The sequence below is a fragment of the Dendrobates tinctorius genome, unplaced genomic scaffold, assembly GCF_039654945.1.
Source record: "Dendrobates tinctorius isolate UK_male_01 unplaced genomic scaffold, ASM3965494v1 ptg000178l, whole genome shotgun sequence".
Taxonomy (NCBI): domain Eukaryota; kingdom Metazoa; phylum Chordata; class Amphibia; order Anura; family Dendrobatidae; genus Dendrobates; species Dendrobates tinctorius.
In genome coordinates, this window is record NW_027361845.1 from 4993668 (window position 1) to 5065756 (window position 72089).

General features: G+C 44.0%; 2 protein-coding genes across 4 annotated transcripts in view; both read left to right on the plus strand.

Moving 5' to 3' along the window:
• Positions 1-8166, plus strand: part of LOC141054362 (2-acylglycerol O-acyltransferase 2-B-like) — a 14397-nt gene extending 6231 nt beyond the window's left edge. For both annotated transcript variants that reach the window (XM_073551687.1, XM_073551686.1), the window contains 5 exons: positions 3487-3665; positions 3990-4194; positions 4333-4504; positions 4580-4779; positions 6563-8166. In XM_073551687.1, coding sequence (XP_073407788.1) covers positions 3487-3665; positions 3990-4194; positions 4333-4504; positions 4580-4779; positions 6563-6717 — 911 coding nt within the window. In that variant the 3' untranslated portion in view covers positions 6718-8166. The remainder of the gene's footprint in view (positions 1-3486; positions 3666-3989; positions 4195-4332; positions 4505-4579; positions 4780-6562) is intronic.
• Positions 8167-12138: 3972 nt separating this feature from the next.
• LOC141054363 (diacylglycerol O-acyltransferase 2-like) lies at positions 12139-58826 on the plus strand. Of its 2 annotated transcripts, none has more exons than XM_073551688.1 (8): positions 12139-12259; positions 25845-25943; positions 26347-26454; positions 27272-27342; positions 28125-28329; positions 30323-30497; positions 46960-47162; positions 58137-58826. In XM_073551688.1, the coding sequence occupies exons 2-8, from the start codon at positions 25871-25873 to the stop codon at positions 58289-58291; spliced, it is 990 nt and encodes a 329-aa protein (XP_073407789.1). In that variant the 5' UTR covers positions 12139-12259; positions 25845-25870; the 3' UTR covers positions 58292-58826. The 2 variants fall into 2 exon arrangements, with proteins under 2 accessions (XP_073407789.1, XP_073407790.1); XM_073551689.1 differs by having other exon boundaries at positions 12163-12259; positions 25848-25943.
• Positions 58827-72089: the final 13263 nt, after the last annotated feature.

Consider the following 72089-nt stretch of genomic DNA (forward strand, 5'->3'; position numbering starts at 1 on the left):
TGTAGGTTGGTGGCTTGGTTAGGATGGCTTTGGGTACTTTGTGTTGGGAGGCTTCCTGGTTCAGGAAGGCTTTGTGATGTTAGGAGACGGGACCACTACTTCGTAGATGAGCCTTGAATGACAGCGCCGCCTTCTGGATTGCGAGTTGTAGTGGGAATCTGCCCAGCTCTGCTCAGCAGGAGCTGTTTGATGTGCTCTGATGGACTTGAAGAAGATGCATTGGAGTCCCACTAAGACCAGTTTGGTTATGAGACTGGGCCCCAGACCTAACTGCCATACAGATGGATTGGGGCAATGATGGAGTCAAAGATTTTTAGCCAGATGGGTACTGGTGCCTGGAGATGGTACAGATGTCTTCTGATGACATAGGAGGCTTTGGATGCCTTGTTTTTCAGTAACTCCATGGCTTGTTTGAAGCTCCCTGACTGGCTGAGTTCTAGGCCCAGGTAGGTGTACTTTTTGGTCTCTATAAGTGGACTGTTGTCTATCATAAAGGTCAGATGGCCAGTAGGTTTCTGCTTTCTTTTATGGAACACCATGATATTAGTTTTCTTCTGGTTGATTGGCAGTGCCCATGTGCTGCTGAAGATCTGTAGAATTTTCAGATGATCTTGGAGGCCTTTCTTGGTTGGTGATAACAGCACAAGGTCATCAACATATAGCAGAAATTTCACCTGGGTGTCATGGAGGGTGAGTCCTGGCACTGAGGAGGACTCTAGGGCTCTATCCCTCTCTTCTCTCTCACCGCTATCCATCTCTTCTCTCATATATATCCCTTTCTTCTCTCTCATCTCTATCTCTCTCTTCTCTCTCACCTTTAGCCCTCTCACCTCTATCCCTCTCTTCTCTCTCACCGCTATCCACCTCTTCTCTCATCTCTATCCCTTTCTTCTCTCTCGTCTCTATCCCTCTCACCGCTATCCCACTCTTCTCTCTCACCGCTATCCCTCTCTTCTCTCTCATCTCTATCTCTCTCTTCTCTCTCACCTTTAGCCCTCTCACCGCTATCCCTCTCTTCTCTCTCATCTCTATCCCTCTCTTCTCTCTCATCTCTATCCCTTTCTTCTCTCTCATCTCTATCCCTCTCAACTCTATCCCTCTCTCATCTATATCCTCTCTTCTCTCCCACCTCTATCCCACTCTTTCTCTCTCACCTCTAACCCTCCTCTCATCTCTACCCCTCTCTTTCTCTCTTATTTATGACCCGCCCCGGAGGCAGTAGGGTACTCGGTGCCGGGCCCGTTGATTTCAATGGGAGATATCACAGTGGCAGTGACCCAGTCCGTGGCCTCAGGCAGTCAATGTAGAAGGGGTAGAGTGATGGGAATAAAGTTATTGAGATGATTCGTGACGCCACCTGTGGTTTCTGGTCAATTTGACCAGCGCTGCAGGGTAGCTTCTCTAGGACAGATGGTATAAGGCAGCAAGATGTAATAGCTCCCCACAGGTGGAGCTGTAGTCCCAGGGCAGTAGTAATAGGTGTTGAGGGAGAGGGTGCAGTGTTAGGCACAGAGATGTAGCTGTGCTGAAGGGGTTGCAGGAAGAAGGCAAGGACACAACAGGGTGCAGTTTCCTTTACCTTTTTACTTTGCTTTGTCCGTGCAGTCCACGATCCAGATCACAGATGGAACAGGAGTTGATCAGCCTGGGAGCAACTTAGGAATCTCTCTATGCAGATGGGTTGTGTAGTCTCCTTTCTAGCGCTTATCTGAGGCACTTGCAGTACTGTGTTACACTGAAGTTCCCCTTGCTTGCTCTTTTTAGAACGCCCCTCATATGGCAGGCAGCCGTAGCCTTCTATCTCTTCTGGCTCACACACGTTACTGCTGTGCCTCCGAGTCTTAGTTGGGAACAGAGCATTTACAGCCTTCTGTTCCTCCGGTTTCTGCTTCAGGACCATCAGCATCTACAGTATCCAACTTCGGATACCGGACTTCGAACCATGCGCTTGAAGCCAGAAGTGGGCCTGAATTCCCCTGAATCCTCCAGCTCCTCTTTTCCACAACCACACACTTTGCCCTCCTCACAGAACTGACTTAACTTCCCCTTCCCGGCCCCCAGAGAGCAGCTCCTACCCCAGTTTGGTTCAGAGCTCCCCCTGCTGGCCTGGAATGGGAACTGTGCTGTGTGTTGTATTTACCTGATAAAGAGACCCTTCGTTGCTTCCAAGCATGACATCACTAATGCCACTGTGGCGACCATACTCCTGGGGGCGCCACATTTATATCCCTCTTTTTCTCTATCATCTTTATCCCTCTCTTTGTCTCTTTTCTATCCAACTCTTTCTTCCTCATCTCTATTCCTCTCATCTCTCTCACCTCTATCCCTCTCATATCTCTCATCTCTATCCCTCTCTTGCTCTCTTCTCTCCTCTCACTTTTCATATCCCTCTCTCTCATACACACACTCTCTCATTCTTCATCTCTCCTAGCCCTCCATCTATATCACTTTTTCTCTTTCTCTCTCAAATTCAAATGACTCTTATTGGTGGGACTAAGTACATGTTAGCATTGCCAAAGCAAATGGTAAAAAAATAGGGGGACAGGGGTAGGGAGGCATATAGGGGTCCAGGATATATCAATCTCCTTTCAGTGGATAGGGACATGTCCAGGCTGGGGTATAGAGGTCCATGACATATGAGGCTCTTAGTTGGGGGATAGGGACATGTCCAGGCTGGGGTATAGGAGTCCATGACATATGAGGCGCTCTCTCTATTTTACATCTCTTTCTCTTTCTCTCTGACATCTATCTACTCTCTCCTCCTCTTCACATCTGCCTCGTCTTACTCTGCCTCACTCCTTTCTTTCTATCTCACTCTTTTTCTCTCTGTGTCCTTCTCTTTTTTCCCTTGCTTTCGTTCCTCACTCTCATCTGTATCCACATCCCTTGTTCTTTCTCCCTTTCCCTCCTTTATGTCTCTCTCTTGTATCCCTCCATCAGTCTCACTGTGTCTTGTTCTCACGTCTCTATCATTTCTATTTCTCATCCCTCCTTTGTGTGTCCCTCTTCCTTTCACTTCTCTCTCATTCTCCCATCCTTCTCTTTTTCATCCTATCCTCTACCATGTCTCGCTTTCATCCTTCTCTCGTTTGTCTCGCTCATCTCTCACTTTCGCTCTCATCTCTATCGGTATCTCTTTCTCTCTCATTCCTCAGTTATCTTTTCCACGTCTCTCTTTTTCTGTCATCATTTCTTTAGTTCCCATCACTTTATTTCTTCTTTCTCTTTTTCATCCTGCTTTCATCAGTCATTCTCATCGCTCTTACCCTTCTGTGATGCCTCTTTTTTTTTTTACTTGCAGTACTCCTCTTGCCCTCATGGAGTGCTGGTAAAATACCATGCCCATGATCTGCAGTAGGCGCTCTCCTCCAGTCGTGTGCAGCACAATATTGGGACCCTTGGGTGGTTCTCCTTCATATGTATGGTGGATGTAGTGGCAGACACCGGGCGGTGGGCGCCTCTTATGTCTTCTCTTCTGCTTTTCAGCGCAGTGCTGTCTGGTCCTTTATGTCCTCCTGGCCTGCTCCCAGTACTGGGTCCTGGCCGTCGTCTACTCTGCATGGCTGTACATAGACTGGGACACCCCATTCACCGGCGGCCGGAGGTCGGAGTGGGTGCGGAGCTGGACTGTGTGGAAGTATTTTGCCAATTACTTCCCTATCAAAGTGAGTAAGAAATGAGCTGCGGACCTTTCCATTATTAAGTAACAATCAGCACCTGTATCAGATATCTGAGTATTGCTCAGACACATACCATATGGTGCCGAGAGCAGGGTGGTCCCTGTAGTTACATCTACGAGGGTTTGGTAACCGTGTGACAAAGCACAACCTCTGAAGCATTACAAATGTCACTTCCTCTTCCTGGTTTCTGTAAGAAGAGCTGCTCTGGAGCACAAACTGCTGCTCTAACATGTGAAATGTTGATAATACTTTATCTACAAGGAATAACTAGCATACGTCTGACTTCCCTCTCTGTGACCTGTCTTACAGCTGGTCCGGACGGCCCCTCTCGACCCTGGTCACAATTACATCTTTGGATTCCACCCTCATGGTGTTCTTGTGGTTGGAGCTTTTGGAAATTTTTGCACTGAAGGAACGGGATTTTCCTGTCTGTTCCCGGGCCTCACTCCACATCTCCTCATGCTGCCAGCCTGGTTCCGGGTGCCGTTTTTTCGGGAGTATATCATGAGCGGGAGTAAGTAGAGAACTGCAGTCATCCGTAGCCCCCGATCATCTCATCCCATATCTGCCATCCATCTCTACCTCCTCCAACATCTTTCTCTCTCGTCACTGTCTCTTGAGGTTGTTTTTCTACATGTCACCAACTTTTTAGGTCTCGTGTCCTCTGACAAAAGAAGCGCCTCCTACCTCCTCTCTAAGGGTGGAGGGCAAGCTCTGGTCATAGCAGTTGGGGGTCCTCCTGAAGCTCTAGATGCGAAACCTGGAGAACTGACCCTACAAATCCTGAAGAGAACTGGATTCATTAAGCTGGCCTTGACCCATGGGTGAGACACCACGGCCATTTTTTTAGAGAGGCGTCCTTGTGTTTCGCGTACTCATACCCCTCGTTTTTTATACAGGGCTCACCTGGTTCCGGTTTTATCCTTCGGAGAGAACAATCTCTACTATCAGGTCAGCAATCCTCGGGGGTCTCTGCTGCGAAGCACTCAAGAAAAGCTGCAAAGAATTATGGGACTAGCAATACCCCTGTTCCATGGCCGAGGTGTGTTCCAGTACAGCTTGGGGCTACTTCCCCACAGGAGACCGGTCTATACAGTGGGTAAGCAGCATATTTACCTCTCCTTACCAGAAAAGACCCAGTTATCAATGAGATCTTGTCCTGAGATCCAGAACTCATCACTGCTCTAGACTTCAGAGATCCATAGTATTCATTCTGGAAACTGTCAACATGGTATTTTGAGTGTCTCACTGGCACGTGTACCCAGAAATTAATGTGACCCCATATGTGTCCCCAAGATATACTGAACCGCATATATAAATACTATGCTGCCATGTATATTTGCTCAGTGAGACACTGTTATGCCATGTGTGCCTCATGAGATAAATACTATGCTGCCATATGTGCCTGATACCTTATCCAGTCACCAACCAGAAAATAAATTAGTCACCCACCAGAAAATAACTAAATATTCAGACCCCAAAACAAACCCTAAAATTTTAGGATCTGTTTGAATGTCTACATTTCTTTTTGGGAAAAAAGAGGATGAATGAACTCATGGAGATCAACATCCAACACTGCGGAGACACCATCACGTTTCTCAACGCAGTGATTCTAGAGCAATGCCCCCATCCCTTATGGGAAATATGTAGAACATGCAAAACACAAGCCGCGGAGACACCATCACATGTTTCTCAACGCAAGCAATGACTGGCCAGGACTTTCCCGGGAAGGAACAACCACGGGAAGGGCAGTCTCCAATGAAGGAAACCACCTATGCCAAATCATGGTATCCATCCACAGACAGCTGTTTTGGGGTATTGCCCCTCATCAGTGTGGAGTAGGAAACTGGCTAGTAGGAGCAATGCCTAGTAGAAGACTGTGAAAAATGAGTAAGAATGAACTCATGGAGATCAACATCCAACACTGCGGAGACACCATCACGTTTCTCAACGCAGTGATTCTAGAGCAATGCCCCCATCCCTTATGGGAAATATGTAGAACATGCAAAACACAAGCCGCGGAGACACCATCACATGTTTCTCAACGCAAGCAATGACTGGCCAGGTCTTTCCCGGGAAGGAACAACCACGGGAAGGGCAGTCTCCAATGAAGGAGACCACCTATGCCAAACCATGGTATCCTTCAACAGACAGCTGTTTTGGGGTATTGCCCCTCATCAGTGTGGAGTAGGAAACTGGCTAGTAGGAGCAATGCCTAGTAGAAGACTGTGAAAAATGAGGAAGAATGAATTCATGGAGATCAACATCCAACACTGCGGAGACACCATCACATGTTTCTCAACGCAGTGATTCTAGAGCAATGCTCCCATCCCTTATGGGAAATATGTAAAACATGCAAACAGCTGTCTGTGGATGGATACCATGTTTTGGCATAGGTGGTTTCCTTCATTGGAGACTGCCCTTCCCGTGGTTGTTCCTTCCCGGGGAAAGACCTGGCTAGTCATTCCTTGCGTTGAGAAACATGTGATGGTGTCTCCGTGGCTTGTGTTTTGCATGTTTTACATTTCTTTTTGGGTCCAGTCTGCACAGTGTATAGGCATAAGGCGACACAGTATTTAGTATTTATCTGAAGGCCCATATGGCGGCACATTTTCACATATGTAGCTGGTAGTACAATTGTCCCAGTATCCTCTGGTCATTTTTGACGCCAAAGTGTGAGTTGTACTTTTACAGAAGTTGTGTTTTTTTATAAGGACCTGGCCGGCTTGCAATCTCCTGCTTCCCTGCTCATATGGATCTTGTGAGAGTTGTTTCTCTGTTTCAGTGTAAACGGGTAGCTTGGTTTAGCTGGTGGCTTGGTCTCAAGCTATTTGTATTTGTAGCGCTGCTCCATATGTCCTCATTACTTTTCTCTCTTTCAGTGGGATCTCCTATCCCGGTGGTTAAGAACTCTTCTCCTTCTCCCGAGGACATCGTGTCCCTCCATGCTCTCTATGTAGAAAAGCTGAAGGAACTTTTTGAGACCCACAAAATAAAATATGGAATTGAAAAAGATCGTCAACTCGTGCTCCTCTGAGACACCAATGAAGATCACAAGATGTTGCATAAATAATACTGAGTGAATCTATGAAGGGGAGATGCTTGGAAGATCCCAATGTCTACTTCACTAGAAGAAGACCGTTCTTCAGTTCAGATGATGACCGTCTATAATTCAAGAACTGTTGCCTGGAAGCCAAGAACTTTTATCTCGAAGTCTCTCTTGAAAACTCTTGTCTAGAAGTCTCTCAAGAACTTTTGTCTGGAACTCAAGAATTTTCAGCAAGAAATCTCACAAGACCTCTCCTCTGAGTTTCTGAAGACCTCTCATTCAGAAGCCTCTCAAGAACTCTTGTCTAGAACTTGTCAAGATCTTTCATTTAGAAGTCTCTCAAGAACTTTTGTCTAGAACTCAAGAACACGTATCTAGAAGTCTCTCAAAACCTCTCCTTTGAGCTTGTCAAGACCTCTCATCTAGAAGTCTCTGAAGAATTCTTGTCTAGAACTGAAAAACTCTCATCTAGAAGTGCCTCAAGACCTCTCATCTGAGCTTGTCAAGACCTTTCATCTAGAAGTCTCTCAAGAACTCTTGTCTACAACTCAAGAACGCTCATTGAGAAGTTTTCAAGACCTCTCCTCTGAGCTTGTCATGATCACGAAAAGACAGAGGTGGAAACAAGGAGTTAAAAAACATGTGTGAAACAAGCCAGAATAAGTGTTATACCTTAGATTCCTCACAGTACCCCTTTTACTCTGAAGTCAGCTTTACACCCCCTTGACTTTCACTCAAGCAGCTTCAACAGGTCCCACCTGGAATGGCTTCAAATGGACAAGTATGCCTTATCAAGAGTTCATTTGTCAAATCAACAGCCTTCAGAATGTGTTAGTGACCTTCAGGCGGTTTTGGCAGAAGCAGTGTTGGGTTCACAGGTCCATACAGTCTTGAGCGCTATTCCACAACTGTTCTAATCCTGAATACGGCAAGAACCACTCAACAAAGTAAAAAGAAATGACCGTTCATCGTTACATTAGGACAAGGAAGTGAGTCAATCCAGAAAATGGCTGGAACCTTAAAGGTATCCACAATTGCAGTGATGAAAACCTTCAATTATGATGATGAAACTCGATGATGAGGAGCACCCCAAGAAAGAAAGACCAAGAACTTATATAAGTTCATCGGGTACTAGTCACAGAAACCACAAAGTGACAGTGTGGTACTAGCAGGTACGCAGGACGCAGTGACGAGGCACGAGACGGTTTAGTGCTTTTAGTAATAACGTTTATAGGCCTAGAGGAAACTGTCCTCAGTCGTAGCCTGACCAACCAAAGGGGTAACAAGAGTTGCCCGCGTTGGGCTGCGCACGGCTGCCGCTAAGCCCCGCCCCCTGCTGCGCCTCTGCCGGTAGCTCCGCCTACGGACGCATGATGCTGCATGCGTCCTGCGTCCCCTATCTTTAGCACTGGGGGCGCAGGCCATGCGCAGTGTGCATTTGGCAGCGCATGCGTCCTTTTGACGCTGCGCCGACCAGCGCCAAACACAACAGGTTGCAATTTGGTGCGCTCGGCGCAGCGTCAAAAGGACGTATGCGCCGCCAAACGCATACTGCACACGGCCTGCATCCCCAGTGCTAAAGATAGGGGAGGCGGGCAGGGGGCGGGGCTGAGCGGCGGCCGTGCGCAGCCCAACGCTGCGGCCGTAAAAGCTAATGTGAAACTAGCCTTATACTAGCTCCTCCCCCAGCCCATTTGTCCATCTCAACGGTCCGTCCCTGAACTCTGTCCCCCGGGGAACAGTTTCCCCTGGAACCTAGGTGACAGTCCCCTTGGTTCCGGCCCGGACACTCGGTGGGGGCCCTTCTTCTCACACTAGCACCTCAGATAACAGCCCTCATAAATGATGTACAGACACAGCATTCTACAACGACATACTGTCCCATGTGGCAAGAGGATATTGACCTAAAACACTTCCAGGACATGTAATGGTGAGGTGACCAAGAAGGAGAGGAATGGACCTGGAAGCTGCCCCGGAGGAAATGGCCTCCACAGTCACCGCCCAACCTTAATCCAAGTGGGGTAGTTTGGGATGAGTTGGATGCCGAAAGGAGCCAAAGTAGAAACATCTGAGAACTTCTTCAGGACTGTTTTAGGCCATTCAAGGTGACTGACGAAGCTGTCGGAAAGCATGACAAGGGGGTCTAAAGCAGTCATCAGAGAAAAGGGGTTACTGTGAGGAATCTAAGAGATAACACTTATTCGGGTGTGTTTCTTTACTCTTTGTGGTTTTGTTGTCTCCAGTCCAAATCTGCTAACGAAATTAATTAAGTCTTCCCTGGAGTAACTCTAGGGGCACCCAGGTACTATTGGCACCAGAACGCCTGAGGGAATCCAAAAGAAGAAAAAAGAATCAACTTATTTTTTTAATGTTTTTTTTTAGTTAATTCTTGTAAATAAAAGAAAAATTTGATATTTTTCAGTGGTGATGAAAATAAAGTGTAGCAGACGCTATAGTCAGATGTGTTTGTGAGTTTTCTTTTTTTTCGATGGATCTTTTTTAATTTTATTTCTGTTGTCACCATAAGGGTCTGTTTACATTAACCAGATTCTGTCACGAAACGATCACCGATCGGTAAATATCTACCGGTCGTGTAGCGGCCCCATTTACACAGGCAGTCCGCTTTGAACGATCTCTTAGATCCGCTCATTGTGCATTGGATCCTTTTGTTCTCGGCAGCACGAGTCCTGCTTACACAAGACGATGCGCTGCCGAGGACGATGATCTTTTGTGCAGCTCAGAAAAATATTTTTACCCCAAAATCGAGCGTTTTGCTTGTTCATCGGGTGCTCTGGAAGGTTGTCGTGAAACGCTGAATCTCTTTTGCTGTGATTGGCCCTTTAATCTTCACGTAATCTGGGGCCAGAGGTGAGAATTGATCAATGGGAAGGACGATGACGACGGACACCAACAAAATACAAAGTGCAGGAGGGGAGATAGGAAAGGAGTCAAATCAATGGAAACTCAGTAGTGATGAGTAAGCGTGATCGGGATAAGGTGTTATCTCAGCATGCTCATGTCTTAATCGAGTATTTTCAGCATGCTCGAAAAATATATTCGAGTCCCCATGGCTGCATGTCTGGCGGCTGTTCGACAGCCACAACACGTGCAGGGATTGCCTGTAGTCTCCTTATCCGTGCACGCTCGCTCATTACCAAAACTCAGCCGTTGGGTCAAGGTCGGGGCAATTTTTGCAGGCCGTAGGAGTACCATTTTTCAGTGCTGTCTACATGTGATATGGAGATGGTGTAATTTTCATACAGTTCTCAGATAATACGACCACAGTGAAATATCACAACTGCCGAAATGACAATATCGTATGATGCCCAAATAACATCCTCCTATAGTACCCTCACAAGAAATCAGTATACAACGCACAAAAATAAAACTAAAATTCAGTCACAAATAATACCGCCACACAATGCACAAAAAAAAGGCTTATCCAAATAATACTAGAAAACGGTAATGAAATAATACCCCCCATATGATAGACACTGTAAAGTGCTGCAGAATATGTTCGCGCCACATAAATAAAAAATTATTAAAAATTATTAGCACTGTGTAAATAACACCAAAATCGTAATTAAATAATACCGTAATACAATACATAAATGGCACTGTCTAAATAATAGTAACACACATTTTGCCAGCGTATAATGAATTAATAACACTGTCAAAATATTACTAAAAAGTATATTTCAATGATTCCGCCATACAGTGCACAAAAAGCACCATCCAAATAATGCTGCAAAACAGTAAAGAAATAATGATGCCATGTAATGCAGAAGCAGCACTCTACAAATAATAACAAAATAGTAATTAAATAATACCGTAACACAATGCGTTATTGGGACTGTTTAAATAATAGTGAAAAATAGTCATCGAATTTTACCACCGTATAATGAATTAATAACACTGTCAAAATAATACTAAAAACAATAAATAATACCGCCATACCATGCACAAAAAATACCGTACAATGAATTCTAGGAAACAGTAAGCCAATAATACCACCATATGATTCACAAGTAACACTGTCCATATAGTACTAAACAATAGCAATAAAAAATATCATTGCCCAGTTCACTATAAAAACAGTAAAAGCAGCACTGAAATAATACCACATCATAATGCACTCATAGCACTGTCCAAATAATAGTAAAAAACAGAGACAAAATAATGCTACCATACAATGCACTATTAGCACTAGCCAAATAATACTAAACAACAGTAATCATAAAATACCGCCAAACAATGCAAACATAGCACTGGCCACATAATACTGAAAAGCAGTAGCAAAATAACACTGCCATGCAATGCACAAATAGTACTACTCAAATACCGTAATGCTAAGCTACAGTAATTATATAATAACGCCAAACAATGCACAAATATCAATTTACAAATGGTAGAAAAAATAGTACTGCGCAAAATAACACTGAAAAACAGTCGTTCGAGAATACCGAAATAAAATGCACAATTGCTAAAAACAGTAAAAAAAAATAATACTGCCCTACATTGCACACACAATACTAATAACAAATAATACCACCATACAATGCACAAAAACGTGAAAAAAGGTCAAAACTATAATTAAATAGTGCCGCCATATAGTGCACAAATAGCAGTATCTAAATACTACTAAAAAGTAAACAATAATACTGTCATACAATGCATACAATGCAAAAACAAGTAAAAAAATAATTAAATAGTGCCGCCATATAGTGCACTAATAGCACTATCTAAATACTACAAAGAAGTAAGCGAATAATACCGCCATACAATGCACAAATAAGTAAAAATAGGCAAAAACAATCATTAAATAGTGCCGCATATAGTGCACAAATAGCAGTGTCTAAATGCTGCGAAAAAGTAAACAAATAATGCCGCCATACATTGCACAAAGGCACCGTCTAAGTAAAAAAAATGCTAAATAATAACCATTAAATAGTGCCGCCAAACAATGCACAATATAGAATGATAGTATAAAAAAAGGTCTTCCATTGCGATTGCAGAATTTAGGGCCCTGCAGTGGAATCCTGCGGTAATCAGGGCTACAATACAGCGATCACCGGGGAGTAAAGATTATATGAGCCATGTGTCGGGCAGAGTTCAACAGTGCAGCCTTTAAATCCATAGAAAACCTGAGAGGACAAAAATGAAAACTGTGCCCCAAGGAGGAAGCTGAATCCACAGAGATAAAGGATCAAATCCCATACTACTGGGTCTTAAAGGGACACTGACCCTAAAAATGGGCAAATCACCGAAGTGAGCGGCCGCTCCATAATAAAACATGGCTGATAACAGAGAAGATTGCATGCAAATAGACAGAAAAGCGAGAGAAACAAAGGGTTAAATCTCAGGGTGTTCCCGGGCACAGTCCTTGTGTTGCATCAGTAACATGAGCAAAGTTCAGAGCATCAGATACTGAAAGCAGATGCTGACACCGCAGGGCGCTACACACACTCAGCGCTGCTGTACATCACGCCATGCAGGACGCAGAGCACCGGGGGCACTGACGCGGGCACAGGTGAGAGGGCGACTGGGCGATACAGAAAGGACGGGGCAACCGGCACCCAGGAGAGAGGAGGCGACAACCGGCACAGGTGGTGTCCGTATATACAGGTGGTAATCACTGTGTACAGGTGATGTCTGTATATACAGGTGGTAATCACTGTGTACAGGTGACGTCTGTATATACAGGTGGTAATCACTGTGTACAGGTGATGTTTGTATATACAGGTGGTAATCACTGTGTACAGGTGACGTCTGTATATACAGGTGGTAATCACTGTGTACAGGTGATGTCTGTATGTACAGGTGGTAATCACTGTGTACAGGTGATGTTTGTATATACAGGTGGTAATCACTGTGTACAGGTGACGTCTGTATATACAGGTGGTAATCACTGTGTACAGGTGATGTTTGTATATACAGGTGGTAATCACTGTGTACAGGTGATGTCTGTATATACAGGTGGTAATCACTGTGTACAGGTGACGTCTGTATATACAGGTGGTAATCACTGTGTACAGGTGACGTCTGTATATACAGGTGGTAATCACTGTGTACAGGTGATGTTTGTATATACAGGTGGTAATCACTGTGTACAGGTGACGTCTGTATCTACAGGTGGTAATCACTGTGTACAGGTGGTGTCTGTATATACAGGTGGTAATCACTGTGTACAGGTGATGTTTGTATATACAGGTGGTAATCACTGTGTACAGGTGATGTTTGTATATACAGGTGGTAATCACTGTGTACAGGTGACGTCTGTATATACAGGTGGTAATCACTGTGTACAGGTGACGTCTGTATATACAGGTGGTAATCACTGTGTACAGGTGACGTCTGTATATACAGGTGGTAATCACTGTGTACAGGTGATGTCTGTATATACAGGTGGTAATCACTGTGTACAGGTGGTGTCTGTAGATACAGGTGGTAATCACTGTGTACAGGTGATGTTTGTATATACAGGTGGTAATCACTGTGTACAGGTGATGTTTGTATATACAGGTGGTAATCACTGTGTACAGGTGACGTCTGTATATACAGGTGGTAATCACTGTACAGGTGATGTCTGTATATACAGGTGGTAATCACTGTGTACAGGTGGTGTCTGTATATACAGGTGGTAATCACTGTGTACAGGTGATGTCTGTATATACAGGTGGTAATCACTGTGTACAGGTGATGTCTGTATATACAGGTGGTAATCACTGTGTACAGGTGATGTCTGTATATACAGGTGGTAATCACTGTGTACAGGTGACGTCTGTATATACAGGTGGTAATCAAAGTGTACAGGTGACGTCTGTATATACAGGTGGTAATCACTGTGTACAGGTGATGTTTGTATATACAGGTGGTAATCACTGTGTACAGGTGACGTCTGTATATACAGGTGGTAATCACTGTGTACAGGTGGTGTCTGTATATACAGGTGGTAATCACTGTGTACAGGTGATGTCTGTATATACAGCTGGTAATCACTGTGTACAGGTGATGTCTGTATATACAGGTGGTAATCACTGTGTACAGGTGATGTCTGTATATACAGGTGGTAATCACTGTGTACAGGTGACGTCTGTATATACAGGTGGTAATCACTGTGTACAGGTGATGTCTGTATATACAGGTGGTAATCACTGTGTACAGGTGGTGTCTGTATATACAGGTGGTAATCACTGTGTACAGGTGATGTTTGTATATACAGGTGGTAATCACTGTGTACAGGTGGTGTCTGTATATACAGGTGGTAATCACTGTGTACAGGTGATGTCTGTATATACAGGTGGTAATCACTGTGTACAGGTGACGTTTGTATATACAGGTGGTAATCACTGTGTACAGGTGACGTCTGTATATACAGGTGGTAATCACTGTGTACAGGTGATGTCTGTATATACAGGTGGTAATCACTGTGTACAGGTGGTGTCTGTATATACAGGTGGTAATCACTGTGTACAGGTGATGTCTGTATATACAGGTGGTAATCACTGTGTACAGGTGACGTCTGTATATACAGGTGGTAATCAAAGTGTACAGGTGACGTCTGTATATACAGGTGGTAATCACTGTGTACAGGTGATGTCTGTACATACAGGTGGTAATCACTGTGTACAGGTGATGTCTGTATGTACAGGTGGTAATCACTGTGTACAGGTGATGTCTGTATATACAGGTGGTAATCACTGTGTACAGGTGACGTCTGTATATACAGGTGGTAATCACTGTGTACAGGTGGTAATCACTGTGTACAGGTGGTGTCTGTATATACAGGTGATAATCACTGTGTACAGGTGATGTCTGTATATACAGGTGGTAATCACTGTGAACAGGTGATGACTGTATATACAGGTGGTAATCACTGTGTACAGGTGATGTCTGTATATACAGGTGGTAATCACTGTGTACAGGTGGTGTCTGTATATACAGGTGGTAATCACTGTGTACAGGTGATGTCTGTATATACAGGTGGTAATCACTGTGTACAGGTGGTGTCTGTATATACAGGTGGTAATCACTGTGTACAGGTGGTGTCTGTATATACAGGTGGTAATCACTGTGTACAGGTGACGACTGTATATACAGGTGGTAATCACTGTGTACAGGAGATGTCTGTATATACAGGTGGTAATCACTGTGTACAGGTGATGTTTGTATATACAGGTGGTAATCACTGTGTACAGGTGGTGTCTGTATATACAGGTGGTAATCACTATGTACAGGTGATGTCTGTATATCCAGGTGGTAATCACTGTGTACAGGTGGTGTCTGTATATACAGGTGGTAATCACTGTGTACAGGTGGTGTCTGTATAGACAGGTGGTAATCACTGTGTACAGGTGATGTCTGTATATACAGGTGGTAATCACTGTGTACAGGTGATGTCTGTATATACAGGTGGTAATCACTGTGTACAGGTGGTGTCTGTATATACAGGTGGTAATCACTGTGTACAGGTGGTGTCTGTATATACAAGTGGTAATCACTGTGTACAGGTGGTGTCTGTATATACAGGTGGTAATCACTGTGTACAGGTGACGTCTGTATATACAGGTGGTAATCACTGTGTACAGGTGATGTCTGTATATACAGGTGGTAATCACTGTGTACAGGTGATGTCTGTATATACAGCTGGTAATCACTGTGTACAGGTGATGTCTGTATATACAGGTGGTAATCACTGTGTACAGGTGACGTCTGTATATACAGGTGGTAATCACTGTGTACAGGTGATGTCTGTATATACAGGTGGTAATCACTGTGTACAGGTGGTGTCTGTATATACAGGTGGTAATCACTGTGTACAGGTGATGTTTGTATATACAGGTGGTAATCACTGTGAACAGGTGATGTTTGTATATACAGGTGGTAATCACTGTGTACAGGTGACGTCTGTATATACAGGTGGTAATCACTGTACAGGTGATGTCTGTATATACAGGTGGTAATCACTGTGTACAGGTGGTGTCTGTATATACAGGTGGTAATCACTGTGTACAGGTGATGTCTGTATATACAGGTGGTAATCACTGTGTACAGGTGATGTCTGTATATACAGGTGGTAATCACTGTGTACAGGTGATGTCTGTATATACAGGTGGTAATCACTGTGTACAGGTGACGTCTGTATATACAGGTGGTAATCAAAGTGTACAGGTGACGTCTGTATATACAGGTGGTAATCACTGTGTACAGGTGATGTTTGTATATACAGGTGGTAATCACTGTGTACAGGTGACGTCTGTATATACAGGTGGTAATCACTGTGTACAGGTGGTGTCTGTATATACAGGTGGTAATCACTGTGTACAGGTGATGTCTGTATATACAGCTGGTAATCACTGTGTACAGGTGATGTCTGTATATACAGGTGGTAATCACTGTGTACAGGTGATGTCTGTATATACAGGTGGTAATCACTGTGTACAGGTGGTGTCTGTATATACAGGTGGTAATCACTGTGTACAGGTGATGTTTGTATATACAGGTGGTAATCACTGTGTACAGGTGATGTTTGTATATACAGGTGGTAATCACTGTGTACAGGTGACGTCTGTATATACAGGTGGTAATCACTGTGTACAGGTGATGTCTGTATATACAGGTGGTAATCACTGTGTACAGGTGGTGTCTGTATATACAAGTGGTAATCACTGTGTACAGGTGGTGTCTGTATATACAAGTGGTAATCACTGTGTACAGGTGGTGTCTGTATATACAGATGGTAATCACTGTGTACAGGTGATGTCTGTATATACAGGTGGTAATCACTGTGTACAGGTGATGTCTGTATGTACAGGTGGTAATCACTGTGTACAGGTGATGTCTGTATATACAGGTGGCAATCACTGTGTACAGGTGATGTCTGTATGTACAGGTGGCAATCACTGTGTACAGGTGATGTCTGTATATACAGGTGGTAATCACTGTGTACAGGTGATGACTGTATATACAGGTGGTAATCACTGTGTACAGGAGATGTCTGCATATACAGGTGGTAATCACTGTGTACAGGTGATGTCTGTATATACAGGTGGTAATCACTGTGTACAGGTGGTGTCTGTATATACAGGTGGTAATCACTGTGTACAGGTGGTGTCTGTATATACAGGTGGTAATCACTGTGTACAGGTGATGTCTGTATATACAGGTGGTAATCACTGTGTACAGGTGGTGTCTGTATATACAGGTGGTAATCACTGTGTACAGGTGGTGTCTGTATATACAGGTGGTAATCACTGTGTACAGGTGATGTCTGTATATACAGGTGGTAATCACTGTGTACAGGTGATGTCTGTATGTACAGGTGGTAATCACTGTGTACAGGTGATGTCTGTATATACAGGTGGTAATCACTGTGTACAGGAGATGTCTGTATATACAGGTGGTAATCACTGTGTACAGGTGGTGTCTGTATAGACAGGTGGTAATCACTGTGTACAGGAGATGTCTGTATATACAGGTGGTAATCACTGTGTACATGAGATGTCTGTATATACAGGTGGTAATCACTGTGTACAGGTGATGTCTGTATATACAGGTGGTAATCACTGTGTACAGGTGACTTCTGTATATACAGGTGGTAATCACTGTGTACAGGTGATGTTTGTATATACAGGTGGTAATCACTGTGTACAGGTAATGTCTGTATATACAGGTGGTAATCACTGTACAGGTGATGTCTGTATATACAGGTGGTAATCACGGTGTGCATGTGATGTCTGTATATACAGATGGTAATCACTGTGTACATGAGATGTCTGTATATACAGGTGGTAATCACTGTGTACAGGTGATGTTTGTATATACAGGTGGTAATCACTGTGTACAGGTAATGTCTGTATATACAGGTGGTAATCACTGTACAGGTGATGTCTGTATATACAGGTGGTAATCACGGTGTGCATGTGATGTCTGTATATACAGGTGGTAATCACTGTGTACATGAGATGTCTGTATATACAGGTGGTAATCACTGTGTACAGGTGACTTCTGTATATACAGGTGGTAATCACTGTACAGGTGATGTCTGTATATACAGGTGGTAATCACTGTGTACAGGTAATGTCTGTATATACAGGTGGTAATCACTGTACAGGTGATGTCGGTATATACAGGTGGTAATCACGGTGTGCATGTGATGTCTGTATATACAGGTGGTAATCACTGTGTACAGGTGATGTCTGTATATACAGGTGGTAATCACTGTGTACAGGTGATGTCTGTATATACAGGTGGTAATCACTGTGTACAGGTGATGTCTGTATATTCAGGTGGTAATCACTGTGTACAGGTGATGTCTGTATATACAGGTGATAATCACTGTACAGGTGATGTCTGTATATTCAGGTGGTAATCACTGTGTATAGGTGATGTCTGTATATTCAGGTGGTAATCACTGTGTACAGGTGATGTCTGTATATACAGGTGATAATCACTGTACAGGTGATGTCTGTATATTCAGGTGGTAATCACTGTGTACAGGTGATGTCTGTATATTCAGGTGGTAATCACTGTGTACAGGTGATGTCTGTATATACAGGTGATAATCACTGTGTATAGGTGATGTCTGTATATACAGGTGGTAATCACTGTGTACAGGTGGTGTCTGTATATACAGGTGATAATCACTGTGTACAGGTGATGTCTGTATATACAGGTGGTAATCACTGTGTACAGGTGATGTCTGTATATACAGGTGGTAATCACTGTGTACAGGTGATGTCTGTATATACAGGTGATAATCACTGTGTACAGGTGATGTCTGTATATACAGGTGATAATCACTGTACAGGTGATGTCTGTATATACAGGTGGTAATCACTGTGTACAGGTGATGTCTGTATATACAGGTGGTAATCACTGTGTACAGGTGATGTCTGTATATTCAGGTGGTAATCACTGTGTACAGGTGACGTCTGTATATACAGGTGGTAATCACTGTGTACAGGTGATGTCTGTATATACAGGTGATAATCACTGTGTACAGGTGATGTCTGTATATACAGGTGATAATCACTGTGTACAGGTGATGTCTGTATATACAGGTGGTAATCACTGTGTACAGGTGATGTCTGTATATACAGGTGATAATCACTGTGTACAGGTGATGTCTGTATATACAGGTGGTAATCACTGTGTACAGGTGATGTCTGTATATACAGGTGATAATCACTGTGTACAGGTGATGTCTGTATATACAGGTGATAATCACTGTGTACAGGTGACGTCTGTATATACAGGTGGTAATCACTGTGTACAGGTGATGTCTGTATATACAGGTGGTAATCACTGTGTACAGGTGATGTCTGTATATACAGGTGGTAATCACTGTGTACAGGTGATGTCTGTATATACAGGTGATAATCACTGTGTACAGGTGACGTCTGTATATACAGGTGGTAATCACTGTGTACAGGTGATGTCTGTATATACAGGTGGTAATCACTGTGTACAGGTGATGTCTGTATATACAGGTGATAATCACTGTGTACAGGTGACGTCTGTATATACAGGTGGTAATCACTGTGTACAGGTGATGTCTGTATATACAGGTGATAATCACTGTGTACAGGTGGTGTCTGTATATACAGGTGGTAATCACTGTGTACAGGTGATGTCTGTATATACAGGTGATAATCACTGTGTACAGGTGGTGTCTGTATATACAGGTGGTAATCACTGTGTACAGGTGATGTCTGTATATACAGGTGGTAATCACTGTGTACAGGTGGTGTCTGTATATACAGGTGATAATCAGTGTGTACAGGTGATGTCTGTATATACAGGTGATAATCACTGTGTACAGGTGATGTCTGTATATTCAGGTGGTAATCACTGTGTACAGGAGATGTCTGTATATACAGGTGGTAATCACTGTGTACAGGAGATGTCTGTATATACAGGTGGTAATCACTGTGTACAGGTGGTGTCTGTATATACAGGTGGTAATCACTGTGTACAGGTGATGTCTGTATATTCAGGTGGTAATCACTGTGTACAGGAGTTGTCTGTATATACAGGTGGTAATCACTGTGTACAGGAGATGTCTGTATATACAGGTGGTAATCACTGTGTACAGGTGGTGTCTGTATATACAGGTGGTAATCACTGTGTACAGGTGATGTCTGTATATACAGGTGGTAATCACTGTGTACAGGTGATGTCTGTATATACAGGTGGTAATCACTGTGTACAGGTGATGTCTGTATATACAGGTGGTAATCACTGTGTACAGGTGATGTCTGTATATACAGGTGGTAATCACTGTGTACAGGTGATGTCTGTATATACAGGTGGTAATCACTGTGTACAGGTGACGTCTGTATATTCAGGTGGTAATCACTGTGTACAGGTGACGTCTGTATATTCAGGTGGTAATCACTGTGTACAGGTGACGTCTGTATATACAGGTGGTAATCACTGTGTACAGGTGACGTCTGTATATACAGGTGATAATCACTGTGTACAGGTGGTGTCTGTATATACAGGTGGTAATCACTGTGTACAGGTGATGTCTGTATATACAGGTGGTAATCACTGTGTACAGGTGATGTCTGTATATACAGGTGGTAATCACTGTGTACAGGTGGTGTCCGTATATACAGGTGGTAATCACTGTGTACATGTGATGTCTGTATATACAGGTGGTAATCACTGTGTACAGGTGATGTCTGTATATACAGGTGGTAATCACTGTGTACAGGTGATGTCTGTATATACAGGTGGTAATCACTGTGTACAGGTGATGTCTGTATATACAGGTGGTAATCACTGTGTACAGGTGGTGTCCGTATATACAGGTGGTAATCACTGTGTACAGGTGATGTTTGTATATACAGGTGGTAATCACTGTGTACAGGTGACGTCTGTATATACAGGTGGTAATCACTGTGTACAGGTGATGTCTGTATATACAGGTGGTAATCACTGTGTACAGGTGATGTCTGTATATACAGGTGGTAATCACTGTGTACAGGTGATGTCTGTATATACAGGTGGTAATCACTGTGTACAGGTGATGTCTGTATATACAGGTGGTAATCACTGTGTACAGGTGATGTCCGTATATACAGGTGGTAATCACTGTGTACAGGTGATGTCTGTATATACAGGTGGTAATCACTGTGTACAGGTGGTGTCCGTATATACAGGTGGTAATCACTGTGTACAGGTGACGTCTGTATATACAGGTGGTAATCACTGTGTACAGGTGATGTCTGTATATACAGGTGGTAATCACTGTGTACATGTGATGTCTGTATATACAGGTGGTAATCACTGTGTACAGGTGATGTCTGTATATACAGGTGGTAATCACTGTGTACAGGTGACGTCTGTATATACAGGTGGTAATCACTGTGTACAGGTGATGTCTGTATATACAGGTGATAATCACTGTGTACAGGTGACGTCTGTATATACAGGTGGTAATCACTGTGTACAGGTGATGTCTGTATATACAGGTGATAATCACTGTGTACAGGTGACGTCTGTATATACAGGTGGTAATCACTGTGTACAGGTGATGTCTGTATATACAGGTGATAATCACTGTGTACAGGTGATGTCTGTATATACAGGTGGTAATCACTGTGTACAGGTGGTGTCTGTATATACAGGTGGTAATCACTGTGTACAGGTGATGTCTGTATATACAGGTGGTAATCACTGTGTACAGGTGGTGTCCGTATATACAGGTGGTAATCACTGTGTACAGGTGACGTCTGTATATACAGGTGATAATCACTGTGTACAGGTGACGTCTGTATATACAGGTGGTAATCACTGTGTACAGGTGATGTCTGTATATACAGGTGGTAATCACTGTGTACAGGTGGTGTCCGTATATACAGGTGGTAATCACTGTGTACAGGTGATGTCTGTATATACAGGTGATAATCACTGTGTACAGGTGACGTCTGTATATACAGGTGGTAATCACTGTGTACAGGTGATGTCTGTATATACAGGTGGTAATCACTGTGTACAGGTGATGTCTGTATATACAGGTGGTAATCACTGTGTACGGGTGATGTCTGTATATACAGGTGGTAATCACTGTGTACAGGTGATGTCTGTATATACAGGTGGTAATCACTGTGTACAGGTGGTGTCCGTATATACAGGTGGTAATCACTGTGTACAGGTGATGTCTGTATATACAGGTGGTAATCACTGTGTACAGGTGATGTCTGTATATACAGGTGATAATCACTGTGTACAGGTGGTGTCCGTATATACAGGTGGTAATCACTGTGTACATGTGATGTCTGTATATACAGGTGGTAATCACTGTGTACAGGTGATGTCTGTATATACAGGTGATAATCACTGTGTACAGGTGACGTCTGTATATACAGGTGGTAATCACTGTGTACAGGTGATGTCTGTATATACAGGTGGTAATCACTGTGTACAGGTGATGTCTGTATATACAGGTGGTAATCACTGTGTACAGGTGATGTCTGTATATACAGGTGGTAATCACTGTGTACATGTGATGTCTGTATATACAGGTGGTAATCACTGTGTACAGGTGATGTCTGTATATACAGGTGGTAATCACTGTGTACAGGTGATGTCTGTATATACAGGTGGTAATCACTGTGTACAGGTGATTTCTCTATATATAGGTATTGTGTCTAGTATATATAGGTAATGTGCCAAAAGGTGTCTTTTCATGTCCAGGTAGCACAACCAAACCAATATGACATATAAATAATTCATTTTTATCTTACATACTGTTCAGTATTCACTTGTTAGAACTGTAAAATGTAATTGCATCCTCCAAAATATTCCCTTCGAATAATGGGTGAATAGAATAATTTAATAATGGGCTGAATTTTGGTCGAGGTGTATCTCGTGAACATCTGATGAAGTGTAATACCACTGATCTGATCATTAAGTGATATCTAAAAGGGGAAAAGGAATGGACTCGCAGCCATCATCATCTCCCATCAAACCTGGGCCGATGCCATCCCCCACTCATCTTTATGGTCACCATATTCTACGTTTGTCATGCCAAGTGTAGGGATGACAGACTGCCCATGGTTGCAGAGGACCTACGAACACCATAAACTTGCCCTAGATGTACCTACATTGACAGAGAGTGATAGATGGTCAGGTTTTTCAGTCATGAGACCCAGAGCCCATCTAACTACTCTTGGTAGCCACATATAGGAAAGAACACATACCCAAGATCTTCTCTCATCTAAGTATCTTAGACCTCACCTATTTGCGGCTGGTTAGGCTATCTGGCAGCCATCAGAGGATCCCCGTCTTCCTAACATGTGGAGGTTCAAGAGAAGTTCCAAACAAACTTTCTAAAGATCTACAATCCACTTTGGCCTTCACAGTTGTATGAATATACTAAGATTTGGGATAAAGAGCACTGACCTGGGAAGGAAGCTTGGGTGGTTGAGGCCCAAGAGGATTAGTCCCTTAAGGGCTCCCTATGATTTGGTCCTTGGGATATATCCCACCTTCAATGAATAGTTGTATATTTGATAGCAGATGAAAGCAATTACTTATCGTTTCAAGAATGTTCTACAGATTGGTAGAAAACCCAACACCAACCCTACATCCATTGACACATCCAAGAATGACTAACTTTACGAGGGTTTATGTTACTCCTCATTCTGTCATAGAGCAGAAGCGCTATGTCTTCTCATAACAGGGTACCATAGTTATCAAACAGCACCAGATTGGGAGCTTTTTCCATAGAACCCTTTCTTCTATCATTTCAAGTCATACCCATCATTCTTCACCATTATTTCCTATTGAGTCATTTCCTGCTGGCATTACCTACTTCTGAGCATATTCTAGCAACTGAAACCAGTTATGAAAGTGCAAACACTCTAATATATCTGAGGAATTAACGAAAATGGAACCAGTCACTGTCAAAATTAATTTGATTTGAATGGAGTCCTCCATCTGATAGTAACATCCATGTAGGTAGCAGAGTTGGCCAAGTCTATCAACTCTCTGGTTGGATTTTGAGTAGAGTTGAGCGAATTTGTTCGGATTCGGTTGCCAAATCTGAATTTGCCATATTCGTGCCACATTGGTGCCCTATTCATGCCGAATGTATGTTTGATGATCAGTTCTGAACATATTCGGAAACTTCTACTCTCATTGATTCTAATTTAACCCAAGGTGTCATACCTAAATGATCAACACATCAAGTTCAAAAATGAATTAATTATCAGGCAACTCCTTACTAAATGAAACCTACAAAAATCACATGAGTTCAAAAACGCCCAGATTCAAAAAATCCTTGTTATAAATCACACAAAAACCAATTTTTTTGTGCAAAAAATAGTTAAATATCTTTATTAATATTCTCATTAAAACATGTGTAAGTACAAAATGCATGAGTACATAAGGTGGAAGACTTGACAGCAAAACCACTTGAAAAATTGTAATCATAACAGCTAACACCATATAGGCAAAATGGCCGAGAGGCAGTGTCTAGCATCAGTATTAGGGTATAACAGTGCAGGAATATCAGTATATCCTGGAAAAACCTATATGCAGAAGAGTACCTTATTCATACGACATCATAAATAGGAATCATATTAAGTGAGCCGAGGAACAAAGATCCTACAATAAATAGTAAGCCTCGAACCTCCCTAATTACCCAATCTGTTTCCACCATGCCTAGCGGTCATACCACATGTCTAGATGCAAAAGACTAAAATTTCTTACCCATGTGGGAATTTCAAGTGGCGCTGGCTCTTCCCCGACGCGTTTCGCTCAAAGGGCTTCCTCAGGGGGCTGTGTGACATTTAAGGACCGATTTTACCTACAACAGCGAGGCACTGCAATGGGTGCGGCCTGTGCACCGTCATACGCAAACCTCTTTTTGGGGTATGGGAGCGTGAGGTTTTCGGTGGCGGTGCGCTGGCCACATCCCATGCGCAGTGCTGGTATAGGTTTATCGATGATGTTTTTTTGATTTGGCTGGGTCCCGAGATTGCCCTCCTGGACTTCATCCGTGCACTTAATCAGAATATGTATAACATCAGACTAACACATAAAATCAACGCTAGAAATATTGACTTTTTGGATATCAAGGTCATGGTAGATGGGGAGGGCAGAATTCAGACAGACATCTTTCGTAAAGACACCGCGGTTACTGCTTTATTGCATGCAACCTCTGCCCATACTCCATCAACCATTCGAGCAATTCCCACCGGACAATTTTTACGGATGAGGAGGGTGTGTTCTACGGATGCGGCCTTTGAGGGTCAGTCTCGTGACCTTAGCTCCAGGTTTGGGTGATTAGGGAGGTTCGAGGCTTACTATTTATTGTAGGATCTTTGTTCGTCAGCTCACTTAATATGATTCCTATTTATGATGTCGTATGAATAAGGTACTCTTTTGCATATAGGTTTTTCCAGGATATACTGATATTCCTGCACTGTTATACCCTAATACTGATGCTAGACACTGCCTCTCGGCCATTTTGCCTATATGGTGTTAGCTGTTATGATTACAATTTTTCAAGTGGTTTTGCTGTCAAGTCTTCCACCTTATGTACTCATGCATTTTGTACTTACACATGTTTTTATGAGAATATTAATAAAGATATTTAACTATTTTTTGCACAAAAAAATTGTTTTTTGTGAGATTTATACCAAGGATTTTTTGAATCTGGGCGTTTTTGAACTCATGTGATTTTTGTAGGTCTCATTGATTCTAATGACGTTCGGTTGTGTTCGAATATTGCAAAACCAATATTCGCTGCCGATCTTATTCGGAACAAAACGAATCCGAACAAAGTTGCTCAACTTTAGTCTTGAGTCTATGTAGATCTCAAGCTGCATACTATCTTCTAAATACGATACACAACGCTCAATTCCCTTGACTCCAATAATTATATGGTTGAAGGGAAAATATCAGTTCAAGACTGATTGCAAGCCTCACCTACGGCAGCCCAAGTTGGGTTACAAATGCCAACGATAAAGCATTGACAGTCTAAAGGGCGGGAGGAAGGGGTATTGAGCATGGACATGGAGACCATTATTCCTGAGATCCATGGCTGACCCATCTTCCTAAATATGGGCAACTAATGTTATGGCTTGTGCTTCCATCAGCAGGTCACACAAGTACGAGGCTCAAGATGGATGACTCTGTGAGAAAGCATGTCCTTTCCATTAGCGTTTTTCAGTGGGTGTTGACATTTCTTCTGATGGGTGAGTGAAAGGAAAATTATAGTTAATAACACTGTGTTTTTGAGTCTGGAAAGTCAACTGGGCACGACAACAGTCAAACCCAAACACGAGCCCAGACTGATCTGTACATACATTGTATACATGGATTATTGTGAGGTGCGGAAACGAGACCCAATAAGCCTCTGTTCCGTAGAACGCTATGCTTTCTAGACTTCAATCTCTCCAGAGGTTGGTGGTTCTGTGGGATCTACGTCTCCGCTAACGCCTCAAATTATGGCAATGGAAAAGTAATTGCACCCTACAAGATCAGCACACTCCTCCACAGCTATGGTCCAATTTTCCAGGATCTTTTTCGATAGTAGATGAAATGTACAGATACTGTCATGCCACATTATTTTTACAAATGTATTTTGTCTCCTTTCAGGGACATTTTTCACCATCTTCTTAGTGTACTTGTTGTTCACCTCCTTCTGGATAATACCTGTGGTGTATTTCTTTTGGCTGCTAATCGATTGGGACACTCCAGTGAAAGGTATGGACTTATTAAACTTTACAACCTGGACTGAATTTTTACAAATCTCACATGAAAAAAGCATCTTAGGAAAGAATAAGAAAAAAAAAAAAAATTAACGGGATCATCAATAATTCCTCAAAGTGGAATTGTGGGAATAAGAATGATCCAAATTTTATCGTAAACCTGTCCAAATGATCAACGCTTCAATAGCTTCATGGGTTTCTGGAATCATCACTAAACTCTACGCTGGGACGCAACAGTCTTATATCACCACAGAACATAGGAAGCCATAGGAATGTGTCATGTGATCGCCAATGTTTTTGCTAGATCCAGTGTTGCACTTGGGCTCCTTAGGCCTCCAGAGATGATAATGAGGACCTAACATCCATCCAAACAGAACATGTGCATAGACATTGTAAATTCACCAATAGGTTACTGTATATGTGATCATATCATACGAAGTAGATCCTAGAAGTGAGTGACTGATGCCAAAGACACCTCCAAATTGAGTTGTCTTCTGCTGGACCTTTGAGGTTCATTATCATGTCAGTGCCACCGGAGGATCCTCTGTAATTTTAATGTGCACGTTCATAGAATCATAGAATGGTAGAGTTGGAAGGGACCTCCTGGGCCATCTGGTCCAACCCCCTGCTCAAAGCAGGATTCGCTAAATCATCCCATCAATCTCGATCACATCCAGCATTGAGACAAACTTTTTTTGGCATGTTCTTAGGATGACCAGACGCAGTCGTATGATCATCATTGTCCCAAATTGTGATTTTAAGTTTCTGTCCATTTGATTCACTTCTCTATTCTACATGGTCTTTCCTGACAGGTGGTCGTAGAATAGAATGGGTGAGGAGATGGACAATCTGGAAACATTTCAGAGATTACTTCCCCATAAAGGTAACCTCAACACTAAAAACAATGCAGTAAATCTAATATTTTCTATATAATTTTGGTATATTTAAAGTATTATATAACATCATTAGATGTCGCCAAGAAGGCATCTCCTCTTGGTGAGGAAGGAGTTTCTCCATAATGTCCTGTCTTCTCTTCTGTTTTGTTCATGATATTGGTGATTGCCTTTATCCATTTCGTAGGGGAGTCTCCCTCTTTCACCTGTGCCTTCATCTCTTCTGATCAGGATCATCTTTCTCGATGAGTTGGGTCTTCTTGTTCTGCTGTACATCCAAAATTAAGAGCGAACTTCATTCTGTCCGTATGTGTTTCGAGCTAAATTTAACATCAATTTTCATTTCCAGTTTTGTGTTTTTTAATTCTCCTGTTATCTGATCTCAAAACTTTTTCAAGGGCAAAAATAATCTCTTTACCCAATACAGACCGGGTGCCAATCAGTCGATGATGGCAGAGAAGGCCGATATGGGCTGCCATTATTTTTGTGCATTGACCAGTTGGTCGGTCCAAGTCAACTCTTGATCCAATCAATACTGGCAAAATTAGGAGAAGCCGTGGCTGAGCTATCCTTTGTCCAGGCCAAAGATTGCCTTTGATGTTCTAGCCCTTTATCTACCATTGCAAAAGCAAATATGCTTTTTGCCACTCCGTCTGCCACCCATCCCACACTGGCATCACCCCTGTGACTAGACAACAGTTTCTTGTATTATGTTTTAACTTATTGGCTCATTTATCCTTTTATGGCACTTTGTGTTTTTATACCCAAACAGCTCGTTCAGGCGGCTCCGCTCAGTCCCGATAGGAACTACGTGCTGGGGTGTCACCCCCATGGAATCTTTTCAGCTTCATCCTTCTGTAACTTTGCTACTGAGGCCACCGGTTTCTCTGAGATGTATCCGGGGGTCCGTCCATGGCTGGCTGTTCTGGCCGGGCTCTTCAGGATGCCTATATACCGTGACTACATCATGTCGGCAGGTGAGAAGACTGGAGGTGACAAGAACTCAATCTACCAGCCCTGTATGGCTCCAGTGGCTCTCTGTAGCATTTTTCAACTGTGTTTTTGCACTGAAAGTGGATCCGTCACTTTAGCGTTTATATCATAAATGAATAGCGCACATGTAAATAGCAAACTGTGTAATAAATCTCATCAGGAGATCAGCTGCTGTCTCCTGCTGGAGGGAGAGGAGAGGAAAGAAAGGAAGGAGAAAATGGAGAGGAGAGGAAAGAAAGTGGAGGAGAGAGAGTAGAGGAGACAAAGGAGAGGAAGGAAAAGAGAGGAGAGAGAGGAGCGAAGAGACAGGAAAGGAGAGAGAGAGGAAAGTAGAGGAGAGAAAGGAGAGGAGCGAAAGGAGAAAAGAGAAAGGAAAGGAAAAGAGACTAGAGGAAGGAAAGGAGAGGAGAGACAGGAAAGGAGAGGAGAGACAGGAAAGGAAAGGAGAGAAAGGAAAAGAGAGGAGAGGAAGGAAAAGAGAGGAGAGGAAAGATAAGATAGGAGAGGAAGGAAAGGAGAGGAGAGGAAGGAGTGGAGAGGAAGGTAAGGAAAGGCAGGAGAAGAGAGGAAGGAAAGGAGAGAAAGGAAACGAGAGGAGAAAGGAAAGAAAATGAGAGGAGAGGAAGGAAATGAAAGGAAGGAGAAGATAGGAGAGAAAGGAAACAAGAGAAGAGAAAGGAAACAGGAGAGGAAAGAAAGGAAAGCAAATGAGAGGAGAGGTGAGGAAGGAAAGGTTAGAAAGGAAAGGAAGGAAAGATGAGGAGAGAAAAGAAAGGAAGGAAAGGAGAGAATGGAAATGAGAGAAGAGGAAGGAAAGGAGAGGAGCAAGAGTCAGATACAGACATAGAGGGGAAGAGCTAGAGACAGACAGAGGAGGAGGAGCTAGAGGCAGGCAGAAACACATAAGGGGAGGAGCTAGAGGCAGACATAGGGGAGGTGCTAGAGACAGATACAGGCATAAGAAAGGAGCTAGAGGCAGATACAGAGGGGGATGAGCTAGAGACAGACACAGTCATAGAGGAGGAGGTGCTAGAGGCAGATACAGACATAGAGGGGGAGGTACTAGAGGCCGATACAGACATAGAGGGGGAGGTGCTAGAGGCAGATACAGATATAGAGGGGAGGAGCTAGAGGCAGATACAGACATAGAGGGGGAGGTGCTAGAGGCAGATATAGACATAGAGGGGGAGGTGCTAGAGGCTGATACAGACAGAGGGGGAGGTGCTAGAGGCAGATACAGACATAGAAGGGGAGGTGCTAGAGGCTGATACAGACAGAGGGGGAGGTGCTAGAAGCAGATACAGACATAGAGGGGGAGGTGCTAGATGCAGATACAGGCATAGGTGGGGAGGAGATAGACACAGATACAGATATAGAGAGGGGTAGGAGCAAGGGGCAGACAGAGAGGGAGAGGAGCTAAAGGCAGACACAAACAGAGGGGGAGGAGCTAGAGGAGACATACATGGGGAGGAGCTAGAGGAGACACATACAGAGGAGGAGGAGCTAGAGGCAGGTACAGATGGTCCACTGCAAGTTCACCTGAACTGATGATTACAGTTCTCCCTATCATCTCCTAGCTCAGTAATAGCAAAGTCAGTGTTTTCACTAAAAATGCATTTTACCAGTGAAATGAGAATTTTGAATATGAACGATCCATCCAGAAGGAGAAAGCAGACTCATCTGATAAGGTATGTTACTAATTCTCTTATTTTCATATGCACTATTGATTTGTGGAATGAATACGGTACATAAAATTATGGTTTCTCTTTGTGTAATGAAGTCCCATGATTGAACACCAGATGGCGATCTAGAGCTTTCCCTCTCTATTGCTGCACGGTGTAACTTGTGCACTATTCTAGGCAGGACTGGCATATACCACAGTGCACTTATACATCACACATAGTCTATGTCAGTCCTTGTTTAATAAGTATGCCATCACTCTCGTTCTCCATTCTCTGCCTCTCCTTTCTCACCTAGGAACTATCCCTGTAAGTAAAGACAGCCTTCGCTACCTGCTGTCCCGCTGTGGCTCTGGAAACGCCGTCTTCATCGTGGTCGGAGGGGCGGCCGAGTCCCTGCAGAGCAGTCCAGGGGAGCATATCGTGACTCTGAGCAACCGGAAGGGCTTTGTAAGACTTGCCTTGGAAACTGGGTAGGTCCAAAGAAGATTTCCAGTGCATGCCGTCTTCGGTAGCGGATGGCCAAAGATACAGAAACAACACCACTATAAGTAATAGAGTAAAAAAATATAATATCGTTAAAGGGGTAGTAGACCACTTTGGAAATCCCTTATTGTCTGCAGTGTTCCTCAGTGATCAGCTGATCGCATGGTTTCCTGCTGCAGGGGTGAGGAGGCTGCAGGCACGTAGGGTGCAGTAATGGACCGTAAAGGGTGAAAGGGGTTTATTATACAGAAGACAGTCCACGCAGGGAGAAAACAGAGGGATAATATTCCCTAATACAGCAACATGGGGATAACTTAAGGAACAAGTAACGCCGGCGATACAATAAAGTATAACTTATCACTCAGGCGGCAGTCACGGTTGGACTTCTGTCTGTGAGTGGTGCTGCCTAGATTGTGTCGCAGTGAGGGTCTGTCACAATCCGGAGGTAAATGATGTAGCGTCTTTTGATGTTGGCGGTGTCCTCCCGCGGTCCTGACGATGGCGGTGAATCCTGGGGATCCTGATGCGGGTTTTGGGTCCAGCAGATGAGGTGATGAAGAGGGATACGTCCTTATCCTCAGCGGTGAGTGTCCCAACCCTACGGAGATTTGCAGCACTGCCCAAGCACAGTTTACAATGGGCAGCCCGGCTCGCTGTGCCGAATCGACACACGCCTAAGTCCCGTTGACAGACCTTGTCTCTCACGGTCAGTACTGTCAGCGGGGGCGGCTGTGGCAGCGGTGTCGACGGTGTCAGCGGGGGTAGTGATGTCAGCTGGGACAGCGGTGTCTGAGCGGTACTCAGTCGACGGTCTCCTGTCAAAGCGCTCTGCCGTCCCAGGCTCTGCTCAGACGCCTCTCAGCTGATTTTACCTCACAGGCGTCCCGCGCGCCCAAAGTTCCCATGTCTGGTCACTCGCGCACTCCAGCTCTGTCCGGTTAGCCACGCACTCTTTTCTCAAACACAGAGTACGGTCTGGAGTCTCAAGCTTTCTACCCCGCAATATAGGTGACAATATAGAGAGTGACATAGCTAACAAGCCAGTTGGTAAGGAGACTTATAGGCCATGCAAAGCTCCTTTGGGAAACTCAATCTGCAAATTGTCTCTTCAGAAAAGGAGAGGACTTGAACTCTAACACCACCTTCTGGAATCAGCGATCCTAATAGTCAATATTGACCCTTTAACGAGCCTTGTCCCATGACTTAGGATGAAAGGCAAACCAGAATCTCAATTTGCAGAGTGTTTCGGGGTGTTTGATCCTCCTCAGTGCAATGCAAGAGCTCTGATTTGCCTGAACGTGAGATGTCTGCCTGGAGTCTAAGGGGTAACATCTCTCTTTGAGGAGAGTGGCATGCCTGACATGTCAGTGTGAGGAGACTTATAGGCCATGCAAAACTCCTCTGGGAAATTAAATTATGCAATTAGTCTTTTCAGAGTGTAAAAGGACTTGAGTTCAGACACCACTTTTTGGAAGTAGCAATTCTAATAGTCAATGACGATCCTTTAACGAGGCTTGCCACATAACTTAAGGTAAAAGCAAAAGCAGAATCTTCATTTGCAGACACGTGATTCGGGGCATTTGCCACTCATCAGTGCCAAGCAAAAGGTCTGATTTGGCTGTATGAAAGGTCTCTGACTGAGGTCTAGGGGGTGACGTTTCTATTTGTGGAGAGTGACATCCTAGTGTAAGGAGACTTATAGACCATGCAATTCTCTTCTAGGAAATTAAATTATGCAAATAGCCTCTTCAGAGAGGAAGAGAACTCTGACACCACCTTTTGGAAGTAGCAATCCTAAAAGTCAATAACGACACTTTAACGAGCCTTGCCATATGACTTTTGGAGAAATGTCAAACCAGAATTTCTATTTGAAGATATGTGTTTCGGGGTATTTGCTCCTCTTCAGTGCAAAGCAAGAGGTCTGATTTGACTATATGAGAGGCCTCTGACTGGGGTCTAAGAAGTAACATCTCTCCTATAAGCCTCCTTACGCTGGCATGTCAGGCAAGGCGAGCCCTTACCCCTTAGACCTGAGTTCTTCTAGGCACTAGTCACTTGCACACAGTTTTTGGAGGCGCGCAGTAAGAAGAGATCTGACCACAATTTTTTTTTCTTAGTTAAATGTCCTTAATTTCTTAATTTTTTCTAAATTGAGTTTCATAAAAAATGTTGCATCGTTTGTCTTCTATAGTCTCTATTGATGGCTGCAGAATGAGTTAACTCAGAATCCTTCAGCGAGTTTGTAACTCTTTTATCTGTCTTTTTCTGGTTATCTTTCAGCTGATATATGACCACATCTAAGTAGAACATGCAGGGAAACAAAGAGCCTGAAAAGCAAAATGGTGCAACATTTTTAATTAAAAAAAAAATTTGCAAAAGTGACTTAAATACAAGGCAGTAAAGAAAAACAAATATTGTCCCGGGCAGTGGACATCCCCTTTAGGCTATGGGCCCACGTAGCGTTTTTCATGCGATTTTTTTTTTTCATGAGCAGAAACGCATAACCTTGCTAGGAAAAACGCATGCGGTTTTTAACGCAGTTTTTGACGCGTTTTTCATGCGTTTTTAAGCGATTTTTGACCCCAAATAAAGTTATTTATAAAAAACCCCAAAAAAACCCAATATGAGGTCATTTCTTTTTCCAACCCCTTTTCTCCATTTTGTTTTCGGGCTGATTTCAAAAATGCCTCACGTGCAGGACCAGTGGAGTCTGAGCGAAGAAAACCTGCGGATTTTGCTGCTGACTTTGTTACTGAATCTGCTCCACCACGACGAGCAGGTAACAGAATGTCATGCAATTTTTTGAAATGTGTAATTTTTTATTACATATATGTATTTTTGACTATAAAGTCTATATTCTCTCGTAGGAGGAGGAGGAGGACAAGAATGTGGGTGCATCCGATAGTTCAAGAGCGGGCGGCACAGGGCCACTTCCATCTCCTTTCCCAGGATATACAGAGGTAAGATATATAATGGAAAATCGGTCTATTGGTGGCCGTGTGAACCTAATGGATACTTAAGTTTATTTTTTGTTGTTATGTCACATTTTCATCTGTGTGGTTAATCGTAATTTTTTTTTTTTCACAGTCATCCGGAAAAATTCATACAATTCTGCAGGATCGCAATTGAAGCATTCGATCGGCTACTCGGCCTTCTTTCTCCAGCTTTAGATTATGAGGACACGGTCATGCGACGAGCCATCTCTGCTGTGGAAAGGCTGCTCATCACCGTGCGGTAAGTATATTTTTTTTGGGGGGGTTTGGTAACACATTTGGCCCCCAAAAGACTGTAAGACACACAGCCCCCATCCTGCTGCCAGCCACTGGCCTTTCCACTGCCCCCATACTGCTGCCAGCCACTGGCCCCCCCTCTTTCCACTGCCCCCATACTGCTGCCAGCCACTGGCCTTTCCACTGCCCCCATACTGCTGCCAGCCACTGCCCTTTCCACTGCCAGCCACTGGCCTTTCCACTGCCCCCATAATTCTGCCATCCACTGGCTCCCCCTCTTTCCACTGCCCCCATACTGCTACCAGCCACTGGCCTTTCCACTGCCCCCATACTGCTGCCAGCCACTGGCCTTTCCACTGCCCCATACTGCTGCCAACCACTGCTCTTTCCACTGCCCCCATACTGCTGCCGGTCACTGGCCTTTCTACTGCCCCCATACTGCTGCCAGCCACTGGCCTTTCCACTGCCCCCATACTGCTGCAAGCCACTGGCCTTTCCACTGCCCCCATACTGCTGCCAGCCACTGGCCTTTCCACTGCCCCCATACTGCTGCCAACCACTGCTCTTTCCACTGCCCCCATACTGCTGCCGGCCACTGGCCTTTCTACTGCCCCCATACTGCTGCCAGCCACTGGCCTTTCCACTGCCCCCATACTGCTGCCAGACACTGGCCTTTCCACTGCCCCCATACTGCTGCCAGCCACTGGCCTTTCCACTGCCCCCATACTGCTGCCAGCCACTGGCCTTTCCACTGCCCCCATACTGCTGCCAGCCATTGCCCTTTCCACTGCCCCATACTGCTGCCAGCCACTGGCCTTTCCACTGCCCCCATACTGCTGCCAGCCACTGGCCTTTCCACTGCCCCATACTGCTGCCAGCCACTGGCCTTTCCACTGCCCCCATACTGCTGCCAGCCACTGGCCTTTCCACTGCCCCCATACTGCTGCCAGCCACTGGCCTTTCCACTGCCCCCATACTGCTGCCAGCCATTGCCCTTTCCACTGCCCCATACTGCTGCCAGCCACTGGCCTTTCCACTGCCCCCATACTGCTGCCAGCCACTGGCCTTTCCACTGCCCCATACTGCTGCCAGCCACTGGCCTTTCCACTGCCCCCATACTGCTGCCAGCCACTGGCCTTTCCACTGCCCCCATACTGCTGCCAGCCATTGCCCTTTCCACTGCCCCATACTGCTGCCAGCCACTGGCCTTTCCACTGCCCCATACTGCTGCCAGCCACTGGCCTTTCCACTGCCCCATACTGCTGCCAGCCACTGGCCTTTCCACTGCCCCCATACTGCTGCCAGCCACTGCCCTTTCCACTGCCCCCATTCTGCTGCCTGCCACTGCTCTTTGTACTGCCCCCCATACTGCTGCCAGCCACTGCCCCCATACTGCTGCCAGCCACTGGCCTTTCCACTGCCCCCATACTGCTGCCAGCCACTGCCCTTTCCACTGCCCCCATTCTGCTGCCAGCCACTGCTCTTTGTACTGCCTCCATACTGCTGCCAGCCACTGCCCCCATACTGCTGCCAGCCACTGGCCTTTCCACTGCCCCCATACTGCTGCCAGCCACTGGCCTTTCCACTGCCCCCATACTGCTGCCAGCCACTGGCCTTTCCACTGCCCCCATACTGCTGCCAGCCACAGCCCCCATACTGCTGCCATCTATATTTCAAATGTGCTATTTACGCCTGGCCTTTTTTTTGCTTCTTTTTTTTTCAGGATTTTGGCCACAGGAGAGAGCTACACATCACTGCACCTCCAATTTAGGGTTGGTAAAACCACCATCTCTAGAATTGTGAGGTGCACATGTAACGTGATCTGGCAGAAGTTGCAGCCCATGGTGATGCCTTCCCCAAACAAGGAGACTTGGCTGCAGGTCGCAGCAGGCTTTCAGTCTGTGGCCAATTTCCCAAACTGCATAGGTGCTGTCGATGGCAAATGTGAGAGTGCTGAAGCCACCACGATCAGGATCACGCTTCTTTAATTATAAGAAGTATTTTCCGGTGGTCCTGATGGCGGTGGCTGATGCACATTGCAAATTTGTTGCCATTGACGCTGGTGCCTATGGTAGTACTGGGGATTCTCGGGTGTTGTGAACATCACATGTTGGACTGCAAATTCTTCGAGATGGCGGAACGCTCCCAGCCCCAAGACCTTTTCCGGGTTCCACACATCCAGTGCCCTTTGTGATGGTATCGGATGAGGCGTTTCCCTTAAAGACCAACCTGCTGCGCCCATACCCACGAAGGGCACTGGATGACCGGCGGAGGGTTTTTAATTATTCGCTGAGTCGTGCACGCAGATATGTGGAATGCACCTTCGGGATCCTGTGTAGTCAGTGGCGGATCTTTCACACTGCCATCCAGTTGGATACGCAGACCGCTGACAGTCATAGAGGCATGCTGTGTACTCCACAACTACGCTCGAGAATATGCCACCGACCTAGATGAGGAGTCACAGCTGTCTGACTTAAAGGCTGTTTCAAATTTGGGTCAAGGAAGGGCATCCAACTCGGGTGTGCGAGAAACCTTCACTGACTACTTCATGAGTCCTGAAGGTGCCGTGCACTGGCAATACTCCTGTGCCGGTGTTGAGCAGCCAGGACAGCAGAGAAGATCTGAAGACTAACTACAAGCAAGCAAGGTCCATTGTTCTGTAATAAATGTGAAAATACAAAAAAAATTAATAAAAATGAACTTTGTTTGCAAAATAAAATCTGTTCTCCATTATTATTATTCAGTAATAGCGGTTGTTGGTCTGGGCAGTTATTGGGGGATGTGGGAAGACATTGTGCATAGTGTGGTTAATTTTTGAAATGCCAGCAGCTCCGGTTTGCACTGCGGCACTGGAACTTTAACTTATCAGTTGTGATACCACTGTGTCAGGTAGGATTACAATAAGGCCGGGGTCACACTTGCGTGTGCAATGCGAGAAACTCCTGCATCAATGCTGCTGCCACTCGGGACCGGAGTGTGCAGCCTCATGTATTTCTATGCAGCCGCACACTCCCATCTGAGTGTTGACGGCAGTGCCGCGCATTGATGAGAGAGACTTGCGCAAGTTCCTCGTAATGCACACGCCAGTGTGACCCCGGCCTAAGGTTATGTTCACAAGCATTTTTTGGTGTGTTTTTGATACCAAAAATTTTTTGAAGGAATTTAAAATACTGAAATTTTTTTTTAATAAACATTAAATAATTAATGTTTTGAAAAAACAAAACAAATATTTTTGAAATAACAAAAAGCACCCTGTCAACAGGACAGAGTGGGGGGGACATACAGATTGTTTTGTGGTGATACTAGAACATTTCTCACAAAGTCTGGTAATCAGGATCCTATCCATAGGTTGGATCCATGTTTGGGGATGACATAGTAGAGGTGGGTGAAGTATTATGGCCTGCGGTATGTGTTGATGGAGGTCGGCCAAAACCAGACGGTTCGCCAGCGTCATGCCTGTATGCTGGCGCCTGCCCAAAACGCTGCCATGCAGCTGGTGCTGGTTGAGGCCCACTTTGGGAAATAAAAATATTAAGAATCCCCGTCATTATAGCTGATGACGGGGGAATTGGGGATGGGACGGCAACAGTCATTAAGAGTAAATTGACTGCTGACATCAACGTATTCTGCCGGTCACGTGTCATGGATCTGAGGCGGCCGGCTAAAAATGAGCCAAATTTGTCTAGTTCGTCTTGCCTCGACGAAGTGTCGAGCATACTGAGGGTTCGACTAGTGAGGTTTTTTAACACACTACTCGAGGTCTCAGTACTGTTGACCTTTTTGTGGGCCGCCCTTCTCGATGGCACGGGATGGGCAGAAGCCGCGCCCATCCTAGTAGGCCTTGACATGCCACCAGCAGAGCTACAGGCAGCGCCCGAGGCAGGAGCAGCAAAACAGGACTCTGCCTCGACCTCAAGCACAGATGCGTAAGTTCCCGCAGCAGAATATGATGGTGTTGTAGATAACATATCTGTCGGGGGCAAGGATGATTGGCAGTCCTCAGGAACATCTGGTGAGGACGTATGATCCTCCACCTCCTCTCCCAGACCCTGCTCAGGGCTAGTTGGATGGGCCGGAGGAGTTTCGGCCCTGATGTTGCCGTCAGTTCTGTAGAAGAAAGAAAAAAACATGTTAATTACAGACTACTGTAAAATGTTACATAAATTGTAAATAACATTTACCTCCGCAAGTTCCTGCTAGTTAAAATAAACTGGAGTTGGTCTGAGTACTGGACCCTACCCCGCGGAGGTGAGCTTCCACTTGGAGGTCTTAGCGACTTCATGAAGCGATCTGTTACTGATCTCCATCGGTTCTTTACATCTTCCACTGAAATGAAACAATAAAAAAAAATGTTTTTGAAAATTCAATCATTAAAAAAACTGGACAAGTTCAATGTATGCAGTACACACTAATCTTTTTTTGTCCAGCTGAAGACAGATGAGGCCACTGAGGAGAAAGTTCTTGGACAATAGCCGGCCATACATCCCGCTTGGAACCCTTCTATTCCTCACATGAGCGCTCCCATACGGCCGGATGGTTTTCAATCTACAATAAAGTTAAGGTTTTTTTTTTTTAAATTGTTGTGTAGTCAACAATATGAAGATTTTAACAATATCTACTTTTTCACACATCAATCAATATATATCCACACGGTAACACACTTTCAAAACCAGTATAGATATGTATGAATCCGTGTACACATGAGCACACACACAATCACCCCAACACGGCTCTGTCTACTCTCCGTTACGATGATGATTACCCTAACCCTAATCCTAACCCTAATATATATACACACACATACATTTATATAACCCATTTTCAACCCCTGCCCCCCCGCAAAAAAATTTGTTTTAAAATTATTTATTCTGCTCGGGCAAGAGGGGTTAAAAATGGGGAATATATATGTGCCCACTATGCGATTTTTAACTGTTTCTGCGATTTTAAACGCGCAATTTTGCTGCGGAAACGCTTAAAAAAAGCATCACATACACCATCTATGAAAATCGCATACACTTGTGCTAATGCTGCGGTATCGCTAAGTGGTAAAAATCGCAGCATGTTCCTTAATTTGCGGAATCGCATGTGATTCCGCCTACATAGACATGTATTGAAATGCTTGAAAACCGCAAATGTAACAAACACTTGCAACTTTTCAAGCGTCTCAAAACGCACACTACAGGAAGTGACATCGGCCCATCCCATAATGCCATCCCATGAGCATCCCATAATCCAGGAAGACAAGAAAAAATCCCATAATTCCTGTCTTCCTGGATCATGGCTGCTGACATGGGATGGTACTGCAGGATGGATCTGGATATGGGCCTCCTCATAAGTGTGGTTAGTGTTGGTGTATATGTGGTGTGTGCGCGGCGTCTGTGTGCTGTCTGGCATAGGCCGATAGGACTACTACTCCCATTGGCCTATGTCTGCTCCCCCTTGACTAGCGCCAGCAGGCTCAGCACGATGGGAGCAGTATTTCCCATTGAGCTGTTTCTGCTTTTAAAAAAAAACAAACCTTTTTTTTCTGTCGCCCCGCCCCCCCCAGTCCGTCCATAAAATATCCCCCTATAGCAAAATAAATTTATATAATTTTTCATGGCCCGGCCCCCTTCTGTTAAATTTATTTTTTTCATAATTTTTTTTTTTTCAAACTTAAATAATGTGTCCAATAATTTTTTTTCCATTGGTGGCCAGTAGGGTTATCAGTGGAAAAAAATTATAATTACCTGTCCCCGACGTCGCCACCTAAAAAAAAAAAAAAAATAAATAAAAAACCCGTACTCACCTCTTCTACTAATTCCCCGAAGACCATGTTCCACCTAAATAAAATAATAAAAAAACAAACAACAAAAATACCTACCCCCCCCGCAGCATCCCATAAAAACGAGTGTCACACGAAGATCTAAAGTTTAGAGCGACCACCGACGCCGCTACAATGAACGGGGCCGTAAAGCGCCCCGGTTCTTTGTATACCGAGTTCACCCGAAGGCAGCTTGCGCTGCTCGGGTGAACACGGGCGGTGCAGTGTGCGCATGCGCGGACTCCAGGCTCACCTGAAGTGAACTCAGGAGCGTGGGAATTTTTCCCATGCCAATTAGTTCATCTCAGGTGAGCCAGGGCGCGCAGTGCAGGCAGCATGACATAGTGTGATGCAGCAGCAAAAAAGGCAAATGCAGTTCTAGGATGTATTAACAGAAGTATACAGTCTAGATCACGTGAAGTCATTATTTCCCTCTACTCCTCTTTGGTCAGACCTCATCTGGAATACTGTGTCCAGTTTTGGGCACCACATTTTAAAAAAGACATCAACAAACTGGAGCAAGTTCAGAAAAGAGCGACCAGAATGGTGACCGGTCTGCAAACCCTGTCTTATGAGGAAAGGTTGCAGGATTTGGGAATGTTTAGTTTGCAAAAGAGAAGACTGAGAGGAGACTTAATTGCTGTCTACAAATATCTAAAGGGCTGTCACATTGTAGAAGGATCAACTTTATTCTCATTTGCACAAGGAAAGACTAGAAGCAATGGGATGAAGCTGAATGGGAGGAGACACAGATTAGATATTAGAAAAAACTTTTTGACAGTTAGAGTGATCAATGAGTGGAACAGGCTGCCACGAGAAGTGGTGAGTTCTCCTTCAATGGAAGTCTTCAAACAGAGGCTGGACAGACATCTGACTGGGATGATTTAGCGAATCCTGCTTTGAGCAGGGGGTTGGACCAGATGGCCCAGGAGGTCCCTTCCAACTCTACGATTCTATGATTCTATGATCTTTTTTTTAAAAAATTTTTTTTGCAAAAATGTTGTATATTTATTTCATTAATTTTTTTTTAAATTAAAGTGTGTGGTCTTTGTTCCTCCCCCCCCCCCCCCAAAAAAAAAATAGCGAAATAAGATTTTTTAAAAAAAATAGCATATATATTCCCCATTTTTAACCCCCCCTGCCCGAATTTTTTTTTTTCAAAAATATATATTTATTCCCCATTTTTAAACCCCCCGCCCAGAAAAAATATTTAAAATATATATATATATTTTTTTTTTTTTCCCCCATTTGTAACCCCCCTGCCCGAAAAAAATATTAAAAAAAAAAAATATTCCCCATTTTTAACCCCCCCACTGCCCAAAAATTTTTTTAATATATATATATATATATTTTCCACATTTTTTACCCCTCTGCCCGAAAAAAATATTAAAATATATATACGGTATTCCCCATTTTTAACCCCCCACTGCCCGAAAAAAAGTAAAAAAATATATATATATTTTCCCCATTTTTTTACCCCCCTGCCCAAAAAAAATATTAATATATATATATATTCCCCATTTTTAACCCCCCTGCCCGAGCAGAAAAAATAATTTAAAAACAAATTTTTTTGGGGGGGGCTGGGGGTGAAAATGGGTTATATAAATGTGTGTGTGTGTGTGTGTGTGTGTATGTATATATATATACATATATATATATATATATATATTAAATTAGGGTGGGTTAGGGTTGGGATTAGGGTAAGGCTGGAGTCACACTAACCTGCGCAAAATACGGTCCGTATTTTACATGCGTAATATGAATGAATGGCCCCTAATCAGTGCTCCGTATGTCATCCGTAATCAAGGTGTGGTCGCGTATTTTGCGCATGTCAGCATCCGTATGTAATCCGTATGGCATCCGTATGGTGAGATTTTCTCGCAGGCTTGCAAAATGGACATATAATGGAGCCCTATGACAGGTTTAATAAAGAAAGAAAGAATAGATATAGACACATAGAATGCATATAGATAGATAGATAGAGATATATATATGTGTATTCTATGTGTATATATCTATTCTTTCTTTCTTTATTAAACCTGTCAGTGTGAGTTTACTGTATAGTGCACTGAATTGTCGGCTTTTATAAAAGACACCAGGTGCGTATTTCTCACAAGTCACATGTGTGGTCCGTGTGTAATCCGTATTTTTTGCGCACCCATAGTCTTGCATTGGAGTACTACGGGCGTAGTACGCTGACAATTGCAGCATGCTGCGAGTGGCACGGAGCCTAGAATACGGATGAGAAATATACGGCTGGTGCGAGGGACCCCATAGAGAATCATTGGTCCGTGTGTAATGCGTGCTTTTAGCGCCTCTCACTCCGCTGTATTCCTCGCCAGTGTGACCCCGGCCTTAGGGTAATCATCATCGTAACGGAGAGTAGACAGGGCCGTGTTGGGGTGATTGTGTGTGTGCTCATGTGTACACGGATTCATACATATCTATATTGGTTTTGAAAGTGTGTTACCGTGTGGATATATATTGATTGATGTGTGAAAAAGTAGATATTGTTAAAATCTTCATATTGTTGACTACACAACAATTTAAAAAAAAAAAAAAACCCTTAACTTTATTGTAGATTGAAAACCATCCGGCCGTATGGGAGCGCTCATGTGAGGAATAGAAGGGTCCAAGCGGGATGTATGGCCGGCTATTGTCCAAGAACTTTCTCCTCAGTGGCCTCATCTGTCTTCAGCTGGACAAAAAAAGATTAGTGTGTACTGCATACATTGAACTTGTCCAGTTTTTTTAATGATTGAATTTTCAAAAACCTTTTTTTTATTGTTTCATTTCAGTGGAAGATGTAAAGAACCGATGGAGATCAGTAACAGATCGCTTCATGAAGTCGCTAAGACCTCCAAGTGGAAGCTCACCTCCGCGGGGTAGGGTCCAGTACTCAGACCAACTCCAGTTTACTGTAACTAGCAGGAACTTGCGGAGGTAAATTTTACATATAATTTTTATTTACAATTTATGTAACATTTTACAGTAGTCTGTAATTAACATGGTTTTTTCTTTCTTCTACAGAACTGACGGCAACATCAGGGCCGAAACTCCTCCGGCCCATCCAACTAGCCCTGAGCAGGGTCTGGGAGAGGAGGTGGAGGATCATACGTCCTCACCAGATGTTCCTGAGGACTGCCCATCATCCTTGCCCCCGACAGATATATTATCTACAACACCATCATATTCTGCTGCGGGAACTTCTGCATCTGTGCTTGAGGTCGAGGCAGAGTCCTGTTTTGCTGCTCCTGCCTCGGGCGCTGCCTGTAGCTCTGCTGGTGGCATGTCAAGGCCTACTAGGATGGGCGCTGCTTCTGCCCATCCCGTGCCATCGAGAAGGGCGGCCCACAAAAAGGTCAACAGTACTGAGACTTCGAGTAGTGTGTTACAAAACCTCACTAGTCGAACCCTCAGTATGCTCGACACTTCGTCGAGGCAAGACGAACTAGACAAATTTGGCTCATTTTTAGCCGGCCGCCTCAGATCCATGACACGTGACCGGCAGAATACGTTGATGTCAGCAGTCAATTTACTCTTAATGACTGTTGACGTCCCATCCCCAATTCCCCCGTCATCAGCTGTAATGACGGGGATTCTTAATATTTTTAATTCCCAAAGTGGGCCTCCACCAGCACCAGCTGCATGGCAGCGTTCTGGGCAGGCGCCAGCATACAGGCATGACGCTGGGGAACCGTCTGGCTTTGGCCGACCTCCATCAACACATACCGCAGGCCATAATACTTCACCCACCTCTACTATCTCATCCCCAAACATGGATCCAACCTATGGATATGATCCTGATTACCAGTCTCCCCCCCCTACTCTGTCCTGTTGACAGGGTGCTTTTTGTTATTTCAGAAATTTTTGTTTTGTTTTTTCAAAACATTAATTATTTAAGGTTTATTAAAAAAAATTTTCAAAAGAAAATCTTTGTGTATTTTAGTTTCCTTCCAAAAAATTTTTGGTATCAAAAACACACCAAAAAATGCTTGTGAGCATACCCTTAGGCCGGGGTCACACTGGCATGTGCAATACAAGGAACTTGCGCAAGTCTCTCTCATCAATGCGCGGCACTGCCGTCAGCACTCAGATGGGAGTGTGCGGCTGCATAGAAATACATGAGGCTGCACACTCCGGTCCCGAGTGGCAGCAGCATTGATGCAGGAGTTTCTCGCATTGCACACGCAAGTGTGACCCCGGGCTTATTGTAATCCTACCTGACACAGTGGTATCACAACTGATAAGTTAAAGTTCCAGTGCCGCAGTGCAAACCGGAGCTGCTGGCATTTCAAAAATGAACCACACTATGCACAATGTCTTCCCACATCCCCCAATAACTGTCCAGACCAACAACCGCTATTACTGAATAATAATAATGGAGAACAGATTTTATTTTGCAAACAAAGTTAATTTTTATTAATTTTTTTAGTATTTTCACATTTATTAGAGAACCACGGACCTTGCTTGCTTGTAGTTAGTCTTCAGATCTTCTCTGCTGTCCTGGCTGCTCAACACCGGCACAGGAGTATTGCCAGTGCACGGTACCTTCAGGACTCATGAAGTAGTCAGTGAAGGTTTCTCGCACACCCGAGTTGGATGCCCTTCCTTGGCCCAAATTTGAAACAGCCTTTAAGTCAGACAGCTGTGACTCCTCATCTAGGTCGGTGGCATATTCTCGAGCGTAGTTGTGGAGTACACAGCATGCCTCTATGACTGTCAGCGGTCTGCGTATCCAACTGGATGGCAGTGTGAAAGATCCGCCACTGACTACACAGGATCCCGAAGGTGCATTCCACATATCTGCGTGCACGACTCAGCGAATAATTAAAAACCCTCCACCGGTCATCCAGTGCCCTTCGTGGGTATGGGCGCAGCAGGTTGGTCTTTAAGGGAAACGCCTCATCCGATACCATCACAAAGGGCACTGGATGTGTGGAACCCGGCAAAGGTCTTGGGGCTGGGAGCGTTCCGCCATCTCGAAGAATTTGCAGTCCAATCTGTGATGTTCACAACACCCGAGAATCCCCAGTACTGCCATAAGCACCAGCGTCAATGGCAACAAATTTGCAATGTGCATCAGCCACCGCCATCAGGACCACCGGAAAATACTTCTTATAATTAAAGAAGCGTGATCCTGATCGTGGTGGCTTCAGCACTCTCACGTTTGCCATCGACAGCACCTATGCAGTTTGGGAAATTGGCCACAGACTGAAAGCCTGCTGCGACCTGCAGCCAAGTGTCCTCGGCTGGGGAAGGCATCACCATGGGCTGCAACTTCTGCCAGATCACGTTACATGTGCACCTCACAATTCTAGAGATGGTGGTTTTACCAACCCTAAATTGGAGGTGCAGTGATGTGTAGCTCTCTCCTGTGGCCAAAAACATGAAAAAAAAAAGATAAGCAAAAAATGGGCCAGGCGTAAATAGCACATTTGAAATATAGATGACAGCAGTATGGGGGCAGTACAAAGGGCAGTGGCTGGCAGCCGTATGGGGGCAGTGGAAAGGCCAGTGGCTGGCAGCCGTATGGGGGCAGTGGAAAGGCCAGTGGCTGGCAGCCGTATGGGGGCAGTGGAAAGGCCAGTGGCTGGCAGCAGTATAGGGGCAGTACAAAGAGCAGTGGCTGGCAGCAGTATGGGGGCAGTGGAAAGAGAAGGGCTGGCAGCAGTATGGGGGCAGTACAAAGGGCAGTGGCTGGCAGCAGTATAGGGGCAGTACAAAGAGCAGTGGCTGGCAGCAGTATGGGGGCAGTGGAAAGAGCAGTGGCTGGCAGCAGTATGGGGGCAGTGGCTGGCAGCAGTATGGGGGCAGTGGAAAGAGCAGTGGCTGGCAGCAGTATGCGGGCAGTGGAAAGAGCAGTGGCTGGCAGCAGTATGGGGCAGTGGCAAGGGCAGTGGCTGGCAGCAGTATGGGGGCAGTGGAAAGGGCAGTGGCTGGCAGCAATATGGGGCAGTGGCAAGGGCAGTGGCTGGCAGCAGTATGGGGGCAGTGGCAAGGGCAGTGGCTGGCAGCAGTATGGGGCAGTGGCTGGCAGCAGTATGGGGGCAGTACAAAGGGCAGTGGCTGGCAGCAGTATAGGGGCAGTACAAAGAGCAGTGGCTGGCAGCAGTATGGGGGCAGTGGAAAGAGCAGTGGCTGGCAGCAGTATGGGGGCAGTGGCTGGCAGCAGTATGGGGGCAGTGGAAAGAGCAGTGGTTGGCAGCAGTATGGGGCAGTGGCAAGGGCAGTGGCTGGCAGCAGTATGGGGGCAGTGGAAAGGGCAGTGGCTGGCAGCAATATGGGGCAGTGGCAAGGGCAGTGGCTGGCAGCAGTATGGGGGCAGTGGCAAGGGCAGTGGCTGGCAGCAGTATGGGGGCAGTGGAAAGGGCAGTGGCTGGCAGCAGTATGGGGGCAGTGGCTGGCAGCAGTATGGGGGCAGTACAAAGAGCAGTGGCTGGCAGCAGTATGGGGGCAGTGGCTGGCAGCAGTATGGGGTCAGTGTGTCTTACAGTCTTTTGGGGGCCAAATGTGTTACCAAAACCCCCCCAAAAATATACTTACCGCACGGTGATGAGCAGCCTTTCCGCAGCAGAGATGGCTCGTCGCATGACCGTGTCCTCATAATCTAAAGCTGGAGAAAGAAGGCCGAGTAGCCGATCGAATGCTTCAATTGGGATCCTGCAGAATTCTATGAATTTTTCCGGATGACTGTGAAAAAAAAAAAATTACGATTAACCACACAGATGAAAATGTGACATAACAACAAAAAATAAACTTAAGTATCCATTAGGTTCACACGGCCACCAATAGACCGATTTTCCATTATATATCTTACCTCCGTATATCCTGGGAAAGGAGATGGAAGTGGCCCTGTGCCGCCCGCTCTTGAACTATCGGATGCACCCACATTCTTGTTCTCCTCCTCCTCCTACGAGAGAATATAGACTTTATAGTCAAAAATACATATATGTAATAAAAAATTACACATTTCAAAAAATTGCATGACATTCTGTTACCTGCTCGTCGTGGTGGAGCAGATTCAGTAACAAAGTCAGCAGCAAAATCCGCAGGTTTTCTTCGCTCAGACTCCACTGGTCCTGCACGTGAGGCATTTTGAAATCAGCCCGAAAACAAAATGGAGAAAAGGGGTTGGAAAAAGAAATGACCTCATATTGTTTTTATGTTTTTTTTTTTTTATAAATAACTTTATTTGGGGTCAAAAATCGCTTAAAAAACGTATGAAAAACCGCATTGAAAAACGCGTCAAAAACTGCGTTAAAAACCGCATGTGTTTTTCCTGGCAAGGGTATGTGTTTCTGCTCAGGAAAAAAAACGCATGAACAGCGCTACGTGGGCACATAGCCTTTATATAACTTTTCAGCACGACTGATGATCTCCCCTGGTGACCTGCGATGCCTCTTCTTCTTCCAGGGCGGACCTGGTTCCTGTCTATTCCTTCGGGGAGAACGATCTCTATGAACAAGTGCGCTTATCCCCAGGATCCTGGGGGTGGAAACTTCAGCTCCTATTCCAGAAACATGTGGGGTTTGCCCCCTGTCTTTTTAAAGGCACAGCAGTGTTTGGGGAGGCGAGCTGGGGTCTCAATCCGTTCCCGCGCCCCCTAACCACTGTGGGTGAGTATCAGCCAGTGATTAGAGGACATGACAGCAATAGAGATGAAGCCCCTGTCAGGAGCTGCCTGACATCAGCACCCTCCTAACACCCCCATTATGTCCTCCGCCTGTTAGATGGGAGAGACCACTCTGATCAGCACCAAAAAGATCATCTACTCTATGCCAGGATCTACCAGTGCCAAGAAAGGACCATCTGCAGCATGTCACAACGTGGGGGCGATAATCTGCACAATGTAATAGCTATAGAGAATGTTATGCCTGGGTGAGATGCTCTGCAGTGGGCTGCTGTACATTATGTCTGGATGAGATGCTCTGCAGTGGGCTGCTGTACATTATGTCTGGGTGCGATGCTCTGCAGTGGGCTGCTGCACATTATGTCTGGGTGAGATGCTCTGCAGTGGGCCGCTGTATATTATGTCTGGGTGAGATGCTCTGCAGTGGGCCGCTGTACATTATGTGTGGGTGTGATGCTCTGCAGTGGGCCGCTGTACATTGTGTCTGGATGAGATGCTCTGCAGTGGGATACTGTCCATTATGTCTGGGTGCGATGCTCTGCAGTGGGCTGCTGTACATTATGTCTGGATGAGATGCTCTGCAGTGGGCTGCTGTCCATTATGTCTGGGTGCGATGCTCTGCAGTGGGCTGCTGTACATTATGTCTGGGTGCGATGCTCTGCAGTGGGCTGCTGCACATTATGTCTGGGTGAGATGCTCTGCAGTGGGCCGCTGTACATTATGTCTTGGTGAGATGCTCTGCAGTGGGTCGCTGTACATTATGTCTGGGTGAGATGCTCTGCAGTGGGCTGCTGCACATTATGTCTGGGTGAGATGCTCTGCAGTGGGCTGCTGTACATTATGTCAGGGTGAGATGCTCTGCAGTGGGCTGCTGTACATTGTCTGGGTGAGATGCTCTGCAGTGGGCCGCTGTACATTATGTCTGGGTGAGATGCTCTGCAGTGGGCCGCTGCACATTATGTCTGGGTGAGATGCTCTGCAGTGGGCCGCTGTACATTATGTCTGGGTGAGATGCTCTGCAGTGGGCCGCTGTACATTATGTCTGGGTGAGATGCTCTGCAGTGGGCCGCTGTACATTATGTCTGGGTGAGATGCTCTGCAGTGGGCCGCTGCACATTATGTCTGGGTGAGATGCTCTGCAGTGGGCCGCTGCACATTATGTCTGGGTGAGATGCTCTGCAGTGGGCCGCTGCACATTATGTCTGGGTGAGATGCTCTGCAGTGGGCTGCTGCACATTATGTCTGAGAGAGATGCTCTGCTGTGGGCTGCTGTACATTATGTCTGAGTGAGATGCTCTGCTGTGGGCTGCTGTACATTATGTCTGGGTGAGATGCTCTGCAGTGGGCTGCTGTACATTATGTCTGGGTGAGATGCTCTGCAGTGGGCTGCTGTACATTATGTCTGAGTGAGATGCTCTGCAGTGGGCTGCTGTACATTATGTCTGGGTGAGATGCTCTGCAGTGGGCTGCTGTACATTATGTCTGGGTGAGATGCTCTGCAGTGGGCTGCTGTACATTATGTCTGGGTGAGATGCTCTGCAGTGGGCTGCTGTACATTATGTCTGGGTGAGATGCTCTGCAGTGGGCTGCTGTACATTATGTCTGGGAGAGATGCTCTGCAGTGGGCTGCTGTACATTATGTCTGGGTGAGATGCTCTGCAGTGGGCTGCTGTACATTATGTCTGGGAGAGATGCTCTGCAGTGGGCTGCTGTACATTATGTCTGGGTGAGATGCTCTGCAGTGGGCTGCTGTACATTATGTCTGGGTGAGATGCTCTGCAGTGGGCTGCTGTACATTATGTCTGGGTGAGATGCTCTGCAGTGGGCTGCTGTACATTATGTCTGGGTGAGATGCTCTGCAGTGGGCTGCTGTACATTATGTCTGGGAGAGATGCTCTGCAGTGGGCTGCTGTACATTATGTCTGGGTGAGATGCTCTGCAGTGGGCTGCTGTACATTATGTCTGGGTGAGATGCTCTGCAGTGGGCTGCTGTACATTATGTCTGGGTGAGATGCTCTGCAGTGGGCTGCTGTACATTATGTCTGGGTGAGATGCTCTGCAGTGGGCTGCTGTACATTATGTCTGGGTGAGATGCTCTGCAGTGGGCTGCTGTACATTATGTCTGGGAGAGATGCTCTGCAGTGGGCTGCTGTACATTATGTCTGGTTGCGATGCTCTGCAGGGGGTGTAATTCTAGGTTATGGTAACATTAGAAGCAGATTCTGTGTCATCTGGTTACACAGATACTGAGAACACAGAGATATATAGAGGACAGAGCCACAGAGAGCGGGGAGAGGGCACAACGAGAAGAGAGAGGGCACCGAACCCAGGAGGGTGGAGAGGGCGCAGCACAGCCTGGCACAGGAAGAAAAGGGGACAGAAAAGGGAAGAACACAAAGAGATCGACACAGAGGATGAGGCTCTGAGGAGAAGGAGGGGGAGCGAGAGACGGAGGAGAAAATCTGTTATAATGAGAGGGGGACAGATGGAATATACAGACACCGGAGAAAAGGGAGAGAACATGTTCATAATAATGAGGGTCCACAATGAATATGGAGTGGGAGTGATACCAATATAAGAGGTGGGGGGCAAGAGGAGCATGGGATAACCCGAAATGATCCGAAAGAGATACTAATGCTCTTAGTTTATCCAATTTACTGATAACCTTGAGCATGTGAAAAAATTAGTACTACTATAATACTGCCCCCTATGTACAAGAATATAACTACTATAATACTGCCCCCTATGTACAAGAATATAACTACTATAATACTGCCCCTATGTACAAGAATATAACTACTATAATACTGCCCCTATGTACAAGAATATAACTACTATAATACTGCCCCTATGTACAAGAATATAACTACTATAATACTGCCCCTATGTACAAGAATATAACTACTATAATACTGCCCCCTATGTACAAGAATATAACTACTATAATACTGCCCCTATGTACAAGAATATAACTACTATAATACGGCCCCCTATGTACAAGAATATAACTACTATAATACTGCCCCTATGTACAAGAATATAACTACTATAATACGGCCCCCTATGTACAAGAATATAACTACTATAATACTGCCCCCTATGTACAAGAATATAACTACTATAATACTGCCCCCTATGTACAAGAATATAACTACTATAATACTGCCCCTATGTACAAAAATATAACTACTATAATACTGCCCCCTATGTACAAGAATATAACTACTATAATACTGCCCCCTATGTACAAGAATATAACTACTATAATACTGTTGCAATGTACAAAACTATAACTACTATAATACTGCTTCTATGTATAAGAATATAACTACTATAATACTGCTCCTATGTACAAGAATATAACTACTATAATACTGCTCCCTATGTACAAGAATATAACTACTATAATACTGCCCCTATGTATAAGAATATAACTACTATAATACTACTCCTATGTACAAGAATATAACTACTATAACACTGCCCCTATGTACAAGACTATAACTACTATAATACTGCACCCTGTGTACAAGAATATAACTACTATAATACTGCCCCCATTGTACAAGAATATAACTACTATAATACTACCCCCTATATAAAAGAATATAACTACTATAATACTGCCCCCTATGTACAAGAATATAACTACTATAATACTGCCCCTATGTACAAGAATATAACTACTATACTACTGCCCCTATGTGCAAGAATATAACTACTATACTACTGCCCCTATGTACTAGAATATAACTACTATAATACTGCCCCTATGTACTAGAATATAACTACTTTAATACTGCTCCTATGTACTAGAATATAACTACTATAATACTGCCCCTATGTACAAGACTATAACTACTATAATACTGCCCCCTATGTACAAGAATATAACTACTATAATAATACAGTACTCCTATGTACAAGAATATAACTACTATAATACTGCCTCCTATGTACAAGAATATAACTACTATAATACTACCCCTATGTACAAGAATATAACTACTATAATACTACCCCTATGTACAAGAATATACCTACTATAATACTGCCTCCTATGAACAAAAATATAACTACTATAATACTGCCCCCTATGTACAAGGATATAACTACTATAATACTGCTCCTATGTACAAGAATATAACTACTATAATACTGCCCCTTTGTAGAAGAATATAACTACTATAATACTGCCCCTATGTACAAGAATATAACTACTATAATACTGCCCCTATGTACAAGAATATAACTACTATAATAATACAGTACTCCTATATACAAGAATATAACTACTATAATACTGCCCCCTATGTACAAGAATATAACTACTATAATACTACCCCTATGTACAAGAATATACCTACTATAATACTGCCTCCTATGAACAAAAATATAACTACTATAATACTGCCCCCTATGTACAAGGATATAACTACTATAATACTGCTCCTATGTACAAGAATATAACTACTATAATACTGCCCCTTTGTAGAAGAATATAACTACTATAATACTGCCCCTATGTACAAGAATATAACTACTATAATACTGCCCCTATGTACAAGAATATAACTACTATAATACTGCCCCTATGTACTAGAATATAACTACTATAATACTACTCCTATGTAGTAGAATATAGCTACTATAATACTGCCCCCTATGTACAAGAATATAACTACTATAATACTGCCCCCTATGTACAAGAATATAACTACTATAATACTGCCCTTATGTACAAGAATATAACTACTATAATACTGCTCCTATGTAGTAAAATATAACTACTATAATACTGCTCCTATGTAGTAGAATATAGCTACTATAATACTGTTCCTATGTACAAGACTATAACTACTATAACACTGCCCCCTATGTACAAGAATATAACTACTATAATACTACAGTACTCCTATGTACAAGAATATAACTACTATATTACTGCCCCTATGTACAAGAAAATAACTACTATAATACTGCCTCCTACGTACAAGAATATAACTACTATAATACTGCCTCCTATGTACAAGAATATAACTACTATAATACTGCCCCCTATGTACAAGAATATAATTACTATAATACTGCCCCCTATGTACAAGAATATAACTACTATAATACTACCCCTATGTACAAGAATATACCTACTATAATACTGCCTCCTATGAACAAAAATATAACTACTATAATACTGCCCCCTATGTACACGGATATAACTACTATAATACTGCTCCTATGTACAAGAATATAACTACTATAATACTGCCCCTATGTACAAGAATATAACTACTATAATACTGCCCCCTTTGTAGAAGAATATAACTACTTTAATACTGCCCCTATGAGCAAGAATATAACTACTATAATACTGCCCCTATGTACAAGAATATAACTACTATTATACTGCCCCCTATGTACAAGAATATATCTACTATAATACTACCCCTATGTGCAAAAATATAACTACTATAATACTGCCCCCTTTGTAGAAGAATATAACCTATAATACTGCCCCTATGTACAAGAATATAACTACTATAATACTGCCCCTATGTACAAGAATATAACTACTATAATACTGCCCCCTATGTACAAGAATATAGCTAATATAATACTGTCCCTATGTACAAGACTAAAACTACTATAACACTGCTCCCTATGTACAAGAATATAACTACTATAATACTACCCCTATGTACAAAAATATAACTACTATAATACTGCCCCTTTATACAAGAATATAACTGCTATAATACTGCCCCTATATACAAGAATATAACTACTATAATACTGCCCCCTATGTGCAAGAATATAACTACTATAATACTGCCCCCTATGTACAAGAATATAACTACTATAATACTGCTCCAATGTACAAGAATATAACTACTATAATACTGCCCCCTATGTACAAGAATATAACTACTATAATACTGCCCCTATGTACAGGAATATAACTACTATAATACTGCTCCTGTGTACAAGAATATAACTACTATAATACTGCTCCGATGTACAAGAATATAACTACTATAATACTGCCCCTATGTACAGGAATATAACTACTATAATACTGCTCCTGTGTACAAGAATATAACTACTATAATACTGCCCCTATGTACAAGAATATAACTACTATAATACTGCCCCTATGTACAGGAATATAACTACTATAATACTGCTCCTGTGTACAAGAATATAACTACTATAATACTGCTCCGATGTACAAGAATATAACTACTATAATTCTCCCCCCTATGTACAAGAATATAACTGCTATAATACTACCCCTATGTACAAGAATATAACTACTATAATACTGCCCCCTATGTACAGGAATATAACTACTATAATACTGCCCCCTATGTACAGGAATATAACTACTGTATTACTGCCCCCTATGTACAAGAATATAACTACTATAATACTGCCCCCTATGTACAGGAATATAACTACTGTAATACTGCTCCTATGTACAAGAATATAACTACTATAATACTGCCCCCTATGTACAAGACTATAATTACTATAATACTGCTCCCTATGTACAAGAATATAACTACTATAATACTGCCCCCTATGTACAGGAATATAACTACCGTAATATTGCTCCTATGTACAAGAATATAACTACTATATTACTGCCCCTATGTACAAGACTATAATTACTATAATACTGCTCCCTATGTACAAGAATATAACTACTATAATACTGCTCCTATGTACAAGAATATAACTATTATAATACTGCCCCTATGTACAAGAATATAACTACTATAATACTGCCTCCTACGTAGAAGAATATAACTACTATAATACTGCCTCCTATGTACAAGAATATAACTACTATAATACTGCCCCCTATGTACAAGAATATAATTACTATAATACTGCCCCCTATGTACAAGAATATAATTACTATAATACTGCCCCCTATGTACAAGAATATAACTACTATAATACTACCCCTATGTACAAGAATATACCTACTATAATACTGCCTCCTATGAACAAAAATATAACTACTATAATATTGCCCCCTATGTACACGGATATAACTACTATAATACTGCTCCTATGTACAAGAATATAACTACTATAATACTGCCCCTATGTACAAGAATATAACTACTATAATACTGCCCCATTTGTAGAAGAATATAACTACTTTAATACTGCCCCTATGAGCAAGAATATAACTACTATAATACTGCCCCTATGTACAAGAATATAACTACTATTATACTGCCCCCTATGTACAAGAATATATCTACTATAATACTACCCCTATGTGCAAGAATATAACTACTATAATACTGCCCCCTTTGTAGAAGAATATAACCTATAATACTGCCCCTATGTACAAGAATATAACTACTATAATACTGCCCCTATGTACAAGAATATAACTACTATAATACTGCCCCTATGTACAAGAATATAACTACTATAATACTGCCCCCTATGTACAAGAATATAGCTAATATAATACTGTCCCTATGTACAAGAATATAACTACTATAATACTACCCCTATGTACAAAAATATAACTACTATAATACTGCCCCTTTATACAAGAATATAACTGCTATAATACTGCCCCTATATACAAGAATATAACTACTATAATACTGCCCCCTATGTGCAAGAATATAACTACTATAATACTGCCCCCTATGTACAAGAATATAACTACTATAATACTGCCCCCTATGTACAAGAATATAACTACTATAATACTGCCCCTATGTACAGGAATATAACTACTATAATACTGCTCCTGTGTACAAGAATATAACTACTATAATACTGCTCCGATGTACAAGAATATAACTACTATAATACTGCCCCTATGTACAGGAATATAACTACTATAATACTGCTCCTGTGTACAAGAATATAACTACTATAATACTGCCCCTATGTACAAGAATATAACTACTATAGTACTGCCCCTATGTACAGGAATATAACTACTATAATACTGCTCCTGTGTACAAGAATATAACTACTATAATACTGCTCCGATGTACAAGAATATAACTACTATAATTCTGCCCCCTATGTACAAGAATATAACTGCTATAATACTACCCCTATGTACAAGAATATAACTACTATAATACTGCCCCCTATGTACAGGAATATAACTACTATAATACTGCCCCCTATGTACAGGAATATAACTACTATAATACTGCCCCTATGTACAGGAATATAACTACTATAATACTGCTCCTGTGTACAAGAATATAACTACTATAATACTGCTCCGATGTACAAGAATATAACTACTATAATACTGCCCCTATGTACAGGAATATAACTACTATAATACTGCTCCTGTGTACAAGAATATAACTACTATAATACTGCCCCTATGTACAAGAATATAACTACTATAATACTGCCCCTATGTACAGGAATATAACTACTATAATACTGCTCCTGTGTACAAGAATATAACTACTATAATACTGCTCCGATGTACAAGAATATAACTACTATAATTCTGCCCCCTATGTACAAGAATATAACTGCTATAATACTACCCCTATGTACAAGAATATAACTACTATAATACTGCCCCCTATGTACAGGAATATAACTACTATAATACTGCCCCCTATGTACAGGAATATAACTACTGTATTACTGCCCCCTATGTACAAGAATATAACTACTATAATACTTCCCCCTATGTACAGGAATATAACTACTGTAATACTGCTCCTATGTACAAGAATATAACTACTATAATACTGCCCCCTATGTACAAGACTATAATTACTATAATACTGCTCCCTATGTACAAGAATATAACTACTATAATACTGCCCCCTATGTACAGGAATATAACTACTGTAATACTGCTCCTATGTACAAGAATATAACTACTATATTACTGCCCCTATGTACAAGACTATAATTACTATAATACTGCTCCCTATGTACAAGAATATAACTACTATAATACTGCTCCTATGTACAAGAATATAACTATTATAATACTGCCCCTATGTACAAGAATATAACTACTATAATACTGCCTCCTACGTACAAGAATATAACTACTATAATACTGCCTCCTATGTACAAGAATATAACTACTATAATACTGCCCCCTATGTACAAGAATATAATTACTATAATACTACCCCCTATGTACAAGAATATAACTACTATAATACTACCCCTATGTACAAGAATATACCTACTATAATACTGCCTCCTATGAACAAAAATATAACTACTATAATACTGCCCCCTATGTACACGGATATAACTACTATAATACTGCTCCTATGTACAAGAATATAACTACTATAATACTGCCCCTTTATACAAGAATATAACTGCTATAATACTGCCCCTATATACAAGAATATAACTACTATAATACTGCCCCTTATGTGCAAGAATATAACTACTATAATACTGCCCCCTATGTACAAGAATATAACTACTATAATACTGCTCCAATGTACAAGAATATAACTACTATAATACTGCCCCCTATGTACAAGAATATAACTACTATAATACTGCCCCTATGTACAGGAATATAACTACTATAATACTGCTCCTGTGTACAAGAATATAACTACTATAATACTGCTCCGATGTACAAGAATATAACTACTATAATACTGCCCCTATGTACAGGAATATAACTACTATAATACTGCTCCTGTGTACAAGAATATAACTACTATAAAACTGCCCCTATGTACAAGAATATAACTACTATAATACTGCCCCTATGTACAAGAATATAACTACTATAGTACTGCCCCTATGTACAGGAATATAACTACTATAATACTGCTCCTGTGTACAAGAATATAACTACTATAATACTGCTCCGATGTACAAGAATATAACTACTATAATTCTGCCCCCTATGTACAAGAATATAACTGCTATAATACTACCCCTATGTACAAGAATATAACTACTATAATACTGCCCCCTATGTACAGGAATATAACTACTATAATACTGCCCCCTATGTACAGGAATATAACTACTGTATTACTGCCCCCTATGTACAAGAATATAACTACTATAATACTGCCCCCTATGTACAGGAATATAACTACTGTAATACTGCTCCTATGTACAAGAATATAACTACTATAATTCTGCCCCCTATGTACAAGAATATAACTGCTATAATACTACCCCTATGTACAAGAATATAACTACTATAATACTGCCCCCTATGTACAGGAATATAACTACTATAATACTGCTCCGATGTACAAGAATATAACTACTATAATACTGCTCCGATGTACAAGAATATAACTACTATAATTCTGCCCCCTATGTACAAGAATATAACTGCTATAATACTACCCCTATGTACAAGAATATAACTACTATAATACTGCCCCCTATGTACAGGAATATAACTACTATAATACTGCCCCCTATGTACAGGAATATAACTACTGTATTACTGCCCCCTATGTACAAGAATATAACTACTATAATACTGCCCCCTATGTACAGGAATATAACTACTGTAATACTGCTCCTATGTACAAGAATATAACTACTATAATTCTGCCCCCTATGTACAAGAATATAACTGCTATAATACTACCCCTATGTACAAGAATATAACTACTATAATACTGCCCCCTATGTACAGGAATATAACTACTGTATTACTGCCCCCTATGTACAAGAATATAACTACTATAATACTGCCCCCTATGTACAGGAATATAACTACTGTAATACTGCTCCTATGTACAAGAATATAACTACTATAATACTGCCCCTATGTACAAGAATATAACTACTATAATACTACAGTACTCCTATGTACAAGAATATAACTACTATAATACTGCCCCCTATGTACAAGAATATAACTACTATAATACTGCCCCTTATACTGTGTAATATGGGGGCATATTTTGTTTGTCGATACTTTTCATTACAGTTGGAAAACCGATCCGAGTCCCGCACTGTCCGGTCCCGTCAGAGAGTGAAGTGGATCAGTATCACGCTCTGTACATAGAGGGACTGAAGGAACTCTTTCATGAGTATAAGGTCCCTTGCGGACTTTCTGAATCTGACAGTCTTAAAGTCATCTGACTTTTCAACTTTTTGGATTGGAAGAAAATAACGAAAAATCTTAAAATCGACTCGAAGTGTAGAGGCAGAGACCGGGAGGACGCCTTGTACCAGTACTGTAGCTTCAGAGCAGTAATCAAGCTTCTTCTAGGCTTTCTACCAAGCTGTGAGATTTTCCTGTATTTTTTTTGTAAGTGTAAACCCATAAAAACAAGTGAGTGATTGATTCCAAGACCGCTCCTAATCTTATCTAAAGACTTGTAAGAAATGAAGCCCGGGAACAAGTACCATGGTATGAGTGGTCCTGCCAGGAATATTTTAGGTCTGCACAGCACTCTTCCACCCTTCTCATGGACCCAGCATGTTCCGAAGGAATTAATCGCCATTCATTTTTTTAGAACTCTCTTATTTCAGGAATGACTTTAAAAAACCCCTCAAGTTGTCCAGTTGAGAGCTTCTTTCTTCCTAATTGTGTCTTTAATGTGGAGAATTCCTTTAAATTAGCATATTGCAAGTCTGGTTTTCCATTTGAAATGAATTAAAAATATTAAAAAGATGAGGAATATTTTTTTTTCATAGTCATATTCCTGTCTCACAAAAATTTGTAATTTTTGAATGTAGACAAGAACCATCTTTGTAAGTCTTTAAAGAAGATTTGTCATCAGGTCACAAGTGATTAGTTTTTTATCCTTTTTTTATTACCGGTGTTTCCCTGAGTAGTCTGTTTTTTGTTTTTTCTGAAACAACCATACGGTTCCAGAGATATGGGCATTTTTATTTGGTGCTACATTTTATGGTAAGGGGGTGTGGCTCACCCTGTTATCTGTAGGCGTGTCTTTAGGCCACGCCTCCTTATTATCCTTGTGAGCCACACCCCGGTTTAAAGATCACAAAAATTAGCCCTGAACAAAAAGTTCTATATTTCTGGAACCGTAAGGCGGATTTCGAAAAAATAAAAAGTGGATTACTCAGGGGAGCAGCGGAAATAATCTAAGAGTGAAAAGTAGGTACTTTTGAACTCATGACAGTCCCTTTAAATGATGTTTACAAACTAAAATTTTTTGTTATATCATGAGGGTCACTGTTTTCTTGTCTGATTTTAATAAAAAAAGTGTCTGATCACAGTTGGCCACCTTTTCTGGCATCAGCAAGGTGGTAGCTAGTCTTCTTTAACCAATACAATCCCACTTCTATGGATTGTCTATTTGTGGCTTAAAAATAGCCGTTCACTTTATGAAGTAGATTGATAGTTAAACATCCATCAAATTATCACATGGTGATTGTAGTTGTTATTGACCAATACCGTCATCCAATTCATCCGTACGTGTTCAATGGCAACTAATGATGGATCAACGATCTATGCGGGAACCTTCTTACGAAGGAAAAACCTTTAGTGGACAGAAATTTTAGTAAACACCAACTAGTCTCAACACAATGATGTTGTCATTAGTTGGCCAAATTAATCGTTTGTTACTTTTACCCCATCGAAATATCCTTTTGGTTGAAATTGCTTTTCAGCAATTTTAGACTTTGAGGCAGTATCTGCCCAATTTTTATCATTGGTAGGACCTACCAATATGGTTGTAAGATATATGCAGAGGATGGTGGCTAAGGACTGAGTAGAAGTTCCTGAATGGAAGGCGGAATTGTCCTCGACTTTTGTTTGGCTTACTGGACCTACAATGTTATGTTAGCAGGGCATAAAAATTTGGCTTCAGTTCAGTGACTGAAGTTGAGGTCGGCATTGTTCTTCCCACACTTTAACTGGAACATGCTGCTGTTTACGAACTGACATCTCTAGACACCAAGCACCAAAAACAGAGAGGAGGTAGTCAACTTTTTTTTTTAACTTGATTTCATGAAAGCATATCAGCTTCTTAGTCCTACGTCTACTTTGGGTTTTGTTGGCCAAGTCATCTTTGGTTTAATGGACCTTAAAGATGCTAACCCATTCTTTCCCCCATATATTAGTCTTCTTCTAAAACCGTAGCACAAAGGGTTACATTTTTAAGTCACATTAGATTGAAAAATCAAGAATAGGGTCGGTTTCACAGAAGATGGCAGAGAATTGACATTAAGAAGGTCAGTTTTGGTCTTTGGAGATTATTCTACCACAGTTTGCCATCAGCACACTTCAGCCAAGTCGGAAGTCAGAAACAAACATGATGAGTTAGAAAAAAGGATCACACTCAACTTTGAGCTGTCCACTGAAATATACCAAGTGGTCCATTAATTTCAGTCAACAGTTGGAGTTCTTTCGCATGGAAGTCTCGAAATGTATGCTAGGAATCTAAGAAGCTTCTTCCAGATCATCTTATTCTCATTTTGATTCCTTCCAGATTTAGTTACCATGCATGGAAAAGGGAATAACATGGTCTTTATGATTCTAGATTACAAGCTAACTCTTTTTTCTAAACCTTGAACCCTTATGAATTATCAGAAGGAAGTGGGCTATGACATGTTGGAGGTAACTTAAAGGACATCAGTTTGGTTAGTTCAAGTTTTCTGAAGTTGAGGAAGATAGTATCCTTCCCAAACCTTGACTGAAAAACGCTGAAGATCCAGTTTGAACATCTCAAGACTCCAATCACAAAAAAATAGAGGAGTTAGTGAATTTTTTTCTTCAACGTGATTTCACAACATGAAAGCATGAGCCTCAGAGTTCAGGCCAAGATCTTCATCTACTTTGGGTTATGGTGGCCAAGTCAACTTTGGTTAATGAACTTCAAAGATATCAAACTATTCTTTCCTGCATATACTCCTCTTCTTCTGAAACCTTATCACAAATGGTTTCATTTTTAGGTCATATTAGATGGAAAAATCAAGATATCGATAAGATCAGCTTTGGTCTTTGAAAATGATTCTACCAGGGTCTACCATTAGCGCAGTCTCTAGTCAGAAATCCAAGATGATGAGTTAGAAAAAAGGAGCATACTCAACTTTGGGCTGCCCATGTATATATAATCAGAATACATATACAAAGGCCCTATTTGAAATATACCATGTGGTCCATTAATTTCAGTCAACAATTAGTCTTTTGTCTCAAAGGTGTCACGAAATATATGATAGGAACCTAAGAAGGATCTTTCAGATCATATTCTCATTTCTATTCCTTCCACATTTAGTCACTATGAATGGTAAAGGAAATAACATGATCTTTATGGTTCTGGATTAAGAACTAATCCCTCTTCCTAAAACTTGAGCCCTCATGAGTAATTGGATGGAAGTGGGACATGTCATGTCATGTGTAAGGTAGCTTAGGGGACCTCAGTTTTGTTAGTTCAGGCTGCCTGAAGTTGAGTCTTCCCAAACTTTAACTGGGACAAGCTGAAGGTCCCCTTCCAAATATCTCAAGTAGTCAATTTTGTTCTTCAGCATGATTTCACGATGGAGGCCAGGTCAAGACCTACTTCTAACTTCGTTTTGGTGGCCAAGTTAACTTTAGTCAACGAACCACTAAAATACCAATCCATTTTTCTGCATACACTTCCATTTCTCGGAGTTAGGCTGGGGCCAGACTTACGAGAGCCATGCGAGAAACTCGCGCTAGTCTCTCACATCAATACCCGGCCGGCACTGCCGCTGGTACTTGGACTCGCATAGTTCTCGCAAGTCTCACCCCGGCCTAACAACAAAACTTGGTGAACACCATTTACCTATATGTTGTAACATTTTTGGCCAAAATTATCATAGGAGGTTTGGCTAAACAATAGACCGCCTCTCTAGGAAACACAGGTTTGTTTTAGGTCCCACCTACAAGTGTCAAAAAATAAGAGATCAGCAAAATAATGGATCTGTAGGATTTAACCAATTCTATTTTTATGGGATTCGGACTAGTTTTGTTCTGAGACTTGAAGAAAGCATTGTAGTAAAAGGAGAAAAGCTTTGTAAGCAAATCAAGGAAAGATTTCAAGGTCTTTAAGAAGGGCTGGTGGAGGATAAGAACACAAGGATCAGCCAGGATTAAAGGCCAACACTGATAAAGGGTGAAGTTTGATAAGGGAGCAAAGGTGAGGAGGACACCTCTAAGGCTAAAGGCTGAGAGATTGTGATGTTTATTGGTAGAATTTTCTGACATGGATCATAGGTGACGTAAGATTTTTTTTTTTCTAGAGGGATCAAATTAGTTATTTCTCCCCTTTACTCTTCAACCTTTAAGATATCCCATCAAGGTCATTTCAAGAGAAGTCGCCTCCTGGTACAAAGACCGAAAAGAGGTTGTTGGGTATAGAAATAAAAACAATGTTACGGCATGGATGAGCTGAAAATAAAAAATAGAGGTATACGCACGTTCTATCTCCCCCGTAGAAGCACCGGAGGTCTGCACTAGGTCCGGAAACGATACCTGCTCTGTTTAGATGCAGAGTCCAGTGATATAGCAAAGTTCAGTAGGTCAGAAGACTCAACGTAGCAGAGTCCAGAGATGTAGCAGGGTTGTGTATGTCAGATGGCTTGCCATGGAAAGATAGTAGAGTGCATTGAAGAGCAGAGCTAGGTATGTCACTGGCTATATAGAAGAGTCCAGGAATGTAGCAGAGGCCAGAGCTGTAGCAGGGTTGTGTATGTCATGGAAAGGTAGTAGAGCCCAATGAAGAACAGAGCTAGGTATGTCACTGGCTATACAGAAGAGTCCAGCAATGTAGCAGAAGCCAGAAATGTAGCAGGGTTGTGTATGTCATGGAAAGGTAGAAGAGCCCAATGAAGAGCATAGCTAGGTATGTCACTGGCTATACAGAAGAGTCCAGCAATGTAGCAGAGTCCAGAGATGTAGCAGGGTTGTGTATGTTAGAGGGCTTGCTACTGAAAGGTAGTAGAGCCCAATGAAGAGCAGAGCTAGGTATGTCACTGGCTATACAGAAGAGTCCAGAGATGTAGCAGGGTTGTGTATGTTAGAGGGCTTGCTACAGAAAGGTAGTAGAGCCCAATGAAGAGCAGAGCTAGGTATATCACTGGCTATACAGAAGAGTCCAGCAATGTAGCAGAGTCCAGAGATGTAGCAGGGTTGTGTATATCAGAGGGCTTGCCATAGAAAGGTAGTAGAGCTCAATGAAGAGCAGAGCTAGGTGTGTCACTGGCAATACAGAAGATTCCAGCAATGTAGCAGAGCAGCGTCTGTCCAGAGGTACACAGTAGCAAGTCACAGCAGAGATCAATCTTTTCATTTGCCATCCAAAACGGCATTATTAGTTCAACAGCAAATGATAAAAAAACCTTCCATGTAAAATCCCATCGGTAAGGTATGTTTACACTCTGCATTTTTTCTGCGTTTTGATCCTGCACTAAAACGCATCTGTTAACTGGAAAAATACAGAGGTCAATACATGGGTTTTTTATGCGTTTTTGTTGGATTTTTTACTTGCATTTTTTAGACCATGAAGCTGAAAAAATGCTCGGACATTTTGTATTTAGAAATCTCATTTATTTTGATGCTAATCGGAAATGCTGCTTTATTTTCCCCATTAAAAAAAAAAAGCAAATGGAAAAAGCGTGGTGTGTGAACAAGCCCTTAGGCAGGTTTGTCAGTGTGATGGATGTGTATTTCTAGTGAGCCACATTGACCGTACTACTGTCACCAGGAGGGGGCGCTCTATCCCTCCTTCTAGCCTAAGTTCCTACACTTGAACACTAGGGACGATGAGCAGGACCCACTATTCTACTCTAGACCACCATTGATAAATTATCAATTTCTTCACCCTGGGCTACCAGCCAATCTGAAAATAAACTTTTGTTGCCATAAACTACCAGGGATGCTTAGCTCAATACCTGACCTAGACAATATTGGACCACCAGGGATGCTTAGCTCAATACCTGACCTAGACAATATTGGACCACCAGGGATGCTTAGCTCAATACTTGACCCAGACCATACTGGACCACCAGGGATGCTTAGCTCAATACTTGACCCAGACAATACTGGACGACCAGGGATGCTTAGCTCAATATCTGACCCAGACAATATTGGACCACCAGGGATGCTTAGCTCAATACCTGACCTAGACCATACTGGACCACCAGGGATGCTTAGCTCAATACTTGACCCAGACAATACTGGACCACCAGGGATGCTTAGCTCAATATCTGGCCCAGACAATATTGGACCACCAGGGATGCCTTTCCGTCTTCACTCTGACTAGTCCGTCTGTCCGATCACTTTCCCCACACTCTCCTTCCTTTGTCCATTGTCGTCCTCGACAATCATCATCCCTGCCTTCGTCGTTCTGAAGCTACACCTACATTCTGTTGTCGGACCAGCTGTTGAGCCAAACCCACTATCTGCAGGGGGCCGAACCAAACTGGGAGCACTATGCTCTGAGCAGCCTACTGCTACTCACCAGCACGCACGCCACATGATAACGTCTTTCAAATTGGGCTAGGTACACCCATATTCTCTCTATGGCGTGTACCTTCCCCTACTCTCCCCTACTGTCACCTTCCACTATTCGGTACGCCATGATCGAGGTCTCTTACCTTCCAGATCATTACCAGCGCCCGCCTTCCTTCTTCAGGGGTGTCCGTGGTGTTGGGGACCTGACCTAGGACGGCTGTCTCTCTCACGTCTTCCAACTCATTTTCCTTTCTTTCAATAACATGTCATGGTCGACGTCCCGGTCTCCCAGACCTCCTCAACTCTTAGATCCCTACCGGATCTCACACCTTCCTTTGGTCCCGCAGACCTTCCCGTACCCGGACCTGTTGCATTTTCTTGTGCATATTGTACACCAAAACAACTTTACAATATCACAAGTACCCATTTTTATAATTTTTTTTTTCATTTTCTTTAAAATATAACAACATAACATGGCAGATCCTCTTTCTCCCCCCTTCCTTGGACATGGACACTCCCTCTCTTCTAAGTATCCCCGCTCTGTCAGTCTAATAAGTAAACACAAACTATCCTGTAAGAGGAACATAGAAAAACAGACATAAAAATCACAGATAAACATTTTTTTTTTTTTAAATCTGACCGTGAACTGTCCTTTTGACCTGCACAACGGTGCAACGAACTCCTGACAGTTCAATCCTCCTACCAGTGGTCAGTAGTAAGGGACCCCACAACCGTGGAGCTCCCAGGATGCAAGAAGTGTCCCTTTCTGCAAGTTAGTATAATCGAGCCATCCCGGGGGTCGTGCAGCCGCCATGCCAGCCTCTCCCCTCTCATGGAGCAGATTCCAGACTTCCTGCCCCCTGGCCCTCTTCTTCTCTATAACTCCTGCGACCCAAACAGAGGGTCCGGCACAAGCCCTGGAGTCCGGTGGGCGGGACTTAACCGAGGAAGGGCGTGGATCAGAGGCGGCCGATGATTTCTGCGGCTCAGCAGCCGCTGGGACCAGGTGGCAAATGGGGACAACCGGGTCCTTGGAGGCTGGAATCACAGGGCCCACTAAGTCGGCTGCAGTCAACTCCGGCAGCGGCATAACCGCGGCCTCAGGACAGGCCGCATCCACTACTTCCAATGGAGCCGAAGTAATGGCCGGTCCCAACGACGCAGCCGCTATCAGCAGGGGGAACGCAGCAGCGTCTTCTTTGGATGACTTCCACACTGGCGGCTCCAGGCGGGGTACCTCAGGGACTTGAGCAGGGGCCTCGCTCAACTCTGCATACACTACCGGGCCCGATGTACCAAGGCCTTCCGGTGCGCAGGGGGCAGCGTGCTGCGGCGGAATGATGAGGGCCGCTGGCGGAGGCACTGGTGGTGCCGGTGGTACTCTCACCTTCCCTGGCGCTGCGGCCTCCATCACATCAATACGCGGCTTCACCCGCAGCCACCGTCCCTCGCTCCACTGTCCCCCGGGTCTTTCCCCCAAACTCGGGGGCTCCGCTGAGAAGTCCTCTGCTGGTATTGGTGGCGGCCGTTCTCGCTGACTCCGCTCAGGCTCCGCTCCCCAGCTCAGCATCTCACTGCTCTCCCGTGGCTCTGAGGGCGACTTCTGGCACAGCTCCATCCCCTGCCGCCACTGCCACTCTAGGCGGCCGATGCCCCGACACCTGCAGAGTCTCATACCGTCCGTTGGGCAGCACTCGAATGGCATCAGACAGCCGCAGCCAAGTTTTTCTTCTGTGCCACTCCCTCTGTGAGGTGAGGTGTCGGCAGGCCTCTCCACCCTCCTGTCAGGGTCCATTACATGGGAGCGTCGGCCTCCGGGCACATACTGCTGTCCACGGGGGTACGTTGGAGGGGGTCCCAGTCCATTCAACACGACTGCAAACACCTGGAACTCTCCCCTGCGCTGTAGTAATGCCGCCATCTTGCGCAGCTCCTGATACTGCCCCGGATCTTCGGTCAGCACCACGGAGTCACCACAGCGCTCCCAATTTGTAATCCACAGGTATTAATAATCCAAGCAGCACAGTCCAAGTCCTTTTCCATTCTTTAAGGCAGGCCTGCCGCAGAAGATGATGTATTAGCGGCGGCGATCCTGCCGACTACGCCAAATGTAGAGTCGGTGAGTGGGGGTGTCGAGCTGGGGGGGTGATAGGGGGTGGTCCCTCTTCTTACCGCGCAGAGATATAAACAGAGACACGATGAGGCAGATTCTGGGTGCAACAGGTCCAAGTTTATTGTTCACCGTCCGACTGACGGCCCTCGCAGCACACCGCGATATCTCTCTCACAGCCCTCCGTGTCCAGGGCCGCTTCAAACACCGTACGTTACACTAGGGACGTATTTATACGTACCGCCCCTTCTCACACTGTGACAATCCTGACAGGTCCGTCACTGTGGCCGCCTTAGGCCCGTACACCATCAGCACTTTACTGGCCAGTTTCGTCGTTACACATACGGTGTCCTCCACCCAGAGCCTCGTCTCTACTGCGGTCCTTTCCTGTCAGGACCACCCCCCTGACGTTTCCTCTCCTCAGTCCCCTTGGTTTGGTTTTCCTCAGAGTGCACAGATTGTCGCAGTCCTCCTGTCGCTTGAGCTCCCCCTGGGGACTGGAACCTTCTGGAACCCTCCCTCAGTATTTATAGCTAACCCGGTTCCTTGAAACTGTCACCACACCCCCCATGACCAACGGTTTCTAAAGCCCTAAGCTGTTGTTAAGTCCTTTGCTCACACTCCTCCCTGCCATCTAATGGTCAACCCAAGGTACTGCACGTCCACTACACTTTCCTAGCTGTTTCCCCACTGTAATAACTGACACCTACCTACACTGTGCAAACCTTTCCTTCTTCACTCTGACTAGTCTGTCCGTCCGTCAGGTCACTTTCCCCACAATAGCTCAATATCTGACCCAGACAATATTGGACCACCAGGGATGCTTAGCTCAATACTTGTCCCAGACCATACTGGATCACCAGGGATGCTTAGCTCAATACCTGACCTAGACCATACTGGACCACCAGGGATGCTTAGCCCAATACCTGACCCAGTCCGTACTAGACCACCAGGGATGCTTAGCTCAATATCTGGCCCAGACAATATTGGACCACCAGGGATGCTTAGCTCAATACTTGACCCAGACCAAACTGGACCACCAGGGATGCTTAGCTCAATAACTGACCTAGACCATACTGGACGACCAGGGATGCTTAGCTCAATATCTGACCCAGACAATATTGGACCACCAGGGATGCTTAGCTCAATACTTGACCCAGACCATACTGGACGACCAGGGATGCTTAGCTCAATATCTGACCCAGACAATATTGGACCACCAGGGATGCTTAGCTCAATATCTGACCCAGACAATATTGGACCACCAGGGATGCTTAGCTCAATACCTGACCTAGACCATACTGGACCACCAGGGATGCTTAGCTCAATACCTGACCTAGACCATACTGGACGACCAGGGATGCATAGCTCAATACCTGACTCAGACAATATTGGACCACCAGGGATGCTTAGCTCAATACTTGACCCAGACCATACTGGACGACCAGGGATGCTTAGCTCAATATCTGACCCAGACAATATTGGACCACCAGGGATGCTTAGCTCAATACTTGACCCAGACCATACTGGACGACCAGGGATGCTTAGCTCAATATCTGACCCAGACAATATTGGACCACCAGGGATGCTTAGCTCAATATCTGACCCAGACAATATTGGACCACCAGGGATGCTTAGCTCAATACCTGACCTAGACCATACTGGACCACCAGGGATGCTTAGCTCAATACCTGACCTAGACCATACTGGACGACCAGGGATGCTTAGCTCAATATCTGACTCAGACAATATTGGACCACCAGGGATGCTTAGCTCAATACTTGACCCAGACCATACTGGACCACCAGGGATGCATAGCTCAATACCTGACCCAGACCATACTGGATGACCAGGGATGCTTAGCTCAATATCTGACCCAGACAATATTGGACCACCAGGAATTTTTAGCTCAATTCTTGACCCAGACCATACTGGACGACTAGGGATGCTTAGCTCAATATCTGACCCAGACAATATTGGACCACCAGGGATGCTTAGCTCAATACCTGACCTAGATCATACTGGACCACCAGGGATGTTGAGCTCAATACCTGACTTAGACCATACTAGACCACCAGGGATGCTTAGCTCAGTACCTGACCCAGACCAACCTAGATGGGATGTTGTGATTAACCCCTTAATCACATTAGACAACCAGGGACAATTTAATTTACTAACTACTGCCCTAGACCAGCAGGACTTCTGCTGTCCTTAATCGGTCACTGTCCTAAGATATTAACATTAGACCAACAGATATGTTCACAATCCTTTTACTTCACTAGCCCACCAGGGTTGCGAACAGTTATTGCTTTTCAACTCTAGACTACCAGGGATTTTGGCAGTGATGACCAAATTAGCTGGTATTGAGTTATACTCTAGACTATGAGGGGTGTGCGTATTAGCATAGATTTCCAGGAACAATAGAAGATCTGGACTGTGTAAGGACTATATGACTGACTACAGATGGTCCTGTACGCTGATCCTGCCCTGTGCTGACCCTCAGGGTACTGCTACCAGCCAGTGACCCTGTACGAGGTGATCAGTGTATAGGGAAATGCGGGTGAAAGAAGCGGCCATTACTCATTCATAAGATTCAGTTTCCAAATTCATTATTGAAAAGCGGAAAGAGACTCAGACGAATCAAGTGTCATATTCCAAGGAAGGAGCCGAGTGCCAGGAATTAACGCGTCTTATGTCACACTCTGCCCAGTGTCAGCAAGGCTCACATTGCTCACCTAATGCCAGCGAGGCTCACACTATCCACCCGGTGCCAGCGAGGCTCACACTGCCTGCCCGGTGCCACCGAGGCTCACACTGCCCGTAGGTGCCAGCGAGGCTCACACTGCCCGCCCGGTGCCACCGAGCCTCACACTGCCCGCCCGGTGCCACCGAGCCTCACACTGCCCGCCCGGTGCCAGCGAGGCTCACACTGCCCGCCCGGTGCCAGCGAGGCTCACACTGCCCGCCCGGTGCCAGCGAGGCTCACACTGCCCGCCCGGTGCCAGCGAGGCTCACACTGCCCTCCCGGGGCCACCGAGGCTCACACTGCCTGCACGGTGCCAGCGAGGCTCACACTGCCTGCACAGTGCCAGCGAGGCTCACACTACCCACCCGGTGCCAACGAGGCTCACACTGCCCACACAGTGCCAACGAGGCTCACACTGACCACCCGGTGCCTGTGAGGCTCACACTGCCTACCCAGTGCCAGCGAGGCTCACACTACCCGTACAGTGCCAACGAGGCTCACACTACCCGCTCAGTGCCAATGAGACTCACACTACCCACCCGGTGCCAGCGAGGCTCACACTGCCCAGACAGTGCCAACGAAGCTCACACTGCTCGCACGGTGCCAACGAGGCTCACACTGCCCACCCATATTCAGTGAAACTTACAATGCCTGCCTGGTGCCAGCGAGGCTCACAGTGCCCATCCAATGCCAGCGAAGCTCACACTGCCCACCCTTTGTCAGTGAAACTCACATTGCCTGCGAGGTTCACACTGCCCACTCTGATCACACTATCTACCCGGTGTCAGTGGTGCTCACATTGCCCACCTGGTGCCAGTGATACACTGCCCGCCCAATGCCAGCGAGACTCACACTGCCCACCCAGTGTCAGTGAAGCTCACATTTCCCGCCTTGTGCCTGCGAGACTCACACTGCCCGCCCTGTGCCTGTGAGGCTCAGACTGCCCGCCCTGTGCCAGCAAGGCTCACACTATCTGCCTGGTGCCAGCGATGCTTACATTGATCACCCAGTGCCAGCAATTTTCACACTGGCCGCCCGATGCCAGCGAGGCTCACACTGAACGACCTGTGCCAGCAAAGCTCACTCTGCCCGCACAGTGCCAGAGAGGCTCACACTATGTGCCTGGTGTCAGCGATGCTTACATTGGCCGCCCGATGCCAGTGAGGCTCACACTGACCGACCTGTGCCAGCCAAGCTCACACTGCCCACACCGTGCCTGCGAGGCTCACACTGCCCAGGCCTGTACCAGCGAGGCTCACACTATCTTCCCAGGGTCAGCGATGCTCACATTGCCCACCCGGTGCCAGTGATGCTCACACTACCTGTCCCATGTCAGCGAGGCTCACATTCTTTTTGGTGCCAGTGAGGTTCACACTTCCCACCCAGTGTCAGTGAGGTTCACACTGTCCACCTGGTGCCAACAGGGTTCACACTGCCTGCCTGGTTGCCAGCAAGTCTCACACTGCCCATCCGGGTCCGGTGCCAGGGAGGCTCAAACTGCCTGCACGATGCCAGCGAGGCTCATACTGTCAGCCTATGCCCATTGCCAGTGAAGCTCACACAACCTGCCCGATGCCAGCGAGGCTCACACTGCCTGCGAGTGGTTCTGGGTTTGTATTAATGTACTGACAATGATTCCGGTGCTGTACTCAAGTACTCATGATGGTTCCAGTACTGTATTCTTGTACTAATGATGGTTCTGGTGCTGTATTCCTGTAATGATGGTGGTTCTGATTCTTTATTAATGTAGATGTTCTAATCCTTGATTCGGTAAACTTGACAATAGATTATTATAGGGTCAGTGTACGGTCCTTTGCAGACATGGACAACATAAGAAGGAAAATATTGCAGTTTGACCAAGACCTTAAATGTCAGCTGAACAAGTGGTTATCTTAAGCACTCAAACACTTTACCTGTTGTCTGAATGTTGGTCTGGCAAATTGTTCGGCCCACAGACATCTTGCCCAATTCTCCCATACACAGAAGCGCTAGCTCTTCTGTACTCTCTATGAGTGAGCTGCTGTCAAACATCTCTGGTAGAGGCTTACCTCTAGAGAACAAACGTATCAGTAGTTTCAAACTGGACATGAGGGATCCTTATCTCTCCTGGGAATCAGGAACGCTTGTACACATTAGACTGTTGGTTGAAGTACCCATCAATATTAGTAGTTTTGGCCAACATTGGTCAAATTTCCAAAGTAAAGCGTGACAACTGTGGCTTCTTTAAATTGTACACATTCCGTTATTCCAACTCCATGCTAAAATATCTTATATCAACAGAAGCAACGTGAAAGTTTGTGTTTTAAGCAGATATCGGTCTGAGTTAAAATGAAAGGAGTTTAAAGTGCTAATATGTAGTTCTGAAAAATGCTTAATCACACCATAGGTATTGGAATAGAGAATGTGCGCATTTTCATGAGGCCACAGTGATCACTTTTTACTTTGGAATTTACACTAGGGGGAGCTGTCGAGTTGACCATGTGTGGTAGATCGGCTCACTTGGCTGCACATAGAGGTAGACACAGGAACTCTGTCTCTTTAAATCTTTCACTGGTTTATTAAAGGTACCGCATAAACCAGTGCAGCATTAGCAAAACAAACCTGGCCTCCCTGGCCTAACAGGAAAACAAAAAATATA

What these genes read in the sequence shown, in the direction of transcription:
- LOC141054363 (XM_073551688.1), top strand. Translation starts at nt 25,871, where the DNA reads ATGGATGACTCTGTGAGAAAGCATGTCCTTTCCATTAGCGTTTTTCAG. An exon ending in GAGATTACTTCCCCATAAAG is followed by an intron (nt 27,343 to 28,124) that starts GTAACCTCAACA and finishes ATACCCAAACAG; the next exon opens with CTCGTTCAGGCGGCTCCGCT. An exon ending in AGACTTGCCTTGGAAACTGG is followed by an intron (nt 30,498 to 46,959) that starts GTAGGTCCAAAG and finishes TTCTTCTTCCAG; the next exon opens with GGCGGACCTGGTTCCTGTCT.